Raw genomic sequence first — 72,089 nt, 5'->3', positions numbered from 1 at the left:
CATAACTCATCACCACATGTGTCTCTAGCTAAAGCAAATGATGTGCAGTGGGAAAATTTGGCACCCTGGGTCACTCGGTGTTCACGAGATTGTACATGGGAGGATAGGGAGAAGGAATTCAATATTCACCCCGAATGCAAACATACAGATGCCCATTTCAGAGCACTTTTCTGGGGAAAAGAACTGTGCATTTAGCACAAACTGCTAAATTTAAACAAAAGGTTTGGATACATTTTTCTCAGTTAACCATTGACTCTTCAGAGTTACAAGAAGTGCAACAAAAGTTATGGGCTAATGATAAGTATGATCTGGGATTAGTTAAAGAGACTGAACCTCTCAATGTGACACCAAAGAGCACATACCGTTTATGTCAAGCACAACATCCACTCAAACCAGAAGCAGTAGCAGGGATAACACCAGTATTTAAAAACCTGGTAAAAACCGGAGTCATCATTCCATGTGCACACTCACCAGTAAGAATGCCTATTAAATGAATTAAAATTTAAAAAAAAGAGAGAAAGATAATATACAAGTTTCTCTAGTTCCACCAGAAAGCACGTGGTTTTTTTTTTCAATTGTTGATTTGGCTAATGCATTTTTCAGTGTCCCAGTTCATCCGGACTCTCAGTATTGGTTTGCTTTCACATTCCAGGGCAAATCATATACATTTAGATGTATGTCCCAAGGTTTTGTGGAATCCCCTGCAGTCGACTCACAGGTGTTATATGCAAGTCTTGAGGACTTGTAGTTACCAGCGGGAAGCGCGCTGATACAATATGTTGATGATTTGATGATTTGTTCACCAACAAAACAGGCCTGTAAAAGTCGACACAGTAGCATTGCTAAAATATCTTGCAGACCAGGGCCACAAGGCCAGCCTGGCTAAGCTGCAATTTGTCCAGAAAAGTGTAACTTTCCTAGGACACGAAATTTCTAGCAGCGGTAAAACATTGAGCTCAAAACGAGTGGAAGCCATCCTCAAGATTCCAAAACCGCGTACCAAAAGACAATTAATGTAATTTTTAGGGATGACAGGCTACTGTAGACAGTGGATCTGTGATTATGCATCCCTGGAGGCTCCACTCTTGTATGTTATGCATGGCCAAGGACTGAGACCAACAGACAACCTGACGTGGACGACAGACGCTGACACAGCATTTACCCAGCTACAACAGACTGACTTCTACACCTACACTGGGACTACCGGATCAAAACAGATCATTTACACAGACTGTAAATGAGAAAGGGGGTTTCATGACAACAGTAGAGTACAACGACCAGTGGCGTATTTCTCCTAAAAAAATTTTAAAAAATTAGATAGCTTGGCATTGGGTCAGCCTCTCTGTCTAAGCAGAAAGGATATCAAGAGGTCACATTGTTAGTGCCATATTCTGTATCTTCTATTCTGCTAGAGCAACAACCTAATTCTATTAACAGCCATTTTACTCCCTACAGCGATATCTGTCTGTAAGTGTGAGGCTCACACTAAAAGTGATTCTGTTTCAACAGGTAATGCTCAAGCAGATACAGCAGCAAAGGAAGCGGCACAACTAACCAACATACTGTAAATGTCACAATTGATTGATACTCCTCTTGCCTTTCTCTCACAGATTTAGCAGAAGCACAGAGCCATGCTAACAACATAGAGAAAGCAGCCTGTAAAAGGGCTGAATGTACATATGTTAACAATGTATGTCAATCTGAGGACGGCCGTCCATGTCTGTTTAAATGTTTATTTGTTGTTTGTTTGTTTTTTGTTTTTATTGAAAATTGTCGGGTTTCACAAATTACTCACAATGTTTTTTTTCCAAAATGTTTAATTTGTCTGACAAGCAACACTACAAGAGGCCAGGACATCCGTTTGATCACTTGCAAATGGATTTCATTGAACTAACACCATGTGAAGGAAAGAAATATTGTCTTGTGGCTGTTGACATGTTTTCTAAATGGGTTGAAGTTTTCCCTACAGGTAAAGCAGATGCCTCTGCAGTGGCAAAGGTGTTAGTGCGAGAAATCATTTCCCCATTGGGAATCCCACATAAAATCAACAGTGATAACGGAACTTTTGTAAATAATGCAAATAATCAACTTTCAACATTTTTAGGTATCAATCTGAAACAGCATTGCACCTATCATCCACAGAGTGGTGGAGCAGTTGAAAGAGAAAATGGAACAATTAAAAACAAACTGGTCAAATGCTGTGACACAGGACTCTCATGGATAAAAGCACTACCGATAGTGTTAATGGCCATGAGAGAGAGGGGAAGGGCCAGAACAGGTCTGTCACCATTTGAAATTCTTCCAGGCAGACCTATGAATACCGGGATGGCCCTCCCCCAAGAAAATCAAGTCCTCAACTCAGAACTCCTAGAAGATGTGATGCTTAGTTACTGTGTGCACTTAACCAAAATGTTGAGCCTTATACACACAGGTAAAAGCAACACTACCGCAACCAGCAGAGGGCCAGTTGCATAACCTGAAACCAGGAGACTGGGTGCTGATAACCTACAGCGGTTAATGTGAAAGAAAGAACCACCGGGACACATGCCAGCCATTGCAGAAAGGTGCCGCCACTTGAGACGGAGGCCCAGGGAGAGAGTCCCGCTCCACTCACAGACAAGGAACAGAAGCAGAAGAAAGACGGCTGCTCTCACTGAGGTGTAAAAAACCTACCAACAACCAACAGCTGTTGCAGACCAAGGAAGAAACAGCAAAAAGAAGACAGAAGGAACAAAAAAAAAAAGAAAAAGTGGGAGGGTTAGGGCTAAATATCAATGCCTGACTATAGACTCCAGCACCCCTTTGGGGAGACAGTCCGTGATCTTGAACGAACAACATGTTGCCGTACAATGAGCTCAACACAGCTAAATATCTGAAACAATCTGTAATCTGGTGTCAAAAACACAAGGAACGACCTACATGCCGTATGGACGCCGATTGGCCACCAGTCACAAATTTGTAAAAACACAACAAAGTCCACACCTCCTGCAAATCAACAATACAAGCGAATGAGACGATACATAATTGATAAAGACAATTTAGTCATCACTATGATGCAAGTATGGGTTTACTGCCCGAAACATTTCTGATTGCTGGATCTGCCAACATTTACCTACATTATCACAGACACCTATGGTAATGCCTGTACCATTATCAGTAGCAGACCTTAAAGTATTTAAAGTTGCAAAAAATTACAGAGACCTTCTCAGACTGTTATATTCCAGGGCTAACTCATCATAACCGACCTGAGTGAAATGGACATCATTTATTTTATCTTATCAGAATTTAACAGAGCGCTACAGACCAAGTGAGTTAAAAACTGCAGTACTGTGGAAAATATCCAAGTTCGAGACCATTGTGCATGCAATGGTCCAACATCGTGTAGAATTCTAGCTGTGCCTGCTAGCTGCAATGAGACAGAATGCTGGCCAGTAAGCAATACAGAATATATTTATAGCATCATGGCAGGAGTGTGGATAGCCCCTGGAAAACTCAAACCCAAATAATGTTCTTAGGATTTAAATGTACGTAATTGTTCAAAGCCTATATTTTCAGCTAAATCCTCAGCCCGCAACTGTTCAGTCGCTTGGCCTCCTCTGCGAGTGCATCCTCTGTCAAATGTTTCTTTATGTGTACAGGATCCTAGCCACATAATTACAGCAAATATTACTTATTGTAATCAAACAAAGACTGTTTCTTTTAACAGACAGTCCAGTTTAGTACCCCTAATCAGAGAAGTATCTGCAGCAGAGCTATCATCACTCCACCGCAGGGCCAGACGCACAATAACAACCACCCAACGTGTATTAGGACTCCTAATACCCTCATTGGGTGTTTATGTCCCAAGAAGAGATTCAGTCACTATCCACAGTGTTAGAACGTCACATGAATCTTTCTACAGTCACCATAACAGCTACATCAAGGCGCTTAGACGATGTAGCACGGGTGCAACAGAAAACAGAATGGCCTTGGACCTTTTGCTGGCCTCTCAGGGTGGTGTATGTCAAGTTATTCATACTGAATGTTGTTCCTATATTGCTAGTAATGACGCAGAGATAACTAAGCTAAAACAGAATACTGAACAAAGGATAAAAGATCTGCATGATGTGCATGGGTGGGACCCTTTTCGAAGGTGTTTGGCCCCTGTCATCCATGGGTACATCTTTCTTTCGCACATTGATTGTAAGCATTGTCATGTTTTTGATTGCTATTTCTGTTATCACTTGTATGATTGGTCTGATACACAAACAATGCACTAAGGCCATTGTTACTGCTATGCAAATTGACCTCTACCCTATCCCAGACTGGATTCCACCATCTAATGTTGATGATCTTGGCACACAACTGAAGTAACCTCAATCGGTCAACCCCTGACAGTGGTATTCCCCCACCTTATAAAGTGTTTACTTTAAGCGTTGATCCAACATGATCAAAAGGGGGGATTGTAAGGGAAATGTAACATTTTGACCACAATATGATCATGTTAATTTCCCCTTTGATTGATCATGATTGAATCTCATACAATGTAACCTTGATCATGCTGTATCCTGTACAACTGAATGAATCTTGGCCTGATTGCTTTAACTAAGGCATTGTTGCCTTGATGTCATCAGAAGATCCTGACCATTGACTTTGTAACAAACCCAACCAGAGTGGGAGGGATGAGCCAAATGTATAAAGACAAAGAACTGTTTCCCATCGGTGTGCATATTACAAACTAACCTTTGTCGTATGCACCATGCTCTGAGCATTAAAGTGTGACAATACTGTAAGAGAATTGTGTCTCGTTCCTCGTTGTTAAGGTGGGATTGCAGAAATTGCCACGACACTTCTTGACTGCATTATTCGGCTCCACTTATTTATGCGAGTCAGCCTTTTCCCACATGAAGATTATTAAGTCCAAATACCGTTCCACCTGGCGTGGCGGCGGTGGATACTGTAATGGCAGATTTTGCATTTGTGTAATGTTTAATAGAAGAACAGATATGTATTTAGAAGAAGTAGATAACAAATGTGTTTCTGTGACTTACAAAAGTTGCAGAGGGGACTATAAGTGTTTATGGCCCCCACATGTGTGTCTTAGCAAATGCTTCACTGCAGGGGTTACTTAGTGTGTCTGATAGAGATGGGTGAGGGGAACTCTGCATTGTATACAGGACTGGAGTCTTTTGATGTTGTAAATCTAGATAGGGGATCTCGGAGACAGATTGTCTCACACCAGAAAGGCACACCAGGGGTCTGAGACGGAGATGTGAGACAGGAACTCTGCCCAACCTGGTCAGACATCAAGAGGCTGAAGAATACCTTTTGGCTCCTCGCGGGGAGGGGCTTCTGATTGTATAAGTGAAGTGATTCTCCTGTGCTCTGTGCTCATTCTGTACACGTCACACTAGGTGGCTGTGTGGGGTGAGCCCACCTGCAGGTGTTAGAATTGAACTTTCCTAGAGACAATGTTATGTGTGTATTATTATACAATAGAGTATCATTATTAAACAGAAACTGCCACCACAATTTTGGCGTTGTTGGCAGGATCACTCGTGTGAGCAGACACTCTGGATCTCAACGCTGAGGAAAGTCTGGGACTCATACCTCAACAAAATGAGGGCCGAATGCTTGAGAGCCAGGAGTGCACTCACTGAGGTGATCCAACGGACCTGGTTTGGAAAACAAGCATTGTCTCTCGGGTAAGTAAAATTAAAATGTTTCGATCTTTAGGAAAAGGTCCAATGTTGTGATCTATTAGGAAAAGATCCACATTTGTTTTGACCTTTAGGAAAAGGTCCAGGAAAAAGAGATTCACTCATTCATTGTATTGAGGGACAGACGTGTCTGCATGGCAAGGTTTTGGAAATCGGTGTAGGATCCATGAAGCTTCGGTTTCGATCTTTAGGAAAAGGTCAAAAATATTATAGATAAGATTGGGCTCTGATGTCGGGCTCATGACTAGTAGTTATTATTAATATATAGTAATATTATTATTATTTTGCAATAGAGGTGTAGCTGGGACGGAAGGACCAAGGCCAGGTCCGGATCGTCTCAGTACAGCAATCTGTTGAAAATCTGATAATTCCAGTACATTTTATACCTGCATGCGAGGTGCTAAAGAGAAGTGTGAATATGAGATTTCTCTAAGGCATTATATCAGGCAGAGTATTTAAAATGTATTAAGGAATCAAAAACGTAGGAACAGTAATGGAGAAATTTGCCAAGTGATCAGGAATTACAAGAGGTAATTACAATTGACAACATTATATTGGAGATGGGTTTTATTGTTCCTTACAAAAGCATTTTTTGGAGTTTGGTTGAAGGTTAAAAGCATTTTGGTGTTGGTTGAAGGTTTAAGGTTACTAACACTAAAACACTAATAAACTAAAACTTAACAAATTTTGTTGATGGATATGTGTGACTGTGAAAGAAGAAACATGTAGAATTTGATGAAACTAAACTGAGTATTTAAGCTGAGGATTTCAGCTGAGAAAGCAGAGGAGAAAAGAAAAAGAGAGGAGTGTGAGAATCCTCGAACTGGAGAAAAAGGTGAGTATATGTTTAAATATATTTGGGGTATAATTGGGTTTTAAAGGCTAATAGTAAATGGAAAAATAAACAACCTCATAATAAATCTTAAAATAAATTTTTAAGAGATAGAAACGATTTGGTTAAAAATTAAATTAAGAGACTTTTAAGTTCTTTTCCCATATAAGCAGAACTTTATTTTCCAAATTTCGTATTCTGCTGAACAAACCAGAGTTAAATTTATAAAATAAGAGTCGGGTTCGCAATTGCTGAGACAACCTATTTGAGAAAATAGGTTTAAAATAGAGAGGATGACTTTTCCGAGCATGGGAAGTTTGAGTTTAAATTATCTTTGGTAATTCAAAACTAAACTGCGTGTGAAAAGAGAGAAATAAAAAGAATAAGAATGAAGTAGAGAGGACAAAGAAAAAGGAAAATGAAAGTAGGGATATTTGTGCTGGATTGAAGAGTGTATGGATGTTGTTTAACTGAAGTGAATATGCAGGAACTGAAATAATCTCCAGTCTCAGTGTCTCCGACTAGATTCTGATCTGGACTCAGCTCCACCAAGAGGTGGGCAAGAGAATGCCCTGGGAAGCAGCGCACACAGTGCGATTGATTAGCGGTGAGCTGGGGACAGTGAAGGAATTCATCTGGTGCGGACACTGAGATGGAGAGAGAGAGTTTCAAGCACGTCACTATAGTAAGAACACGGTTACACACACACCATGTGAATTAATGTTAGACATAGAACAGATGATTAAGATTGCTATTGACCATTGTGAGCTTGATTAGAAGATCAGTAGAGAGAGGCCTACTGTACTTTATGCTAAATATTTTCACAATGATGTGTATAAACTAATGCCCGAACACACAAATCACAGTGAGTGGTAGAGACATCACATATATTTGTAGATTCAGGAACCGGAATCAGTTAATAGATGTGAAGAGTGATATTACTCCTAAAATGAATGTTGGATATCTCATAATGATTGGAGCAACAGGTCTATCAACAGTGATAGAGAGATGCACTGTACAATTGCTATTTTTCATGATGTGGTTGAAGGGGATTTTTTAAGATTCATTTTTGTTGTCACCACACTGCCTGATAAATCTTATGGGTAAAGATTTGATGTGTTCATTGAGTGGTATGTTACATTTTAAACACCGCAGGGCATTAGAGGTAACTGGAGTCTAAATAACATCTGCATTTGTTTGATAGAGAAAGGGGGATTTGACACTAGCATATCAATGGGAGGTCTAGACTCTTTTCTACTCTCTGGAAGTAACACCCTCTTGCGAAAGGCAGAGGCAGAGAGACTTCAGACAAATGTGAACATAGATGTTATTTACTCAGAGAAGGGAACTATTAAGTAAGAGCTAACTAAGTTTAAAAAGGTTATAGAGGATGTGAATTAAAGAAAGGATAAAGTAAGTTGATTGTATTGAGATAGTAAACACTGTGTTGTCTTAGTAGTTTTGATAGACTCATTCGCTAGAGATTTGTTAAAATATCAACTTTTGATTATAATACTACTGGAGGGGAAAAGACATTTAATACCAAAAGATATTTTAAAAGAGGGTTAAAGGTTAATCGCAAACGATTTTCCATAGTGATAAATGAAATTAGGAATGTTGAACATTCCTGAATGTGGTAAATTTTTTTGATAAAATATATTACGATTTTTAGTTTTGGTGTAAACAGTAATGATATTCCTGAGTTGAAACAGGTACCGTCATGTTTGTGGACCGGGCACAAATATGTTTTTGGGTCTGATCAAGGGATAAGACCCAACTAGAAAAGAATATCTGAATCCTCGTATGGAATATGTAAAGATTGTCTGTTAACACACTACTTTTTTCCTGTAAGGAAAAACAAAGGAAGCAGAGCTTCAAACAATGTTTTAGAGTTTCGACAACTGCTGAGAGAGCTGTGATATTTGATGTGTGATATGTGACGCTGTGATATATGACTTTACTGGTGCCAATATGCTGATAGGATGATTTTGCTTGTGCAAAATACCTCCCACCTTTTAACAACCAGGTGGCTCAGATATGGGACAGTATTGCCTTAGATGATAGACATCACTATTTAGAGATGCAATGTTTTTAACTATGCGACTCTTATCCCTACATCAGTAGGGATAGCCAAATGATTGCGTAGCAGTTTTCTTAACTAAAGAGAAAAAAGTTTTTTCTCCTAGTTTAGAATTAGATTTTAAGAGATAACCAGCTAATTATGCAGGAGTGATAGTTGTTTGGTGATAAGTTCAGCATCAAAGGATGCAGCAACTGAGATAACCAAGTGGGTTTACGACTGTGTGATACAATAGAGGCTAAACCACTCCCATCACACTATTGTGCATTGACTGAAGAATGCAAATATGCTAGGGACAAGAGTGTTAAGAGCAACACTAATAGCAGGTTTGCATGGGGGTGGCAAATGATTTTGGCCGAGTTGATTGAATAGGAGATTCATGAACCTATTTCACTTCACACTCATCTGTGTGCTGATAGATGCTGTGTTATCATGCAAACTGTATGCAGTCTGCAAATGAGGAGAGCGTATTAAAGATTTTTAATGATTAACTTAATGTAGGTTATAGGAGCTATAAACAAGGGTCAATCGCAATTAAATAATTTTGTAAGAATACAGATTTAATTTACTACGTTTAAGGAATAAACTGGTTGGTGGATAACAGTTGTGTTTGGTGGTTGACAGACTTATGATGTGGGTCGCATGGATGATATTGTTTAACCTATGTATGTTTCTTCATTAGTTTGAATTGACACATGACTGTAGTCAGTGTGTCAAAAGGGAGGAATATAGATATAGGATATTGGGTGTACAAAACAACACTCTAAACAATACTCAATAAAACTTTTTTTATCTGAGTCGTGTATTTGACTTACAATTAAAGTAGGTAAAGAAATCCAGATTCCACAAAGTGAACATTCACAACCAAACAAACAGTTTGATCATTTATAGAGGAAATTGGATAAAGATTAAATTAAATTGAGTAAGTTAGATAAATAAATAAATACTGTCTTGTTCTTGTTGACATGTATGCTATGCAAGTAGAAGCTTTCCCCACATCTAAACAGGATTCTTCAGCAGTGGCGCAGACACTGCTCGGAGAACTCATTCCACGTTGGGAAATTCCAAAAAGATGTCCACTGATAATGGTACCCCATTTGTAAGCACAGCTTTAAGGATGCTGGTGAGTATGGGTATCGACACGAGGCAACATCGTGCCTATCATCCCGCCAGTGGCGGGGCAGTGGAAAGAAACAAACAGTGGAAGGAGACAACAGCACATTGAAAAACGAACTGGTAGATATTGTATAAAGCCGTCCCCTGTACTCTTTAAAATCCACAGGCAGGTGATGGACTCCCTACCGAAATCCATAGACAGGGAACTGCATGATCTGAGACCAGGAGACAGGATTGTGTGAAGGACGTGAGAAGGAAACCAGGAGAGCACGTCGATGGAACGAGTGCAAACCAAGTGCCTCTCACCACACAGACGGAAGTGAAGGTCAACCTGGAGACATGCAAGCCATTGAAGGAGGATTTCCGGAGCCACGAGTGGATTCTACAGGACGGAGCGTGCGTTGTGTCAGTGTGCGAGCCTTCAGCCTTCAATTGTTTTCGTGTTTGCAAGCAAGGAGAGGTGTGGAAATGATTAGGGCCACACGTCTCTAATCTCAAGAAGAGGCAACACTTTGAAGAGGGGGTTGGCGAGGGGCACTGCTGATACAATAGCGCCGAAGGGGGAAAACAACGACACCTGATGGGACGACTGGGATGCAGTTCGAGGGAAAAGATGGTTTCCCTGTTCATGAACACCGTCATCGTCGTCCTGCCACCAATAATATGGCATGTGAAACCTTGGCAGGAAGAAAAACACGAAATATAACCTGAGCATCAAAGTCAGGACAAAAGGAGAACTCATGTTCGACTTCCCTGATGAACTGACAAAGCCTGGAGAATGCATGGTTTGAGTCCATGAAAATATCAGAGACCCAAGCTCATTTACAGATTCAACTCATTGTGTGTAATCAAGAGATGAGAGTTCCACAGTGTGAGTGTCTCCAGATGAAAGGTTTTGGAGGACTTGCCCCAGGGGGGAGCACTGTGAAGAACACACACAAACAGATGAGTTTGCTCTGGAGATGGAAGATTAACATCTTTAGAGGGGGGCTGGGTTTCCAACTCTTTCTCCCACTGTCTAGGGTCAGGAATGACTCTGCATCACAGGATGGCTTTGAGAAAAGATGCTAGCCAAGAAGGTGTTTGTCACATAATCAGGACGAATTGTGGCACATACACAGTGAACATTTTTGACAATATGATGCATATCGTTTCAAATTTTAAATGACCTATTGTCCAGAGAAAGAACAAGGACACTCAGATTCCTGAAGGGCGGAATTGATGGTCACGCCTACTTTTGAATGATTGCAAAATATGTTATTGAAGTTTGTTGAAACCTATTTGAATTTTCATGTGTGTACTAGTGTTGTTGAACTGTTGTATTGTCTTTTGAGTTTAAGACTATGGTTATTTCCTTAATCAAGTCTATGATTGGACGATATGTTCAACTTCCTGAAACTCATCCATCCTGGATGCTTCCCTTCCAGGATGATGAGATGGTATAAAGATGTATAAAGGATATTGAGCCTTTTAGGCTCAAAGGGGGAATTGTAATGGCAGATTTTGCATTTGTGTAATGTTTAATAGAAGTTTCCTAGAGACAATGTTATGTGTGTATTATTATACAATAGAGTATCATTATTAAACAGAAACTGCCACCACAATACCAACATTATTTGGTCGGTAGATCTTGTTGAGCTGGTCATTTCAAGAGTAGCTCACAAGCCTATAAAGTGTGGGCACCCCTGTGCTAGAGCAACAACCTAATTCTATTAACAGCCATTTTACTCCCTACAGCGCTATCTGTCTGTAAGTGTGAAGCTCACACTAAAAGTGATTCTGTTTCAACAGGTAATGCTCAAGCAGATACAGCAGCAAAGGAAGCGGCACAACTAACCAACATACTGTAAATGTCACAATTGATTGATACTCCTCTTGCCTTTCTCTCACAGATTTAGCAGAAGCACAGAGCCATGCTAACAACATAGAGCAAGCAGCCTGTAAAAGGACTGAATGTACATATGTTAACAATGTATGTCAATCTGAGGACGGCCGTCCATGTCTGTTTAAATGTTTATTTGTTGTTTTGTTTGTTTTTTGTTTTTATGGAAAATTGTCGAGTTTCACAAATTACTCACAATGTTTTTTCCAAAATGTTTAATTTGTCTGACAAGCAACACTACAAGAGGCCAGGACATCCGTTTGATCACTTGCAAATGGATTTCATTGAACTAACACCATGTGAAGGACTAAATATTGTCTTGTGGCTGTTGACATGTTTTCTAAATGGGTTGAAGTTTTCCCTACAGGTAAAGCAGATGCCCCTGCAGTGGCAAAGGTGCGAGAAATCATTCCCCCATTGGGAATCCCACATAAAATCAACAGTGATAACGGAACTCATTTAGTAAATAATGCAAATAATCAACTTTCAACATTTTTAGGTATCAATCTGAAACAGCATTGCACCTATCATCCACAGAGTGGTGGAGCAGTTGAAAGAGAAAATGGAACAATTAAAAACAAACTGGTCAAATGCTGTGATGGCACAGGACTCTCATGGATAAAAGCACTACCGATAGTGTTAATGGCCATGAGAGGGAGGGGAAGGGCCAGAACAGGTCTGTCACCATTTGAAATTCTTCCAGGCAGACCTATGAATACCGGGATGGCCCTACCCCAAGAAAATCAAGTCCTCAACTCAGAACTCCTAGAAGATGTGATGCTTAGTTACTGTGTGCACTTAACCAAAATGTTGAGCCTTATACACACAGGTAAAAGCAGCACTCCGCAACCAGCAGAGGGCCAGTTGCATAACCTGAAACCAGGAGACTGGGTGCTGATAAAAGACCTAAAGTGGAAGCACTGGAGGAAACCCAGATGGACAGGACCCCATCAAGTGCTCATCACCACACCTACAGCAGTTAATGTGAAAGAAAGAACCCCCGGGACACACGCCAGCCATTGCAGAAAGGTGCCGCCACTTGAGACGGAGGCCCAGGGAGAGAGTCCCGCTCCACTCACAGACGAGGAACAGAAGCAGAAGAAAGACGGCTGCTCTCACTGAGGTGTAAAAAACCTACCAACAACCAACAGCTGTTGCAGACCAAGGAAGAAACAGCAAAAAGAAGAAGGAAGTAACTAAAAAAATAAAAAATAAAAATAAGGGGTGAGGGTTAGGGCTAAATATCAATGCCTGACTACAGACTCCAGCACCCCTTTGGGTAGACAGTCCATGATCTTGAACGAACAACATGTTGCCATACAATATTCATCCTTATGATCGTGGTCCCAATTGTATTGTCCAGAAGAAAAAAAACAACAGTGCCAATGTCAGTATAATTACTCTGCGTCACTTGCAACACAATTCTAGATCTAATGATGATGAAAAGCCCATGTCTTTTCTCTGCAAAATAACAATTGTGATAGAGATAGCTGTCATTTGGCCATCAACCCCATGGTTTATCCTGGTCACCCAAACAAAGTGTATTGGTCATGGATAAACAACAAACACTGTCAAATTACTACATGCGGAACAGAAGGCTGCACCGTGCTACTAAAAGATCTCAACACAAGTAAATATCTGAAACAATCTGTAATCTGGTGTCAAAAAGACAAGGAACGACCTACATGCCGTATGGACGCCGATTGGCCACCAGGGCACCAGTCACAAATTTGTAAAAACACAACAAAGTCCACACCTCCTGCAAATCAACAATACAAGCGGATGAGACGATACATAATTGATAAAGGCAATTTAGCCATCACTATGATGCAAAAATGGGCTACTGCCTGTAACATTTCTGATTGCTGGATCTGCCAACATTTACCTACATCATCACAGACACCTATGGTAATGCCTGTACCATTATCAGTAGCAGACCTTAAAGTATTTAAAGTTGCAAAAATTACAGAGACTTTCTCAGACTGTTATATTCCAGGGCCAACTCATCATAACCGACCTGACAGTGAAATGGACATCATTTATTTTATCTTATCAGAATTTAATAGAGCGCACAGACCAAGTGAGTTAAAAACTGCAGTACTGTGGAAAATATCCAAGTTCGAGACCATTGTGCATGCAATGCTCCAACATCGTGTGGAATTCCTAGCTGTGCCTGCTAGCTGCAATGAGACAGAATGCTGGCCAGTAAGTAATCCAGAATATACTTATAGCATCATGGCAGGATTGTGGATACAACCGTGGAAAACTCAAACCCAAATAATGTTGTTAGGATTTAATGTACGTAATTGTTCAAAGCCTATATTTTCAGCTAAATCCTCAGCCCGCAACTGTTCAGTCGCTTGGCCTCCTCTGCGAGTGCATCCTCTGTCAAATGTTTCTTTATGTGTACAGGATCCTAGCCACATAATTACAGCAAATATTACTTATTGTAATCAAACAAAGACTGTTTCTTTTAACAGACAGTCCGCTCTGCCAGAGAAGGTGTATTTAGTCTGTGGGGACCAGGCTTACAGCTGCTTTCCAAGAGAATCCCACAGTCGTTGTTATCTAGCATTTTTAGTACCCCTAATCAGGGAAGTCAGCAGAGCTATCATCACTCCACCGCAGGGCCAGACGCACAATAACAACCACTCAACGTGTATTAGGACTCCTAATACCCTCATATGGGGTGTTTACGTCCCAAGAAGAGATTCAGTCACTATCCAAAGTGTTAGAACGTCACATGAATCTTTCTACAGTCGCCATAACAGCTACATCAAGGCGCTTAGACGATGTAGCACGGGTACAGAAAACAGAATGGCCTTGGACCTTTTGCTGGCCTCTCAGGGTGGTGTATGTCAAGTTATTCATACTGAATGTTGTTCCTATATTGCTAGTAATGACGCAGAGATAACTAAGCTAAAACAGAATACTGAACAAGGGATAAAAGATCTGCATGATGTGCACGGGTGGGACCCTTTTTCGAAGGTGTTTGGCCCCCTGTCATCCATGGGTACATCCTTCTTTCGCACACTGATTGTAAGCATTGTCATGTTTTTGATTGCTATTTCTGTTATCACTTGTATGATTGGTCTGATACGCAAACAATGCACTAAGGCCATTGTTACTGCTATGCAAATTGACCTCTACCCTATCCCAGACTGGATTCCACCATATGATGATGTCGATGATCTTGGCACACAACTGAAGTAACCTCAATCGGTCAACCCCTGACAGAGTGGGATTCCCCCACCTTATAAAGTGTTTACTTTAAGCGTTGATCCAACATGATCAAAAGGGGGGATTGTAAGGGAAATGTAACATTTTGACCACAATATGTTCATGTTCATTTCCCCTTTGATTGATCATGATTGAATCTCATACAATGTAACCTTGATCATGCTGTATCCTGTACAACTGAATGAATCTTGGTCTGATTGCTTTAACTATGGCATTGTTGCCTTGATGTCATCAGAAGATCCTGACCTTTGACTTTGTAACAACCCCAACCAGAGTGGGAGGGACGAGCCAAATGTATAAAGACAAAGAACTGCTTCCCATCGGTGTGCATATTACAAACTAACCTTTGTCGTATGCACCATGCTCTGAGCATTAAAGTGTGACAATACTGTAAGAGAATTGTGTCACGTTCCTCGTTATCAGAGTGGGATTGCAGAAATTGCCACGACAAGAGTCCTCAACTGTAAATTGGAACTGTACAACCTGAAGTTCACCGGGATTAACTGTGACTTCTATAACAAATGTTTACTGCTGTTAACACTTTAAAAGTATGTATTAGATAAACATGATTTAATTTATACTTCCTCTGATATTTATGATTAAACTGTACTCAGTACATTTTACATTGACTACAGATGACTTGCCTGGTTTTTGCACATTTACCCTTTTCATAATAAATCAAACAGGACACTTTGGTGAATTCATGTTTTCATTGCCATAAAATGTTGTCATAAGACACACAAAGTATTAATTCATATTTTAACTATCAATGATTGATTTGATTAAAACAAAAATATAAAAGGCCTGTGATTAATTAAAAATTCCAACAACACGTTCATCAAAGTGTTTATAATTATAATACTGTGCATGTTGCTACTACTGTTACTTTTTTTATCAGATGTGCTTTTTAGAATCACGAGTAGTAAAATAGTTTCATAGATAACTTTATTGCAAATTAAACTACATTAATTTATAATCTGACAAAAAATTAAATACAGTTGTGGATCAAGGTAAACATGATCTTCACTGTAGGAAGATTATACTTTAGTGCTTAATATTTAATGATTATAGTTTACAGTAGAAAAGTTAGAATTGATAAAGCACAATAGTAAAGTAGTATTTCATATAAATCTTACAACACTTGATGCAGTCGTCTTTTTAAGAGTGAAAGAGTAAAGTCCAAAGACTGGAAGGACACGCGCTGCTCTTACATTTAAAATGTTTAACAGTGTGTAGTTTAACAGTCAGTCCAGGAACCATTATTCATAACAATTCAAGTAGCAGCTCATATCTGACGTCTCTTTGTGTTCTGCAGAATAAAGCACAGTGTTAGAAAATATTTTACACAACACTATTTAACATTCGCTTACAAGCTAACTTCAGCTACAACTACAACTGAAATATGTGGACATGTGACCACTGGCTTTTTACATTATGAAACATAAACTTTACCACGGATGATGGAAGCTAACTGTGTTAGCAGCAAGTTTGGATGTTCCGTGTGGTCAGTAGCTGGTGTAGGTGGGTGTGTCCACACTCCTTGAGTTGGAGGTCAGAGGTTGGACCTCAGCCTGGCTCCAAACAATCAAGATGGTGCTGATCAAATCCCGAAACTCTCGGCTTCAAAACATGAGTTCAGAAAACAATGGGTGACCTCACGCTAGGTTGCCACTTGAATGTTCCACAAACAAGAAGCACTCTTCAAAGTGCACACAAATAGTATAAAAAGAGCTAAATGAACTGCTAAGCGGAATGACTGATGAATCACACTGACATGGTTTAGAGGGGATGAGACAAACAAAGACTTGAGTAAAACCATGAACCTCTGAGTTCCCTATGAGCAAAGAGAAACATGCAGACCTTTGACTGGATCTGTTCAAATATGCTGAGTTTGATGAATTCTCCAATGTTTGATCAAATTTTTAATATGGCTGATTACAGACCTCCAAATATATAAGTGTGACTGATGAGATACCCGACCCAGAGCCTGACACTGTGTGTGTGGCCATCCATGTTTGTTTAATATAATGTATCCAATACAACCAAACTGAAACTCTATCATCCAACTGTGACCAGACGTTAAGAAAATGAGAACTAAATATATTAAATATCATATAAGTCCAAAGACTAAAGAAGTCAATTATAAAATTCTCAACAATATCTATCCATCCAATTAATTGCTAAGATTGAGATTTAATTTTGATCACAATAACTGCAGCTTTTGTGACACTGGAATGAAAACTACTGATCATCTGTTATTTGATTGCATTTACTCTATAACATTCTGGGAAGACTTACAAGACTGGCTGTCAACTAAAATCCAACTCCCTGCTCCCCTCTCAAGGACAAATATTGCGTTTGGCTTGGGAAACATTAAGAGTGACCTGATTGTTAACAACCTGGTACTCCTGGCAAAATTCTTCATCCACACATCTAAATGGAGGAAAATTAAACCCATCTTCTCTGTGTTCAGAAGGGACCGGATGGACATTCATCTCAGTGCCTTAAAACTAATGGAGGGGAAACATGCAAAGTCTCTTCTCAGAGCTTATGAAGACCGTAAGATATATGAGGACCTCTAGTGGAACTAAAAGAGAACTTAGTATTACTTAGTATTTTATTTATTTACTCATTCATTTTTTTTATTATCATTATTATTTTATGCAATTTAATTTGTGCATAATGTGCCTTGTTATTCAGGTTTATTTATCATGATTTCAATGCCTTGATATTTGTACGATTCAAGTTTTCAATAAAGAAAGGGGAAAAAAGAAGGAAAGTTTCTCACTTGCTCAGCGCACACAGGTTTCCACGGCGACGCAGGGGATGGGCGGTGTTACATCAACCGGAAGTAGCGCAAGCAGAAAATGAAAAGGAGACAGGCGAGCATGTTTTGTATACCACCATGCACAGATATATGTTGAATGTGTGAAACCAGTATAGTGCTACCCGGCGGCAAGGATTCCTTTTATTATTAGTGAGCCGACTGTATGCGAGAAGCCAGAGCGGTCCCATCCACTGCATTGATAACCTTTCATTGACAGCGATTAAATCTACACTGTTGTCATCGTTACCATGGAAGACTACCACGACTATCGTTGAGTAGGATTACTGCCGAACTTTCAGCCCGTACTGCTACGGTTTCAACATGCCCGACCGGCAGTGCCCCAAGAGGCTGTGAGTTGCCTTATATTGACGTTATAGCCTGCTTTTTCCATCTGGAAATTACTTGGCAGGGGAAAGCAGACAAGCACAGCTAGGGTTAGCCTTCTCCGTGCTGCAGTCCTGGGCTTTTACATGACCTAACTATTGACATTGTTGTGCACCTATTCCTTCCTGGACATCTCAAAACCAATACGTATTTTATGGGATTCACTTCGGCGAAGGAGAAGAGTGCCTAAGCTAAAATGATGAACTGGAGGCGGCTACTACGAATGTCCAACCGATCGTTTCTGGCCTTCATATTCTTCTTCTCCATGTCCACCACTTGTCTCTACTTCATTTATGTGGCTCCTGGAATAGGTTAGTAAACAGATGTTTACACTGACGCTTATCAAGGTAACTCTTAATGTTATTACGTGTGGATTCTTTTGTGCTGCCCAACTAGCTCTAGTTGCTTACGATTAGCTTACAGGCTAACTACTTCACACCTAAATGTCCACCCCAGGCCATGATTTCAAGCTAACCTTCATTATCGTGCGATATTAAATAGCGAACTGCTTCTCCCAGTGGCAAGTGGATTGCTATGTTGTCTAAATATAGCCCATTGTGTTGAAGTTAAGGATGATATACGCTTTATCTGACAGTTCAAAGCAGATTTGTGAATGAATGAAGTGGGGCATCACTGCAAATTCTAATGTTGTTTGGTTGGTCTAGACAACCAAAATGCATGTATGTCAACCGGAATGCATGTATGTATGTATGCATGCATGCATGCATGCATGCATGCATGCATGCATGCATACATACATACATACACACACATATATATATTTATTAAATTTGCCATGCACTCAGAATCTTTCTGCAAACTGCTTACATCCACACCAGATTTCGCCTGTGTGTGATTGAAGAAGCTTATTGCACTGCTGTATGAATCTGTGTGAATTGGGGATCGTGGCTTGTACTGTAAAGTGCGTTAAGAGTCTAGGTATGGGCTAAGAAATGTTGAGCTTTTTGGGGGGGACTTTGTGACTTTGACTAATTATATCTCCTAACGTAGGTCACAGTTAATGAGATTCTCCAATCAGACACATTCACAACAATAGGGAAATCTCTGGAGCCCTCAGGTGAGGGGTGGCACAGCATGCAGAGCCAGGAAGTAATGTATTGATTAAACTCTGATGACCACTGATGTTTACTGCACATCCACACCAGCCTTTATCAGCAAAAACTATTTTTACTTCTTTGTTGGCGTCTTCTTCATGTATGGCACTGCTTATTCATCTTGAGATATTTTTATTCTTTTTATTTTTTGTTTTTCTTATCTATTGCATGTTAAACATGTAATCAACGTGCCCACTAGGTCGCGGTGAATCCTCCCCAGCTGCTGTATTCTCACTTCCAGTCACTTGGATGTTTTACAAGGGGGCTGGCAGAAGAAACTTAGTAAGTTAGCCTCTCACTCTCACATTTGAGTTCTCAAGTCCCTCCGGAGAATATTAGTAAATTATCTGGAATTTGATACATATCTGAATGTAGCTTTGAAAATAATATATTTATGAGTGATTGTTTTTTGCAATTCAACTTTAACGTTGAATTGCAAAAAACCCACTATATTTGGAAATTTGTAAAATTTTTACCAAAGTTAGCTTATAATGTCATCAAGACCGCCATAATTTTTGGTCTTTGGTTTTTGAGTCATTGCTGAGATATGAATTATCTTAAAGGGGCAGTGTGTAAGCTTTCTCTATGGCTCTCTTTGCAAAAACAGGACATAATCCTCATATCTAAGTTTGCAGTGATCCTAAAATAAAAACAGTAGTGTCACTGTTTTGATAGAATGAGCCTGATAAATTTGTTAATTTATGATTTTATAATTGCTATGTTACATCGCCATATTGCTACAGTATGGCAAGCCAACCTGGACAAAATTTGTCACTCCTAACTCGCGTCATGTAAAAAAGACAGCGTAAAAAGCGCTATCCTAACCGAGTAAACGGCGCTTTTTACGGCGCTCTTAATAAAGAACGGTGTAAACTACGGCTTTACGGTGGGGTGAACGCAGCTCTTTTATGCTGCTATGTTAAGCAAGGGAAAGCAGCGTTAAATACTGCACTTTCTGTGCTGATTGACACTGGACGGCATAAAGAGCGTCGTCGTATTGATGACAGCACCCATGGATATCACAACAACTAATATCTAACTTTGATCACTCAATCAGTGAAGATGAAGGGCTGACCAAACTATTCGAGCATGGATCGCCACCAAATGATTTGAGCACGGATCGCCTTTGCGGAATAGCACATCATCCACGGCCTATAGTATTATTCTGTGTCATTTAAGAACCCAATAATAATTAATTTAGTGTGTACAACAAGGTTACAGGTTACAATACCAAAATGTTTTTTTACTTGTTTTCTGTTACCCAGGTTTATTATACTGCTTTATGTTGCATGTTGAGTTGTGCAATACAACTTTAGGACTTTAAAATTTAGTGTATTATATTTTTACTTCTTTCATCATCAGTCACAGCACTTTATTATTTTATATACACATGTGCTTCATTTAAGAAGCTATTAATCCCCACCACTGGGGTAAATTTGATTCTACTACCTACGTACCATAGTTTACAGTAGGACAGATGTGTGACCTCTGGGTGATGATGGTCTTTTTCTTAGATTTGTGTTTGTACACCTATAGCTCCAAAGCTATATGCAAGCCCGTCTGGGGTCATAATGCTCTTAAAAGACTTGTCAGACAACATAATTTTGTCAAACCATATGTGCAATCAGTACCATTTTATATTAAATAGTCTATAGACTAAATCAATAAGAGAACAGAGATAAAGAATACACAAAAATCGTATATTATGGCAACTTTTTGGTCAGACTTTATTCAAACATTCCCCACCAGGGGGCATCAGTTTTAAATTTGAGGAGTATTTTTTCCAGCCAAATATTTGTTCAATGGCCATTACTGTAGTTTCTAACTATGCCAAACTTTCTATTTGAAGATAAAATGATGAATAATCAATCAGAATTAATTTGTATAATAAGATTTTCTATTTTAATCAATACATTGATAAAAATAACTTTTTTTGTATAGCAGTAACAAAGTGCTTTACACAAAACATCCATGGCAAAATGAAGAATGACTTATAACAAAAGGTATTCAGTTCAGTTCAATTTTAAGAGCCAAATCATAACATAATAAGGTCAAGACCTTAAAATGTATAGAGAAACCCAGCAGTTCCCACAATGAGCAAGCACTTTGGCGACTGTGGAGAGAAAAAACTCCCTCTTTTTAACTTGGAGAAACCTCTAGCAGAACCAGACTCAGTGCAACTAGAACTATACATGCACCCACACATTGTACACCTATAACTCCAAAGGCATGCATTGTGTTTTACGTAGTTCATTAATGTTTAGTCGATTTTCCCATTTATTTTGAATTTTAATTCTGTTTTCTTTAATTTATGATTTTTTCCCTTCAACCACTCTGAACTAATGTATGGAATTTTTATAAATGCAACTCTAGATGGCATTGATTTCCCAAAGATGTTTGACAAGGTTATGCACATGAGATGTTTTTGCATAATCCTGCTATCTAATATATATATATATATATACACCCAAAATAAATACAGCAGATCTGTTTGATGTCTTTTTTATTATTGCACTTTTCTTTCCAGTGTAAACTCAATTGAAGAAATATTTATGATGCGCAATATGAATATATTCATTAAAACAAAATTATTTCAAAGCAAATGTGTACTGTTTGGCCTTGTTTGTAGGATCTGGGAAAAGTTCCCCGATCTGAAAAATTCAGCGGCTGGGGATGATGAGATGGTTTTCCTGGCCTAAAGAGCCATGTTGCCTATAAATAAAATGCTGATATGCTGTGGTAACGTTGTTGTCATCCCCAGGCTCTCTAATATGGTCTAACACCATAACCAGTGTTGTGCCAGTTCACACTTAAAATGAACTAGTTCAAAATTCAGTTCATACAGTTGAAAATAAGCTAGTTCACGTTCATAGTTCTTCTTTTAAATTTTTTAACGAAGTTCACAGTTACAAAATTGATTCATTGTGATTAATGAAAGAAAAAAAAAACGTCCCTGCATTGAAAAAAATCCTAATTATTCTGTACTGCAGTTACTGTGACAATACCAGATGGTATTTTATAATGTAAACAAAGGTTGTGCGTAGCCTGGTCAAAGTGCAATATTCAGCCAACATATCTTAACATCCTCAAAAGAAAGTAAATATTGAGTAAACAAGTAAATAAGTCGTTCTTATTTGATTTCTTCATCACTTGATGTGTGTCCAGCGAAAAAATAAAGCTCTGAAATCACACATCACTAGCATTTAACCAACATACATAGCTTTCACATGTTCATTTTAGAAACTGGGCTCCCCTGTATAGAGGGGAGTCAGAGGTAGAGTCCCATTTACACCAGGTATTAAAATGTGATCTGTATCTGGACACAGTATCCAGATAAGGAAAGATGCATATTAAAGCAAGGTGTAAACGCTTTGTAATTAGAATGTGATCAGATCTGTCAGTTCACATCTGGATGTAGTCTGGCTTGCATTGTGTTTGGATCTTAGATAGATGTGAACACAATTCAGACAACAATCTACAGAGCAGGGCCGGCCCTGGCAATGTTGGAGCCTTAGGCAAGATTTCAGATTGGCACAACTGACAAAAGTGTGGAATAAGTACATAATTAAAGATGCGGAAGTTTCATCATATGGGGGCAAAAATCTGGGAAATTGAAACTCCAGGAGAACAGCGGGGAAATCAAAAGTGTGGTATGCATATTTAATCCGGTCGCTTGTTTTTCAGTCAGATTTTTCTTTTATCTTCCTGACTTGTTGTTGATGTTTGTCCAGAGAAAAAGGACAGCTATTAAAAGTCAAAAACATACAGCATTTAGCTGTACTAAACATATATATTTTCCTTATATAAAAATAACATAAAAATCTTCCTTTTATAAGCTTCCCTGTGTATGTTGGGTGTTTGAACCTGAGGCCTTAGCGAAAGCTTAGTGCAATATTCAGCCAAATATTCCTCATCTGAAAAGAAAATAACATTTGGTTAATGATATGTAAGCAATTATCATTAACTTTGACTGTCTGCCTTCCTGGTTTGGGTGTCCAGAAAAAAAGTTACAGCTCTGAAACCTCAGAAACACAAAGCATTTAGCTTTAACAATCATTAATAGCTTTCAAATTTTCATTTTAGAAGCTGGGTTCCACTGTATGGGGTGGTAGAGTTAGAGTCAGAGGCTTCACAGTGCAATATTCAGCAAACTAAAAAGAAGAACATAACAAAAAAATAAACATTGTAAAAAAAAATTTCATAGCACCACAAAAGTCCAATCCACCAGCAAAGTTACACTTCCTTTATTCTTTTAGTTTTTTGTTGGCATTCAAGAGCAGTTGCTTCTCGAAGTTGGCATCACCAAGCCGGTTTCTCCTGGGCCTAAGTATTTGACCACCAATGCTGAAAAGCCTCTACACTTGTGTGCTTGAGGGGAGTGGGGTGTTGTACTTTGTGAAGAGCTTTTTGAGCTTGGGCAGCAGCATGTACTCACCAATCCCCTCTGTGGTAGGTGCATCCAAATAACTGTCCACTGTGAACAGAAGTTCTTTGGGTTTTGGCTGAACTTGTTGTCTGGGACTTCACTGGACTGGGATACATCCGAGCTTTGTGGGTCTGAGTCATCAAAGTTAACAGTTTGAAATTCTCGTTTTAACATCACTCTGTACTGTATCCGTTTCTCCTTATCTTCTACGGAGTTGAGCTTGAATGTTGGCATTAGTATAGCGGCCAATATGTGTTCCTTCTTCTCAGGCAAGCCTTCCAGTCTCGTTCTCAGTGACTGCATGATGTTCTGTATGAGGGGACGGCATGTAATCAGATCAGGGTTTCTTGGAAGATATCAGGGTGGTAGATCTCAGCTTACATTTGGAATTAAAAAGTGATCTTGGGCTCGAAAAGGTTGGTGATCACTGTTTTAGGGCTTCGTTTAACCCTGTTCCACAAAGCAGATGCCTTTGCAAAAACGGCCCTTGACAATGTTTTGTATTATTTTTCAGTACATTATCTGTCTTTGGCAATGAGATTTAAGGTGTGAGCTATGCACCTTCTGTGAGGGGGAAGACGGGGATCATCCAATGCTGAGAGAGGCTCAGGTTCCATGTCATCATCTTTGTCTGACCTCTCACTAGCAGCAGCAGGAGGCGAGGTAGATCCTGGTTCGTCATGATTTTCAGTTGCTCCATCATCATTGTCATCATCTGGATGTGGATCATCATCATCACTAGTGGCAGAATATTCTCCAAAACAGTTGTCTGCGTTGTCTGTCACTGTGCATACAATCTAGTTTTGGATTTTGAACTCTTTATGCACCTGTGACAATGCTTTTGCCAGCACATCATTTGTGCGTGCTCCTCTGATTCGCCGGCATGCAAGTACTGCAGAGCTTCTCTGAGACACATCATTTTTGTTGAGTCAGTGAACCGTGATGCCTATAAACGCCTTGTTCACAGCAGACCGGCAATATGCAGTTGTGCACACAGAGTTCAGCCCTTTAACGTTCTGCTCAACCTTTTGTTAGAGCACATTTTGAGTCATTATATCTCAATGAGAAATGTTTTGAACTGAACCCAAGCTGATTGAACATCTCTACCAGTTGGTGTAGATATGTTATGCTTTAAAAAATCCGCTAGATGTCGCTGTGTCTTTATGTGGTAGGCCTTTTCTGATCGCTTCCAAACGAAGTGAAAAAGAGAAAATTAACTCCAGACATGAGGACACCTTGTGGGGCAATGTTCAAAGGTAAGCATATTTTTCCGACATATTATAGTAGCAGAGGACTTTCTTGACAGAATTATGTAACTTGATGCAACAAAAACAAATCTTAAAAGCGTCAAATAATTTTTTTAACACATGCTTTACCAAACGGTTGAATTGTCATTTTACGGTAAAAGTAAAGAAGATTGCTAATGTAATTAAAATTGATTATTTACTATGAAATAAAAAACCTCTGATCAGTCATTGTTGCTAAAATGATACATTGAATGATATTCTATTATATATGTTATCATGTTATCAGGCTATACGAGTCTGTTTGCTAACGTTAGCTTGCATGAGCATTCAGCTAATTCAGGTAATAAAGCACTACCACAGCGCGGTAACATATTTTCTACATGTAATCTACGTGTCATCTACTCCTTACATACGAAATACACAAGTAACATTCGTAAATATGTCTATAGACACCTCATCACTGGAGGGAAGAAAGCTTGGTGCGGTCGTCTGGCGTTTCGATGCAGGGGTGCCACCGTAGCTCTCTTGCTTAGGTAGGGAGGGGCGAAGTGAGGAGCACTCACATATCTTGCAATTTTACACACTTCACCTTAAGTTGCATACTGTATGTCTTTAGGGGTCAGTACGACAAAGCAAGTTCAACATATCCAGCGTACCTTTTCGTTATCATGCTTCCCTTCAACCTCACGTCTGCTTTCCTGAGCACCTACGCTACCAAGCTGGTTATCAGCTGTCTCAGTTAACCCTGGGTTTTCGTAATCAGCTACGAGCACTTGCATGTGGATGAGGCAGAGTTGTTAATTATGAACAATATTATGAGAACCATGATTAAAGAAACTATATATAATATGAGAGGAAATGCTAATACCTGCCAGTCAAGTCAGTTTTTGCGATAGACAAAATTGACATTCAACAAAGTGAAATGCAAATGATCACATAACTTGAAAAGAAACCGTAGAATATTTTTAATTTTTTTTAAAATAAGGCTGAACTTATGCTGTTAATTAGCAATACAATTTTAAGTAAATTAGTATAAATGCCATTAAATAATCATTCATTAATTGTGATCACGTAAAAAAGTTAGAAATAATCGCAATTTTGATTTAAAGACATATCGTCCAGTCCCAGGTCATGGTAAAGGCCTTTACTGCATCTGGAATGCTTGGGAAGAGATGCTGTATGGAGAGAAATGGGACGTTTTCACAAATATGGACTGTTGAGCTAACACTGTGATACGTCTCAAACCTCCACATGTAAAATGCAACTGATCCATGCGGTTCAGGTGATCCTTGAACAGTAGAGATGCGCTGATCGGCTCTGACGACATCCTAATCCGCACGTATGATTGACTTGTCCGCCCATCACCCACCCGAAGGAATTATTTTCTCCAATTGAGAGAACCACACCCAAATGAAAATTCCAGTCTACCTCTACTGGTGATAATATGCTAACATATTATACTTAAGAAGGCTGTTTTTTTATTAAATTCATATTCATTTAATTTAGAGTTTTTTGAAAATGTACATGATAACAGGTATTTGCATAATCACAGAGCCTGTTATGGTGACATTTGGGGGGAAAAATATTGCAAGGCCACAATTAGGTGGTGGGACCAGTATAAATAACTTTGGGCCAAGAGATGTGAATCTGTTATTTAGTAACGAGAACTGGCGAACTGAACTGAAAAAGTCTATAAAATTGCTGGGATTATACCTTAAGCATGGCACCATGGGCATTCAATCAATTTGGGCATTCAATCAATTTGGCTATCAGAAAACATGTCATATTAATGTAAAATATATTAACATTAAATAATAACTTTAATTGACATTAAAGCTACCTTGGGGCACCAACCTTCAAAGGAAGGGAAAAGATAGCCAATATATTAATTTAGTCTCATGAAATGACCCACTACAAATTTGGAACTCTGATTAATAATTCAATTAATGACTATCACCAAAACTACCACATCAGTAGTATGCAAAGTTCAAGGATATGTAATTCTTGACAGTGTAGAGGTTGGCAAAATTCACCCCTATGCAACATTAATTAAGGCAGCATTTGTTAAAGAAAAACATTGAAAATAACCACATATAACCACACAAACTAACTAAAGGTGTACTTAGAATATACAGGTGTGTGTGTGTGTGTGTGTGTGTGTGTGTGTGAGAGAGAGAGAGATTGTATTTTCAAAATGGCAGCTGGCCACTATGAAGACAAAAGACCCCTATGGTGGGACCATGTGGCTGAGATCACATGTTTGTTAAGCTTGTGAGATGTTTCAAGATTCAACATTCAAGACTTTATTGTCATGTGCACAACAATTACATTTAGCAGTCGCTGGCAATGAAATCCGGTTGACCTTCTTCCTACACCGCTGGGTGTAGAGGTGCTCCATGGATGGTAGCTCCGTCCTGGTGATGTGCTGAGAAGACTTCATCACTCTCTGTAGAGCCTTACGGTTCAGGGCAGTGCAGCTGCCATACCAGGCGGTGATGCAGCCAGCCAGATACTCTATGGTGCACCTGTAGAAGTTGCAGAGAATCCCGGAATCCATGTTGAGCCTCCGCAGCCTGCTGAGGAAGAAGAGCCGCTGTCTGGCCGTCTTCCTGATGGAGTCTATGTGGTGATTCCAGGTCATGTCATAACTGAACCCTGAAGAACCTGAAGCTGCTGACTCTCTCCACCATAGTCCCGTTGATGGAGAGGGGGGTGTGTTCAACTCTGTGTCTCTTCCTGTAGTCCACGATCTCTGAGCTTGGTGACGAGCTTCAGGGGCACGATGGTATTGAACGCTGAACTATTATCAATGAACAGCATTCTCACATATGTGTCCCTCTGATCCAGGTGGGAGAGGGCAGTGTGTAGGGTGAGGGAGATGGCATCTGCAGTGGACCTATTTGGCCTGTAGGCAAACTGAAGTGGGTCCAGTGAGTCAGGGAGGGAGGAGGTGATGAAGGATTTGACTAACAGTTCCAAGCACTTCATGATGGTGGAGGTGAGTGCTACTGGGCGGTAGTCATTCAGGCAGAGGGTTTTCGTTTTCTTCGGAACAGGGACAATGATGGTCTCCTTGAAGCATGTGGGGACTACAGACTGGAGCAGTGACAGGATGAACATGTCTGTGAACACATCTGCCAGCTGATCTGCACACACCTTGAGAGCTTGGATAGGGGTTGCCATCAGGTCCAGGGCTTTTATTGGCCTGGTTACCTTATGGGTCATGAGGCACACAGTGATGAATAATGGTTGAAAGTTGTGTCCAGGGGCAGGTTTAACACCTAGGTGTGAAGATGAAGCACCCTGCGAGACTGAGTTCTGGAAGCTCTCCTTTGTCTTCAGAACAAGGGACATATGTGGTTGCAGGCTTTGGCTACATATGTAGGCCCAACTATCTTTCACAAATAGTAGGGGGTTCGGCCTTTATTTTTGGAGAGGATAGTCAGCAAGCTGTGAAAGGGGGACAGAGAGTGGGGGAAGACATGCAACACAGGGCTGCGGGTCGAATTCGAACCCAGGCTGCTACGGGTGAGGCATAGTCTCGATGGGGCGGCAGGTAGGCAGGCCCACCACAGGTTGATCAGACTTGGGTGCATGTTCCTAGCATCTTGGGGCCCAGTTGGGTTCTTTCCTCCTAATCCAGAGCCATTGGCTGCAGCTTTCTGCAATGTCTGATTTTGACTTAATGGTCTGGCGCAGGGCTTGTACTTGGATCCCCAGATCTTTGAGCAACCTGATGGTGGATGTTGCAAGGAAACCTCTGCAGCCAACTTCCACAGTTGGACAGTGAACATGACTGTGCTGTGGGTGGATGTTAAGATTCGACTGATTGTTGTGATCAATTTAGCAAGGTGTGAAGTCATAAGCCTGACTACTGTAAACTAGGGCTGCAACAACTAATCGATTATAAAAATAGTTGACAACTAATGTCATAATCGACTAGTAGGGTCTGTTTAAATACACGGCACACACTGAAGAAATGTATGCCTTGTGTAGATTGAGTGACAAGGCTGTCTTCTCTCTGGAGTAAGGCAAACACTGCCAACGATACAGTGGAGACAACTCATCAAAAGTGTAGGAACACTTTACATGAAAGCATTTTTCACATGGAAGTGACAGAGGCTGTCTGATTGACAGCCACAACTTCAGTCACACATACAGCTCTCTATCACACAGAGAAACATTCAGCAGGCCACGTAGTTTTAACTTTTGTTAACCAAGGTTATTTGGATGATTATTCAGAAAAAAAAAAAAAAAAGAAGTTAACGATGAATCTGAAGATAAAACAAACGTCTGCGTGTTTGCTCCGTTTCAGCGACCGGGTCACATGGAGCAACTTGGAGAGGTCCTTGTAGCAACAACGGCGCACGGGAAAAGCGTGGAGCTGCGGAGCCAGGTTTCTTTTATTACCTGCGTCGCGTCACAGGCAGCTCTTAGGGGGGTCATGGGTGTCTGTTGGCTCTCAGCCAGTGAGAGGCCAGAGTTCGAATTCAAGCAGCGGTTTATGACTCCGGGGTGTTTCCCTGAAGGAATTCCGCCGCACTCTTATCAAGATGCTGAAAACTCTATCTCAGGCTTCTGGAGTTACATGTAGGCCCCTCCATTGTTCTCTTTACCTGGCTTTAGATCCCAACACTGTTCAGTCTTGTTGGAGTCTGTTGTGTCGGTTTAATAACTGTAGTGAACAATCACACACTCCCGTTGGCATTGTCATTACAGCTGGTATCTTGCCTGAAGGCTAACCCAAGGGCTAATTCATTAGCTAGCTGATTAGCAGACCTAAGCTAACAAGCCAGGTACATAGACACCAATACCTGCTTATCACTTCTAAAACATAAATAATATAAAATACAAATACTGCATTTTCCTTACCACAGAAACTGGAGCACAGACGTCTTTGACTTCTCTCTCAGGACAATCAGCTGTACAACAAATCATATTATTCATCCAATATGTGACTGAAAACTTCTCCATAGACTTGGTCGGGTCATGTTCAGTGACTAAGATTAGCCGATTAGCTCAGGTGAAGCCGAGCAGACAACAGCAGCTAGCAGCCTGAGGGACTAGGGAACCAGTTTGTGATCAGGCACTGTGAAGTCACATGTCAATCAAGTGATATCTATGCATAATTTCACACCTCTATATTATCTAAACGAGCGAGTTACAAAACAAATCACCCCTGTACAGTTTTCACCAGGGAATAATTTATTCATTGAGACCAAAACCATTCTTTGTACCAGACTGTAAACATGTTTAATTCTGCTCTAAAGTTGGGCTTTTTAACATTGGAGTCAATGGGGATTGGCTTGTTCTTAGAGCCAGCCCCAAGTGGCCCAAGTTTTTTGCTCTTCTGCATAGGCTTCGTAGCTAAACTATTTTTATAAACTTATAAATGTCTTTAAATAGGTGCCTCATAAACTCTCGAGCGAATCTAATAAACACATAGTAAACGTTAAGCCCTGTACATGTTCTAATAACTTCTGATTAGTGTTGGTGTGTAATGTGAGTGCAGGTAAGAGGGAGATTCAGGAGGGAAGACATGCAGCATAGTGATGTAGCACAGAACGTTGCGGAACGCCACAGTTTGTGAATGCACGTATTAAGAAAAATATTAACCGAATTAACTGACACAAGGAAAATCTGGTCGTTTAGAGCAGGGGTCTTCAACGTTTTTCAGGCCAAGGACCCCCAAACTGATGGAGAGATGGAGCAGGGACCCCCTACTATATATATTGTATAAAATTGTGTTTTATATTAAACTGGGCCTAGTGCCATGTATAAACATAGCTACCCTGTTATTGTGCAGTCTCGTGCTGTGAGTGAACCGGTGCCCAGCTTGAGAGAGCTCCTGTGTTTTCGCTGAATGTGTGCATTGCTGACTGAAAGATAACGTCTTGTGCCTCCATTTATCCGATTGCTACAATATGTTGGATTCATGTTAATGTGTATTTAAAGACATTTCAATTTGTGGAAAAAAAAATTGGTTGGAAATCATTTTTTTTAATAATAAAAAAAAAAAAAAATAGTCTAATCAACAAAAAATGTTGCGACCCCCCTGCAGTACTTCCGCGGACCCCCAGTTGAAGACCTCTGGTTTAGAGAATATAAATGTTGGTTTCGATAAATTTTCAATTTAAGTGGTCCCAGTGTTCTCCAGGTGCAAGTGATCTGTACAAGAGGTGGATAACTGCATCATCCACACCAATGCCTGGTCGATGCAGAATCAAATCTGTTGAAAAACATATTCATCTCATTTTCCCACATTCAGGGTCACTCCCACTATGCTTTGAGATTGTTTTCAGGTCTCTTTTCACCTCTGTGCTGTTCTGTTGGAGCTGTTCCTCCAAGTTCTTTCTGTGTCTGTATTTGCCTTTCCTTATCGCCCTCCTTAGCTCACTCTGTACCCTCTTTAGTTCTTCTTTATCCCCTAATCTAAAAATCTGCAAAATTTTGTTTAGCATGGCTTTTAGTGCATGGTTCACCTCGGGTTTATTGTTGGAGAAAAACCGTACCCTTTAGAATGTTCTCCACACAGAAGTATGCATTCAGTAAGTCCACTGTTTTATTTTCTGGTGTGGCATTTAATATACTGGGTGAAGTTAGGGAGAGTGGAAGACAGGGAAGCAGGCTTGAAGCCTCCAGAGATCAGGAGGAGGGACTGGGATTGCAATGTCTACAGCTGTGACACTACAGTGTGTAATAGCTTGCAAACTGCAGGGTCATCGGCAGACAGGTGGTCTTATTTAATTTCCCTTCGGGGATCAATAAAATAATCTATCAATCGCGGAATGGAACATTTATAGTTACAATTTTTAATAACTAGCCTCAGCAGTTGTACATCCATAGTAAACACAGTCTAATGATTCTTGGGTAAAACAAATTTAAAAGATAAATGAACAAAAAATACACTAAAACACAGAAAGGAGGTTGGAGCTGCTACAACTACCTGCCATACATGCGTTTTTGAATGGAAGGTTAATCTTAAATTCCTTTCATTTTGCATATCTAATGACAATTAAACATGGTGGCCTGATGTTTGAATAAGTGACCTGCTCACTTTAACATTCAAGTCTGAATAGCAATCTAGTAGGTTGAACTTAGTAACATTTCTTTATCACTTTGAACATAGAACTAATCTGAACTGTGTTGTCAGCCAGACATTTTAAAAGGAAATAATAATATGATAATATATATAACTTTTATATTTTTTCTTCTTCACATTTATTTCATTGTTTTGATTACATTTTTCAACGTCTTATTTCATTTTGGTTGCTGTTGTAGTTTTGATGAATGAGTTATGCATTTACTGTTATTATTGTTTCTACCTGCAACTAAAGAATCAGATGAGATGTAACTGAAACATCATCTGTTCAATGTGTAAAGTTGTGTTTTACAATAAGTGAGGGCATGTAACAGCTGTTGCTACAATGCTACATGAAGAAAATATAAGTAATTGAGTATATTTAAAGAAATTAACAATAAGTCAAAGAGGCTAAAATGTTTTTTTCTATCTTTCTGTCAGCCAACACATACTTCTTCATGGTGCAGGCTCAGGGCATCATGTTGAGGGACAATGTAAGGACCATTGGCCAGATGATTCGATTGTACACCAATAAGAACAGTACAGTCAATGGGACAGGTAAGTGATAATCATATTCATGTTTACCATATGTTCTATTGCCTGACCTCTTTCCTGGCTAAATCCAGATGCTCTACCTTTTAAAAAGTTACAGTTAGAGTGTAGTATGCCGACATGGTACTGTCTACAACTTCTTGAATGATTCCTGCTACCCGCTCTGCCTACATGTAACATTATGCATTGTACATGAGATTAACAGACATCACTCAAACCCAGGTTCCAAAGTATGCCAACGCATGTGCAGTTGGAAAGTATTAAAAGTCTCACCTGCTGTATTTCACTGCTGGCATCACATGCACTAACACCGTGTTGTCATTGGTTGACAGAGAAAGTTTTAGTTGTGATGCAGCTGAAGTCCCTAATTAAAATGCTGCAGAATTGTAGTCCATTAGAAATCAGATCGTAGTGGATGCCAGGGGTGGGGTTGAGTATTTGTGATTTGCAAGTGAGCCCATCCCTGGGACACGCAAAGATCAACACAGTTCCCCTCCGGTATACAGTTTGTTAGAGTTGTGATTGCCTAATGAGAACTGTATGTTCTAGTCATGATATGGCAAAATGATACACAATGTTCAGCAAACCTATGACATAACTTTCAAACTGGCCCCGCATTTTTGCGTCTTCGTTGTCATGCTTTCAGGCTCTCCCTTCTACACAGGTTATTGTGAAGCAGGTCACCTGGCCTGCTTCGATGTCAGCCTGTGGTCTACATTCGGACTGGGATCAATCTGATCCATTGAAGGCCCCTGCATGTGGATCTGCATCAAGTCATCAGTCATGGACAATGGCAGTTCTTTTCTCTTTTAAATCTTCAAAGGGATAGTTCACAAATTACTAGTCTGTGCTTGATGGGTCAATGTACTTGTGAGTGCAAGAGAGATCAAACAGCGCTCTACACAGCTCTACAATAAACCAGTGGTTCAGAACTAAAGGTATTTTATGTCATGATGAGACATGTAAAATATTTGGATCACTATTTAAACTGTAATGCGAAACACCGACTGGAATTGCATGTCATCACCTTGCTTCTGAGCAAACAAAGTCAGGATCTTCTCAAGCAGGCCACCTGGATTTGGCATTGCATTGTTTGCCTCCAGCTCCTGGTTCCCCTTTTCTTCTTTTTTTTTACTCGTAGGTAGCGAAGGGGAGGGATCACATTGTTCTTCTCTAATGGGTAAGGTAGACAGCCCCTGAAACGGTTCACAAAGAGCGTGGCAAAATGTACAGAAAAATGTACTCCCCATTTCTATCTTAATCAAAACAGTGGATTAATAATGAATAATTGATACTTGTTTCGATTTGCCACTACTGGTAGGTTTTCCAAACTGGATGCAGGACATCGTAAACTACACACACCACCATAGATTTCATGTGTGAGTATTGCAAGTTCCAACAATTTTCTATCACAATACACTTTTTCTCCCCCTCTCTCTCACTCATGCACTCAAGGAATATTCACTGGAAGTAAAAATTCGTCCATGCATTTTGCTTGTATGCATGCATGCGCTCACTAACACACACACACACACACACACACACACACACACACACACACACACATAGTAACACACTAACATTTTCTCACAAGACAGGTATACTAATTGCAATTAAAAACCTATGTGGTTTACACTGGGTTGGGATTATTTGGCACCCTGACTCAGTTATACAATCACACCTATCTGTCCTTAGTGGTCTTCAAGACCCCTGAAAGAAAACATGAATAAATAAAATTTATAATGATCAAAAACCAATGGACACTTAAGTTTCAAATACTATTTAGAACTTAAAAATGTTCCACTGAAATTAATTTTGTTAAAAAGATATACAACTTTCTTACTAAGGGAATGTGAATGCCTTCCATTCTCCAAGAACTGCACATACACAATTTGACATTCATGTATGAGATATCATTGTCTGCGTTAAACAAAATGGCACTCTCAGAAGGGTAAAATATTTATCAGTTTTACAGTTTGTCAAATAATTTTTGCTAACCATTTGTCATGGTCTTATGTTGTCATTATTTCTAGTCCAGTTTTATAACGTACAGTGATGAGTTGTCTACTGTGTTGAGCCTTGAGCATCAATACATTCACAATACATTTGGCAATCAGAATTTTTTTTATATCCATACTAAAATATTGATATTAAGTAAAAATTTATTATAAAACTACCTCGGGGCAAAATCCTTCAAACGGTGAAAATATAGCAAATTCACTGATTTAGTCTCATGGAAACAAACTGTATAGATGTGTATATTGTAGGCACCTTGCTTGAGTTACTACAAATTTCCTTTGATAATCAATTCAGCGATATTATGATGTGTGTATATGATAACTGCATACCCCATTGTTATTGTTAATAATGTTGGTGAGCAAAATCAACAAATCATCTACATATTGTATCAATTTACTGTTCTTGTTCCAGAATCTGGTTAAATACATGTGGGCTATGTTTGAACCCCTGAAGCATTCTAGTGCAGCAATATTGCTTACCTCTATATGTGAATGTAAATAAATGTCTTAATTCTTCAGCCAGTGGAATGCTTAAGGAAGCTGAACACAAATAAATTACCCTAAAAAACTTCACTTCAAGTGGCACATTAGTGAGAAGTGTGTGAGGATTTGGCACCACAGACGACCAGTCTTAGACCACGTCATTTACTGCGCGTAGGTCATGTACTAGCCGATATTTGTATCCTTCTGCTTTCAATACTGGGTGTTACAGTGGCTGTGTGTCTCAACCAGCACTCCTGCATTCAACAATCCTTCAATTGTTTTACTTATCCATCATCTTAATTTTTTAGAGGATACTGAGCATGTCTCAGTAATGTAGTGTTTGGTTCCAGTTAAATTTTCAGTGGTTTAGCTGACTTCATCAACCCTACAAAACATTTTCGCTTTCTTCAACTTGAGTCATTTGAAGTGTTTTATGTGAAGCAAGTGTAACTTATTGTGGTTTTGCAACCATGGGTGTCCTACAGACAATTTTGATCATGTACTCATCCAGTGACCAGAAAATCAAGTTGTCTGCCATTCAGTTTTCACTGCGATTCTCATCATTGGCCCGAGGTCTTTTGATTCAAAGTTTTCACTTACCAGTAAAGTTATATGTTGCATAGATTCAGGCATTCTGAGATGAAGGGATTTGGGTCAACGTTCAGTGCTACCCCTCGTATTATGTATTGTGTTACAATCTCAACATACAGGTCTTTTGTTGACTCATGCCATTTTTCTTAAAAAAGTAACTGTATGATTGGTCATAATACATTTTACAATGATAGTCAGTGTGTATGATTTCTTAGTTTTTTTAACCTGTGAGAGGATAAACATTTCACACTTCTGAAATCCTGATCACTGCTTCGGTTATCTCACCGTGGAAGTATACATTTGTTCTTGCCTGTCAGTATATATTTCTTGTGGTAAACACCAAATTTTCACTTCTCTCACATCTCTCTCTAACAAATTAACAGGTGTTTGATTGGACACCAAAATTGGCAGCATGACTGTACCATTTCCGGTGGTTAGGCGAACTGGAGGTGTCAGTGGAATTATCTGCATTTGTCCATAGAATCCTACTGTCTTGACAAGTTTTCAAGACATGGGGAGATTTGGACATACAAATGTGTAAAGAGCGGGGGTGGTGGGTTCGGAGGCTGGACTGGTACCGGCTGGGTGGGGCTGAGAGACGAGTGCGACCCTGAATGACTCATACGGGGGAGGAAGTACAAAACCAGACGTTTCAATAACATATTTCTTTGAATGGACTGAGTGAAAAAGTCCGCGGAGTGACTGTTTTCATACTTTGAGGGCCCTACTGACCCCCTTCAAGTAATTACGGATAGTAGAAGCCCAGAAAATGTATTTTACACAATATGGGCCTCTCTTGCACCTCCAATCTGTGCTCATCCTTTCCATCATTTCTCTATAGCATGTACCACATGATCACAGAATTCTCTGGGAGACTGCTTTCAGCTTCCTCCTCAGTTTTTCTTGTTTCCACCTCTTCAGTTGCTAATGTATGTTGCTGGATTCTCAGTATCAGCCCCCCCTTTAATGCTTTTGTGTCGATTTTGACAGGATATCCCTTCCGCAAGGCCATCCTTAAACTGGTTTGACATTGATTAAATTCAGTTACATCTGCTAAGGGACCTATCATTCAGGCATTTCAATCTATGCGCAGGATATTCTCCACAGTTGTAATCCCCAATATTTGGGCCCACAAGGCTTTAATGTTACCCATGGCTAATATTTTGCCTATTGTCTCTTCTTCAAATGCTTTTATCCATTTAATAACCCCTCATATATGTCAGGTAGTCTGGTGGTCAGCCCCTCAAGATCGAGTGTTTGCCAAGGTATATATTGTGCTGGTCTACCCTTTTGTGGCAGCTGTGGCTAAGGGGTAGAGCGGTCGTCCTCCAACCAGAAGGTCGACAGTTCGATCCCCAGTCTTCCCCATCTGCATGTTGAAGTGTCCTTGGGCAAGATGCTGAACCCGAATTGCCCCTCATAAAATAAAAAAGAGCTGCTAATAGATGCACTGTATGAATGTGTGTGTGAATGGGTGAATGTAAACCTGTACTGTAAAGCACTTTGTGTGGTCGACAAGACTAGAAAAGCGCTATATAAATACAAAACCATTTATCAGTATTGGATATTGGCCAGGATCAGTATATCTGTGTGTGGGTCTTATTGCAGGTTTATATCTCAGGTGTATATCTTTTGTCTGATCAGCTCCCTCTCTGTGCCTTTCGTCTGTGTTCGCCACCATTGCTAGACTTCCTTCCAAAACACTCCTCTGTTCTACTCCCGGTTGCTCTCCAACATGGCCTATCTGTTCCTCGGTTCCTCTGAGCCTACCTCCGCTACTCTCTGTCTTTGCTTCATTTCCTGCTCTGCTCTCAAAAAATGTATTATATACTTGATCTATCGCTTCCTCAATTTTCTGAATCCTAGTCCGATCTATTTCTCGTTCTGTGTCTGTCTGTTCGAGGTCTTGCCTTGTTATCCCCTGAGAGCTTGGTTTCTTTCAGCATAGCAATCTAGTATTTTCAAGTTTTCCTTTTTTTTTCAACCCTACGATATTTTGAAATGTTTTCCTTGTTGGATAAAACTGGCAAAGTTTGAAAACTCAGTTGTTTAAGTGTATGTTTCCCTTTGGTTTTTGCTCTTGAAATTGTCCCAAATCTCTTTAATATTTATTCTACACTTGATACCTTCTTCTTTGAATAGTTTTAACAGTTTGGCTTTTGAAGTTAATGTACTTACATGATTCTTGCTGTTCAGGGTTTGTACCGTCATAGTTGATTGCATTTATTGTAGCATTCTGGAGCAGCTTTTCAATCTTCAAATTAAGTATATACTAACATAAATGTATAAAATAAATTGTGTAAAAATACACATTTCTCTTATTAGACGGCACAATATTCACATTTATATAAATTCATATTTACAGCATCTGTTCAATGCACAATATTTAGCTTCTCAGGTCAACAATATGTTTAGAGGAGCTGCTATTGCAGCACAATGTTTTTGCATATAGGCTTTGCCTTGAATATGGCAATAAATATGACTATTTCCTTGTATAAAAGTAGTCCTGTGTACTTAAATAAATACAAGTACTATGCAGTACGAAGGCATGCATCTTCTGCTCCTGCAAATATTTCACAATAAACCCCCTTTTCTTTTTAAACAAAAGAATGGATTCGGTCAACAGAAAAGCTTTTATTTTGAAAGTGCTTTTGTTTTGAAATGCATACAGAAAGTGTTGCAACCATTTGTTTGTGACATAAATTCAACAGATAAACATTTAAACTCAGATGAAAGATAATTTTCTCTGTTTATTCTGCTGTGAACCACAACTGTCTATGTCAGTAACGTATTTCCGACACTTCCCAAAACTGTTTCAAAGTAAAAGCACTTCAGCTTTTCACTTTCTGAATCCATTAATTTGTTCTCACGGGGCTTTGGTTGTTATCGACAGATCGGAAGATGCTCATCTTTGTACTGTAGAGACCTGGTGTTTAGTTTGGTACATAATCCAACTTGTATTGAAGGAAATGCAGTAAATAAACCTGCAGTTCCGCCACCAGTAGTGGACACACGGCACATGTGAACTATAGACAACAGACACACAGCTGATCTGCAACCGCAGCCAGTGAGTCCAGAGTGTTCAGGGATCGACACTGAAGACTGTCGAAATGGACCAGTCGATCGCGTTTGACGGGTTGGCGACCACTGCCCTAGTGTATAGCATGAAGGAGTGCATTTCCCACTTGTTGTCAATAAAATGGGTAGTGATTGTAACGCAAGACTCTGTGGCCCATAAAGTCCACCCTCTGCGAACGGATTGCATCCTCCAACTTTCCTCTCATCTCAGCGCTGAAATGGCTTTGTCTGCCTCCAGAACCAACTTGTAAGCACGCAAAACTAACTTTTACTACATCATAATTCTGACATTCATTGGATAAGCTCGAACAAACCTTCTGTGCCTTCCCTACTATATTAAGTAAACACCACCTTAACGGAACACCTCAATGTTATTGCAATAAAGCATTGAAGTACGAGTTAACCTCACTTTCTTTAAAGGATGGCACTAATGCCTGGGCCACACAGGCTGCATGAGCGGCGCACGCCTTGCTGCTCTTCTACAGAGTCAGTCTTACTTATTTTCTGTGTGTAGCGACTTAATGCATTCATTTGCTATAACAACATTTTTATTGTATTGTTTTAGGACCAGAAGATGCATAACATCATACCATAGTGTCCTGACATTAAGTTGAGTACAAAGGCTTCTTTTAACTGAGGAAATACAATAGTCATACAATAAACCCAAGCAGGAGGTCTGCATGCTCCTTGTATGAACAACAGATGCCCCCGATAGCAGATTAGCAACCCAGCCATCACGCCCTGCCAGTGTGCCCCAGTTGCAGGGCAATATGCCTACTCACATCTGTGCACAGGGAGTGGTGTGGAGATGCATACTCACAGGGGTGGACGTAGGCTGAGTTTTATCCAACTTCAAAGCCCGTATGTGGAGATATATTAGCTCAACCTAATGGATTATAGTTTCGAGTTCTACCTCGGTCAGGTGCGGGGCCCGCTTGAGATCTTCTGTGTCCACCCTAGCCTGTAACAGTAGGATCCTCCACAGCTGAAAGCGCCTCAGGCCTAGCCCATGAATCCAGCCCTTGGGAGGAGACCCAGTGATGCAGCCAAAGATCCCCACCTGAAGATAATGCATCAACTCATACAAGAACACGATCATACACAAACACACCGGAACCAACTTGGTCAGGGCCGTAACACCTGCCAATTCTTCCATCCTCTCACACAATTTATCACTTTTCTAATATACTTTAAATGTTGTCACAGATTCTGTTTCCGCTGCTTTTGTGGTTCATTCAAGTTTTTTAAAAATGTATTAGAGATTTAATGATATCAAAACTTGGATACTGGCCAACTGTACTTTAATACTCCCTGAGCATCGCAGCAAATTTCTTACTACTGATCTTTTGTATTATAGTGTTTTGACTTAAGAGTTTATTTTTTTCTTTTCTGTAGACTATCCTGATGGCAGTAACTCCAGTGAATACCTGGTCCAGCCAACTACATATCTTCCCGAGAACTTCACCTATGCCCAGAACCTTCCCTGCCCTGAGCGATTGCCTTCTATGAGTGAGTAGACTGGTACCCAGCACCAGAAAAGTGTTTCAGGAGGTCAATGAATTCATTCATTCAAGTTTTTTATTTAAAATGACCGTTACTGCTCTCTCTGCTTTGCTGCCTCATTGTTTAGTTTGGAAAAAATAAAAAGCTTTTAGAAAACAGGTGCTCTTATCTCCTTTTTGGTGACATTACTTGTTCCAATCATAATAATATTAATAATACCAGCTCTCCATCCACCAGATAATATGGTTGGCCAGTGGAAATTTGAAGTGCTGCAATCTTTTAACAATACCACCTATTAATGCTTGATAAATAATAATAATTTATGTGGTTTATATTATCTTATTGATACATTTATAGAGGCAGGTAAAGCCACAGACTCCTTCAAACATGACTGTCTTGTGTTTTCCTGTAGTGATTGGTTTTGTATTTGTTTTTTGTTTATTGATGCTCATGTATCTGTGGAACCTTGCACCAAAAACTCTTCACAGAGGGCCTAATGGAAGTGAACATGACAGAGATCCCTATGGAGGATTTAGAACTAAAGTTCTCCAAGTTTTTTGACATTGAATTCGGAGGCCGTTGGAAACCAAAGGACTGCAGACCTCACTGGAAGGTTGGTTTATAGATTTTACATGTACAGATAACACTGTTTTTAATTTAAGGCTTACCAGAATGCTTCATAGCTTTGGCCATTGCCATTGTAAGAATGTCCAAATCTGTTTTTAATTGCTGTTTTTTTTGTTTTATTATGATTATTATACATGCATTACCACAGAAATACCAAAAATATATTAATGAAGAAATCCAACATATTTCCTTATTAAGTTACAGCAACACTTGCAAGATGTGAAAAAGTCAAGCACCTGTAATAACGGTATAATTGTATACAGCCCACTTTGAAACCAGCTGGCGAGAGTGGGTGGTTCACGCCTCCGAATGTTGGTGGTTTGATCCCTGGCTCCTCCATTCCATGTCAAATTGTTGTTAGACAAGATACTGAATCCCTAATTGTACCTAATGGAACTATCAGTATCTGAGTATATACATGAATCTGTGTGCAAGTGGGTGAGTTGTAAGTACACTCCATTTACATTATACAAAATGCATTTATATTATAAGTATATATTGATTCGTACTTACATATTTGTGTTGTAGGTAGCAATCCTAATTCCATTTAGAAACCGCCATGAACATCTCCCCATCCTCTTCCACCACCTCATCCCAATGCTGCAGAGACAGAGGCTGCAGTTTGCCTTCTACGTCATTGAACAGGTGCAGTGTATTGATGTCTGTGTGTACTACAGTGTATTGTGAGGCATTTTTTTGTTTAACTTAGGGCTGCTGCACACTAGAGGATAATCAGGCCAATTTTAGACCCGATTCGTCCCTACCGACAATCGCAGGGCAAATCGTCTAGTGTGCACTAGGCATAAAAGTCTGATATTCAGCTGAATGAAAACGTTTTAAGCTCATGCTGTATACATTATTTATAAACTAAAAAATGCATTTGATGCACTGAAGGCAGTTGCTGATATTGAACAAGGTTTCACAGTATTTACTTTCATTATAAATAGCAAATATAAATGGTATATTATATGTTATATGTTTTCACATATGTATGTGTTTAGAGTGGGAGCCAACCCTTTAATAGAGCCATGCTCTTTAACGTGGGATTCCTAGAGGCCATGAAGGACGTGGACTGGGACTGCTTTATCTTTCACGATGTTGACCACATCCCTGTGAACGATCGAAACTACTACGGCTGTGGTCAGATGCCACGCCACTTTGCTGCCAAGCTGGACAAATACATGTACATGTGAGTGCATTATATATATATAGATTACTTCACACATCAGTGGGATCCTAACCTCCACTCTGGGATATTATTTGGAAATCGTAGTTTGAAAGTGAATAGTTTTTCTTTATTTTTTGGAAGTGATCTCCACTGAGCTCTGTTCACCTGATGGCACATTCACGTTCACTGCAGACATTTTACGCACGCACACACACACACACATACAAACACACACACTATCAAAACTAAAGTCGGACTTGATGATACACGCACAGTGTTAGAAGATATTATTCAAAATGATTAATGACGCAACTCCGCTGATTAATGGTATATGAACACAATAGAAGGGACAGTTATGTCGCACGAGCACAAATAACGCAGTTGATTTTAATGTTAATGATGAAGTGGATCAATAATCTGGCTTCAGTTCACCACCTCACGTCTGCATCGCCATTTTCCCTTCGCCAAAAGTGTCACAGTTAACGTACAAGTGCGCACATTCTCCCATGAAGTTTGTTTTTCTAGATCATAACGTTTGCGTGAAAAGTGACCTACCCATCTTTCAGACCCCCTTGTGTGCATAAGCAACGGTTATAAATGAGGTTATAAGTGATGACTGATGACTGAGGCCCAAGGTCAGTCAGGGTGATCTGCCTCCTGCTGTGAGACTCGAAGCAATAGCTTACTCGCTCTGGACTGTTACTTACTGCTGCTTATTGTAATGGACTGATTCAACCTGTTTATAATAATTCTTTCCCAGATGTAAAAATTGTTCCAGTCTTCAAATATGGAGAGTTCATCTCGCTCTAACAGAGGCTCAGAGGCCTGAGTGGAGAGCACTATACATACCACCGTTAACTAAGCGGGCTGGGGATTTACACTGAGGGTTCTTCATGGTGTTGTGGTTGTTAATGCTTTTGTTTCTTTGATCAGTCCCAATGTTCAAGATGCTTGTCCTTTCCTTACCCAGAGAGACTATTTTTTTTTTTTTTTCATTCGACAAATGTGGAAGACTTTAAGTACGTAGTGCCTCAAACGAGTGTTGTGTTCTCTGGAGAATGATGAGTTGGTTTCTGGTCATATTGTTAAATATAGCTTCATTCAATTTATTTTATGTACAAGTTTTGTTTGTTTTTGAGCAAATAAAAGTGGTTTGACAATATCAAAAATCGAATCTCTCTCTCTCAGAGGGGCAGTAAATTAGTGACAGAGCCGGAAAAAACTTAAATATAAAAATATATTTTTTAGAAACCAAACATATAAGCAGATTTCTTGATCACTATAACTGAATTATTTAAACAGCTTTTGTATAGGAACTATTCTTTCCCAAGCTTTTTAATCCTTGTAAACAGTTGATCCCTATATCCGTGATCACTATAAGCTGTTTCCATTGGTTATCATAAAAAAAAAAAGATTGCTGTGGATATTTTGACATGTGGTATTTACCTCATGTTTATTGTTGTTTCCAGTCTTCCATACAGCGAATTCTTTGGCGGTGTGAGTGGACTCACTATGGACCAGTTCCGCAAGATTAATGGCTTTCCCAATGCCTTCTGGGGCTGGGGAGGAGAAGATGATGACTTGTGGAACAGGTTAGTGTCCAAAAGGGGATGTATAGTGGATACCTTCACTTAGTTACACAGTTGATTGTATTTTTGTTTGAGAAGCCATTGAGGAGGAAGAGAATTTCACCACAAAAACAGTTGATGGCAACCGCAGCTTTATTTCTGCACTTGTTGGTACCTGTCATACTTATGTAATTTGCTCCTTATGTCCGCTGCAGGCTCCAGACTACACTGTCTGCTACAAGTATAACACACCCCAATCCAATCAGGTTCTGCTGCATTGACATGTCTTCAAATTTCCAGCTTTAGTCTGACAATGTTGTTGGAGTTTAATAATGAGGTGATAATGATGAAGTCAGTGGAGAAGAAACACAACAAAATGTTTGCTACAGTATACAGGCAGCCCTTTGATTTATGTAGGAGCCCAAAGGGTTCAAGTTTTTTCAACACCGCATTTTCTAGTTTTTCTGATTGCAATAAAACAGCATACCACTACACAGGCTGACACAAGTTTTAATTATTTTCATACAATTAGACCTACATTAGTCTCTTTTAAAGCAACAGTAGAGAAAGGGTGCAGGAGGGTACCCTCTGCTGGAAAGTCTGGCAAGTAATTTGAGAGGGCCTGAGACTTATATATAGTCCAGACCACAAGGATTTCAGTAATTAGTCATTTATTGCTCTTGAGGGTTCAAGGATAAGAATAACATATAATATACACGTATGTATGTATTAAATTAGTGTTACATAGAGGGGGGCCTGGTTTTCAAAACACTATGGAGTAGGGCAGGGCAACTAATTGAATTTCAATTATGATTATGGCTTACAACGATTATGAAAACAAAGTTATCGACATAAACCAAATTATTATCCCACGTTTTGTTTTGCTATGAGGGTCTCCTTTTGTCTTGCCTTATGATGCTCTGGCCACACTGCCTGCGTGAGCGGCGCGTCGCTGCGCCACGGTTGTGCTGTGTGTTTGTTGCGGTTGTCTGTTGTTCACACTGGAAGTGTTTTTGCTGCGTGTCTGCAGCAGCGCTGCAATCTGATGTTTCTGTTATAACTACTGTATTTCCTTGAATAAAAGTCAGGCTATGTATTCAACTAAATACCAGGAGACTATAGTGTCCTGCCGCTGCAAAATATTGCCACCGCGGCTTAAGGATTGTAGCAGGCACACATAATATGCCCAGTATCCTTGTACCGTGCTGTATACCCCTGCCGCATTTCCTCCCTCCTCAATTCCCCTGCACTTTAGTGCACACTAATCAGAAGTTATTAGTACCTGAACAGTACTCGAAGTTTACTTTGTGTTTGTTTGATTCACTCTCGAGTTTATAAGACATGTACAAAAAGTCCAACAGTTCACCCTGAGATGTAATGTGACGTGCACAGCCAGGACATCACAATTAAATTAACAATAACGATCCAGAGTTATGATCCGACATCATCGATAAATAACAAAATGCATGTGCTTGTCAGTTTGTGTGAAGTGCGACAGAGACCAGCAGACACACACACACACCTGCAGACAGGTGAGAAGTTCTTCCCTGATCCCTCAGGCAGTAAAGTATAGTATCTGTTGTAGTATCTGTTATGTATTTTTCTTTAAACATGCGTGATGTTTCCATATTCAGTGAGTTATCATAATAAATAATCATGATGACAATATTTACCAAAACTAGAAAATTCCTCCCGTGAAATTTTAAACGTGTGCCCAGTGCTTTCTGCCGGGTCCAGAGACTCAGTTTGAGAGAGAGAGAGAGAGGACTCGGTATGTTTCTTTTTAAAAGCAGTAAATAAATTAGCAATATACAACTCTTACCCAGAGTTGGTTTTCAACCCAAAACTACTTTATCACTGTACATGAGATCTACCAACTGTACGAAACACACATTGTTGATTAATAGCTGTGAAAGTTGTAGTTTTAAAGAGTCCACCTCTGACCTCCCTCCTGCTCTGCTCACTGATTAATGGCACCTGTGTCTCTCCCACTGGGAAGAGACAGAAGTAAAATGCAAAATAAAACTTCTGCCCTCACTTGGTATTGAAACCACCACCACTTAGTTACTGTTCAAGAGTCTACCCACTCTATAAACTCTGGTAAAGGTCTCTAACTATCTGGGGTCTTTATATTTATAAAATTCTGCCTCCTTTCAGGTTTCCTGGTAACATCCTGTAACTATCTGGGGGCTTTTATTTTGAAAATCCAAATAAAATCTATTAGAGAGAGAGAGAGACAGAAAGAGAGAGAGATAACAAACTCAGTATGTTTCTATTTCGCAGCAGTAATAAAAAGCAAAAATAACTCCTGCCCTCACATGGTCTTGAACCCACAACCAGTTAGTCACAGTTCAAGCATATCTACCAACTGACCTAAACTAACTGTTGATGAACAGCTATGAAAGTTCTAATTTTAAAAAGTTAAATTGTCCCCCTCTAACCCCATTCCTGCTGTGTGTGTGTGTGTGTGTGTGTGTGTGTGTGTGTGTGTGTGTGTGTGTGTGTGTGTGTGTGTGTGTGTGTGTGTGTGTGTGTGTGTGTGTGTGTGTGTGTGTGTGTGTGTGTGTGTGTAAACAATTTGACCATTGGAGCAAGTTAGAAAAGTGTGACTTTGGGTCTCCTTCCAGAAATTTCCTCTCCAAGTTAACATTAGACCAAATGGAGAAGGGCTTGGAAACTTTAAAGTTAAAAAAATAGTTACAGCCAAAAGTTTCGGTCTGATTGATTTCACACTGACATTTCTCAGTTTTCCTCCATTTTGAGCTAAAAATCATGTATGATAACCTCCATTTGTGGCTTTGAGAGCAGTTTAAGCACAAAACAAGTAGATGAAATTCCGTCCTTCTCCACTGTCACTCTTTTGGGTGAGAGACCTTAAGTCCCATTCATCCGATTTTTGAGAATAATTTCACACATGTAGGTGAAACAACGGGGGCTCCTTTATTGAAATATTCTCGGGGGCACCCTTCAGTCATTTGGCCACACCCATGCTAAACAGCCATATTAGAAATGAAGTTGGGCCAATCTTGATAAATTTGCCAAGTTTAATGAGTTTTCCAGTACCTAGCCATTAAAAAAAATCCTTACGGAAAGCCAGGCGCCTCCTTTCCGCCCCCCTGTTACTCAATTGTGCCGTTCACATAGGCTGCGATGCGCCGCGCAGCGCCAAGGGCCCTGCACCGATGGTTTCGGCGTCGAGTCTATTTTTTCCGCTTGCCGCGAGCGTATCGCGCCAGGAAACACACTGAAAAATGATTTTAAACGATATAAATTACATATTTTATATGACATAAATTATCAAATATGCATTCCCATACTTTGTATTCCCCTTCTGTTGTCCTGGAGTTTTAATTTTCCCAATTTTCCCAATCACATAATTAAATGTCCCCCTCTGCCCATCCACTACAGTCATATAGATAGAAAGAGAGAGACAGAGAGAGAGAGAGAGAGAGGGGGTGGGGGTGGCTATAGGGTTGCGTAGTCACTTGTGACTACCTCATTTACCCCCGACACCCGACATTGCACGGAGCAAACAGCGGAGAAATTCTTGAAGATGGATGACATAAAGTTGATAATTGAAGTGGAGAAGTACAGGGAGTTGTATGATCCTCAGAACATGTTGTATAAAGACAACACCAAAAAAGATAAGTGTTGGGACGCCGTTGCAGTTAATGTTGGAGCCACAAGTAAGTATATGCTGTTTTACTACTGGGTCAACGGGTCTCCTAAGTGCAGTGCGTTAGGGATCGCAGGATGACCGGCGCGGAGAAATGCGCGTCCTGTGTGAACTGCCAGGCGGCTGCGCTTCCGCGTCCTGTGTGAACCCGGCGTTAGAGTAATTAGGGGACGCTTTTTTATTGAGATGGGCTGTTTTCCTTTAAACCCGTGTCCTACGGGGAATTTGCTTAATTTGAAAGCCTAACATTTTGTGTTAACAAGCATCCTCCTTTTTTATTTCTTTTAGTCTACCGGCCTCCCAAACCCAATTGCAATTTTCTCTCTGAATACTCAGTTCAGCTCTCTCTACTTCTGCCTAATTATGACCGGATCTGCATTATTGGTGATTTTAATATTGTTGTGCAAGTGATACTCTGGCAGGGGAATTTCTTTACCCCTTAGAATCACTTATTTTTGTTTTACACCCCACTGGGCCAACCCATGACAAGGACCATACTCTCGATCTTGTTATATCATTTGACCTGAAGATCTTCTTAATACCTGTGTATCTGATCTCTTTTGTGTTATGTTTAATTTATATTCTCCTTCACCGGCCGAAATTAAACTGGCCCCCATTAGCTCTCACATTATTAATTCAACAACAGCTGGCACATTTTCATATGCATTCTTATCCCTCTCTTCGGCCCTGCCCCACATACAGTACCTGACACTGAACATCTGGTGAACCCCTTTAATAATCTCTGCCTGGCAGCATTGGATTCAGTTGCCCCAATCAGAACCAGTGTCAAATCTGCACTGTGGTTTAGTGACATCACCCTCTTTCTAAAGAGGGAGGTGTGCGTAAAGTGGAGCTCAAATGGAAAGCCAGCAAACTTAATGTTTATTAAGAACACATGAAGGACTTCATTAAAAAATATAATGCTGCAGTGAAAGAAGCACAGGCAAACTACTTTTCCACCTTCATCTATCAGAATTTCCAAAACTCTAAAGTTTTCAAAACACTTGACCGAATTGTGGGATCCATGACTGACAGCACCCCCATAGCCTGCCTGCCTGCCCTTGAGCCCTCTAGACCAGTTTACATGCCATTCCTCAGCTCGTTTTTACCGGTGACTCTTCCTGAACTCTGACTGATATGGTAATCGCGTGAAGCCCCTTGGACGTGGTTCCCACCAGACAACTGAAAGAGACTTTGCCTACTCTTAGTCCTTTCATTCTAGCAATTATAAATAGCTCCTTGACATCTGGCGTCTACCCTGCTAATTTCAAAGCTCTAGTTGAACTACTCCTCAAAAAACCCAACCTAGACCTCTCCACTCTCAATAATAACAGCCCTCTTTCAAAACTATCAGTCTTATCCAAGATCCTTGAAATAGCTGTGTTCAAACAATTGGTACCTGACAGACAATAATTAATTTGAAACATTCCAATCTGGTTTTCAGTCCCTCCACATTACAGAAACTGCTCTTTTGAAAATCTGCAATGACCTTCTTTTGCTTGAAGATGCTGGTAAATTATCCATCCTCGTTCTTTTGGATATCAGTGCTGCTTTCAATACTGTAGACCACCCCATACTAATTTTTTCTCAGAAATATTTTTATTAGGTTTTCACATTAAACACAAATACCCCATATCCCCTCCCAACTTCAAACCCAAGTGACATGCCTGAGGGAATATCGCATTCTTGGAATGGTATAATAAGTTGCTGGACGTCTGGTTCAGTGTCATTATAAACAGATATATACATTAGAGAGAGAAGAACAAACTAGAAAAAACATTGAATTAGAGAATAATTCGTTCATACAAAGTATAATACTAGCAGAGGTCAACTGAGGGACAGATAATAAACAAAACAAAACCCAAAACAAACAGACTTTAAAGTAAGAAAAATAAATAATTAATAACAATAGTAACAGCAGTAATACTTTTATAATAATACCAAAGAAACATGACAAGGGAGTGCATTGTTAGCTTGACTTAAGGTTCTGAAAGTATTTCAGGAAAGGTCCCCAAACCCATTGGAACTTATTATTGGAGCTATAAACTGAGAAGTGGATCTTTTCAAGTTGAAGACATGCCGTGATATCCCTCCACCTAAGAAGTATTGCCCGCCTGGCCAGCAGGGAGGGAAAGGACAATGTGCGAGCCTTGGTTGGAGTCAGACGTGTGTCGACCTCTCCGGTGGTGCCGAAAAGTGCGACCAGAAGGTTAGGGTCCACATTGAGCTCAAGGATTAGGGCCAGAGTTTGAAAAATGTCCCTCCAATATTTTCCTTGACTAGGACAAGTCCAGAACATGTGTATAAGGGAGGCCTCACCTGTTTTACATCATTCACAGTAGGGGTTCACATCAGGGTAGAAACAAGACAATTTGGCTTCGGACATGTTCGTAAAATGATGGTGGAAGTTAACCTTGTTTAAATTAATCTGACAGAACTTAATTTAGTTAAAGGGAAATCAGGGAAGAAAATAAGTTAAAGAATTCTACAGACAATCCATCGGGGTCCCGGGGATTTTCCAGATTCCAATGAAGAGATAGCTGCAGCTATTTTGTGTGATATAGGTTCATCTAGTCTAGTTTTGTTGTCAGAAGAGAGAGTGGGAATGTTCAGATGGTTTAAGAAATCCTCCATCAAATTGTTATCATTGTGGAATTCAGAGGAGTAAAGTCTGGAATAGAAATTCCTGAATGTGTTATTAATTTCGATGTGGTTCCATCCTCCCTGGCAATTTTTGTGATGAACTGTTTTGCCCTAAATCCTCTCAGCTGATAAACCAACAGTTTACCAGATTTTTCACCATGGACTTAAAATAGACCCTTGATCCTCAGAAGCTGGCATTCAATTGGGTTTGTAGAAAGGAGGTCAAATTCGGTATGTAATTCCACCCGCTTTTTGTATAACTCTGGGTCTTTAGCATGAGCATATTGCTGGTCTATTTACTTAATTTGCTTAGTCAAATCGAGACGCTTATTATTGGCCTTCATTTTCAAATTCACGGAGTACGAAATAATCTGTCCCCTAAGAAAGGCTTTCAAAGTATCCCAAACAATCAAACTGGAGGTTTCACGAGAAGTGCTTGTGAGAAAAAAAGATTTTATCTGATCTCCTCCGAGACAATAACAAATCAACCATTTATATCCGATATCACACTGTGATGTTCAAAGGGAACATTTTGGTTTATGAGGATTGATAATCCCTAACCTTGGCCTGAAAGGTGGAGTGAAAGTGCTGCCCCGCCCAGCACGACATGAGACGTGAGTTGTCCGAGGGCACAAATATGAGTTTCTTGTTAAAAGGCAATTGGAATTTTGAATTGCTCGATGTGTGATAGCACTTTCCTTCTCTCCTAATGGGGTGGTTAAAACCCTTGACGTTCCAGCTGAAAAAATCTAGGAGGCTAACCCTTCTCCTTAACTGAAAATGTAGATTGGTTAACAGAAGCAACAACAAAACTCCCGGCATAAGTCGTAGCATGGAAACATAAGGCAAGTATTAAATCGGGAGAGAACCAAGGCTTGTAAAGACCCCAAGCACGGCACAACCCTGAGAACACCCACCCCCCACCCTAACATCGCAACAAGACAGCTGCCAAAAAACACAGCAGCAAACTCTTTAAACTACCAATTGTATACCAAAAATAAATCTTCCTATCTCTCTACACATCATCTTCAGCTCCGTTGTTGTCATATGAAAAAAAAATGTCAGCCTTGCTGGGAACATGGTGAGGGAAAACTGTGCCATTTCACTTTTCTGTGAGTCTGAAAGAGAATATACAATACAGTTGTACACTTACAGAATACAGTTAAACTTAACACCACGCCCCGTCTCTCGGACGGTGAATTGTCGGCTGTGATAAAAAAAACTAAAACAAAGGAATACTCACGTGACCGCCGCCCGTATCACAGTAAACTATTAACCGCGGCAGCAAGGCGAACCCCACTGTGTGAACACATTGTGGCAGGGCCAGGGAGATTAAGATGTGTATGTTCCGTAGGAGAGGCCGACGATATACACAATTTACCATAGATTTAAACCCCCTCCAGGCAAAGCAAGGGTTGCAATTCTCAAGTTTATCCGCTACCTTGTCTTTAAACCGTATTTGGGATAGTTTTATTTCCCTTGATGGAAGGCTAGTTTTTTCTGGGTACAATGTAATTGTTTTTCTAGGAATAATAATTAGCTCACAGAAAGTAATGTAACTTGATACAATGAAAATCAGTTCATCTAAGTCAGTACTAGGGATGTCACTATATGAAATTTTGGTGCCATGATTATTGTCAAAGGAAATATCACGGTTTTACGGTTTTCATGATTATCGATGCTATAAAAGGAAAATAACCCACGACAAGCACTATGTAGCGAGTAATATAGCTAATGAACTAAAATATGTATTATTATCATCAACTATATCCTGTTAGTTTTTATAGTGTAACGTTTGGCTATTTAAAAATAATTTATGCAAGCTATTTTATTTAGTTGCCTTATTGTGGAAGGTTGGTCAGGGTATTTGTGTTTCCTGTCATCATAAGCAGAGTATCTGAATGGGACATTTATTGTGAAGAGTCATAGTGAGATATCGTAGTTTTTACAATTCTTACGGTTATGAAACCGCAATTATCATAAAATCTGTTCATCCCGACATCCCGAGTAAGTACAAGCGTTTTTAAAAGCATCCCAGTTTGGGTTGTAAAAACATCCATTCAGTTCATTAATAGCTATCTCTGTCCACACAGTAATCTCCTTGCGCTCAACTTTCCTTCTTTTGAGGGCCGGTTGATAGACTGGGGCTAAAAAGTCGCAGTTGTGGTCAGAAGAGCCTAGTAACACCATTGCATAAGATTTATAGGCTGCATTTGTGGTGCCATACCTGACAATAACTCCTCAATTAATTTGTCATTGCTGCTCCCTTCATCTCTATCGGATATTTTTTTATGTATAAATACTTTAAACATTGACACACCTTTCGATTATGTTACAAAGTGTTTCTTGTAATCAATGTTGAAAGTACAATTATTTTGTTGATGTGTTCAGTTATACGTGGGGAGATGTGGCTCTCTCTGAGGTTTCTACGTTTTTCCCCCTTCTACGTTTTTTTAATAGGCTATTTTTTGTGGGGGTAGTGTTTCCTTACTCTTGTTGGGGGTTAAGGACAGAGGATGTCGCACCTTGTTAAGCCCTATGAGACAAATTGTGATTTGTGAATATGGGCTATATTAATAAAAACTTGATTGAAGTCCAGCATTCTGCCGTGTCTTGTTGGACAGTTAACATACTGGTAAAAGTGACCAAGGGCCTTCTTAAGACTACAAGTTTTAAAATCACCAAGAATAATATGCTGAGCATCAGGGAAAATGCTTTGCAAATGGTGCACAAGTTTAAAGGGAAAAAATTATTTAGTAATTATCTACTCGCCCCTATGCCGATGGAGGGGTAGGTGAAGTGTTTGAGTCCACAAAACAATTTTGGAGTTTCAAGGGGAAACAGCGTTGCAGCAAAATCCAATACAATTGAAGTAACTAGGGACCCCTTGTTCAAGCTTAAAAATACAACAGAAAAAATACATAAAATGCCTCCATACTGCTCCTGTGGTGTCATCTAAGTGTCCATAAGCCCCAACATTCAAATTTGTCTCAAAATGGCGTCATTTACACCATAATTTTTGCCTAAATGTCCACTACAGGAAGTAGCAATGCTACCGGAACTAGTGATGCTACCGCGCAACCCGCGCATACCCCCTTGGCGAGAGATCGTGTGCAGCGTGTGCAGCGTGTGCAGTGTGTGTGTGCAAACGCGGCTCCAGAGGAGGATATCAGAGGACATTTATGCAAAAAACATGGTGTAAAAGATGGCGTTTTGAGTCAAATTTGATTGTCGGGGCTTGTGGACACTTGGATGACACCACATGCATATAGGCCGCTTTAGTCACATTATGAGTTGCCCTGATGATATCACGCAAGTTGGATCAGCCTGTAATTAAAACATTTTACTTTGATTTTTGGTGTGGTTTTGAATCAAGCCCTCAATTGGTAGATGATTTTGGTTTTCATTGACCATTGTGACGTCATTTTGATCTCAACAAATTAAACAATGTACATCATTAAATATTTTTAACTGGAATAATTCATTCATCAAGTTCTAATGTGATTTTAGTGTTCCCTTCATTTTTTTGTGTATTTTGTCAGGTTTAAAGCAGTTTGCTGGTTGGCCTTTGGAAATGTGGGTTATAGCTTTCTCTCTGAAACTGCAAATAGAATTACCGCACTGGGGTTGTATGCCTCCACCAACCAGTGCAGTTTCCTTGTGTATATTTCTACTTTTTGGCCTCCGACCACAAAAATCGAATCAGTTCCTCTATTAGTCCAGATGAATTTTTATTCACTTTAAATACTTTGTGAGGCCATCTTGACCTTTGACATTTGGCTACCAAAATCAAATGAGTCAATCCTTGAGTCTGGGAGAATGTGACAGACAGACAGACAACCCAAAAACATAATGCCTCTGGCCATTGGCTGTCGCCAGTGTGGACGCAAAATGACCTGCAGTATTTGAGGCCTGTCAAGTAAAGCGTTTGTATATAAGAAGAACATTGTACATAAATACAATTGTGCAAAAAAGTTATTTTCTGGTTATTTGATTTTTATCGCAATATATATCGTTATTGGCTGATATGAAAAAGTTATCGTGATAAGATTTTTTTGCATATCACCCAGCCCTACATTGTAGACAAATTGTTAAAGATAAAATTATTCAATGAATGTTGTTGCCATGACGAAGATCAGCACCTGCGACATTCATGATTGGCTGTCACACCTGTGATTGCAAAGTGCTGTTTGCCTGTTTATTCAAAATTTATAAATATTCACTGTGTAGCGTTTCACCAAATTTGACGCTGCTCTTCCTTAGGCCCTGAGGAATACACATGCCAAATGTCAATAGTCAATAAGATGAATGGTTCAGGCTTCCGGTTCCGCCACTGAGAGGATGACAGCTTAATTTTCGAGCTCCCCGACGGTTTTGTTAAAGGGGACATAGCATGCCCATTTTACCACAAGTTGATATGGTTCCTTGGGGTCTTAATGAAATGTCTGTAACATACTTTGGTCAAAATACCACAAGGATCATATAAAACAGCACCCTTTTTACCCTGTATAAAACAGCCCTCCACAGAGCGACCTGTTTTGAGTGCCTGTTCCTTTAAATGCTAATGAGCCAGCTCCCCCCTCCCCCCTCTCCCCCCATGATTTTAAACGATATAAATTACATATTTTATATGATATAAATTATCAAATATGCATCCCATACTTTGTATTCCTCTTCTGTTGTCCTGGAGTTTTAATTTTCCCAATCACATAATTAAATGTCCCCCTCTGCCCATCCACTACAAGCACACAAGCAGACAGACAGAGAGAGAAAGAGAGGGGGGGCTATGAAGACCATCATTTACCCCCGAACCCCGACATTCAACGGGTACAACAACAAGCGGAGAAAGCAGAATCGCGGGCTGACCTTATATATACAGTCTATGGGGCTGACCAGCGGAGAAATGCTCGTCCCGTGTGAACAGCCAGGCGGCTGCGTGCTGGAGAACGGCGCTGCGCTGCCTCGCAGCGGCGCTTCCGCGTCCGGTGTACCCCGGCGTAACTACTGTACCCCGGCGTAACTACTGTAACCCGGCGGAACTACTGTAACCCGGCATACAGTAGAGCTGAACACTGCGGAAGTCTTCCACACAGCTGGCAGTGTGGAAGACCGCTAAGCAGCGCAGCGCCGTTCTCCAGCGCGCAGCCGCCTGGCTGTTCACACGGGACGAGCATTTCTCCGCGCTGGTCAGCCCCATAGACTGTATATATAAGGTCAGCCCGCGATTCTGCTTTCTCCGCTTGTTGTTGTACCCGTTGAATGTCGGGGTTCGGGGGTTACAGTAGCGCTGAACACTGCGGAAGTCCTCCACACTGCTGTGCGCTGTGTGGCGCTGACACAAATTCCAGCTCACGCACGGGAGAGCGAGCGGTCGCTCCCGAGCAGCTGCTGCAGCCTCCCAGTCCCAACGATCCAGACAAATGCCACATGTGAGTGAACCGCGGGCTGACCAGCGGAGAAATGCTCGTCCCGTGTAACAGCCCGGCTGCGTGCTTGGGAACGGCGCTGCGCTGCCTCGGTGTAAACCCGAAGTAACGAGTGTGGGGGACGGGGGGGGGGGGTGGGCCAAGACCATGTAGGGAGACTTCCAGTTCCTTGTTACGAAACAATACCCAGGAAGCGCAATCGAGTCGCTCAAGCATGACGTTTCTGACTTAGAGGAACTATAACAAAACGCGCGAGTGTTTTTTCCCCAGAGTTTTTGGGTTGGTAGACATGCCAGATACCCACATTAACCTGTAGAAGCACTAACAAAGTGGAATTTGCATGCTATGTCCCCTTTAAATAACCCCAAAAATCAGTAGTTTTATCAATCCCAGTGCAATTTTTCTTTGATAATGGAGAAAGGGGTTACTACTAGAAGTAGGACGACCAAAAATGTGATGGAATATGATCCTGAAGTGAGACAAGACAGCCGAAGCAGCTCCCCGGGCCCGTCCTCACGTGACGAGGAAAACTCCGAAGCTAGCCTGCGAAGCATTCTCAACGAAGTCCGGGACTTCAGAAGAGATAACAGGGTACAACTCACTGACATCAAACACGAATTAAAGAGAGCAAACGACAGACTGGACGAGGCAGAGGGGAGAATTGAAGAAACTGAGACCGTGCTTCAAGCAACATCAACGCTAATCAAGCGGCTAATGCAGCGTCAAGCTAACCTGGAAGCGAGGCTGATAGACCAGGAGGGGCGGGCACGCAGGGATAACTTAAGGATTTACGGTATACCCGAAGACAGAGAGGGCACCGACATGGCTGGTTTTCTGGATAACCTGCTGAAAGACGCGCTCGACCTGCCCCGTGACAGGGACCTCAGGATAGAACGGGCTCACCGAGCTCTGGCTCCAAAGCCGAGCGGCCCGCAGCCAAAACCCAGATCGATAGTGGTCAAGTTCGGGAGCTACCGGATGAAGGAAGTGTTTTTCAACAATGATCGCTTCTACGTTGATCATGACTCCCCTCCCGAGGTGCTTAAGAAACGCAGTGAATACGCCGAAGCCAAGAAAGTCCTGAAAGAAAAACGAATAAAGTTCCAGACACCGTATCCCGCAAGGATGCGGGTCTTCTACGAGAATGGCACCCGGCTATTCCAGGATGCTGCAGAAGCGACGAGGGACATGGCCTCACGAGTGTTTCCAGTCACGGTGGTGAAGTCCTCTGCTGCTCCGGACCAAGAGGAGACCCGGCTCCTATCTGAATGGCGGGGAGACGGCGTGACCGGAGTGGAGAGCAGTAACCCGGCGCAGCAGACGGCTCCACACAATCCCAAAACACCCAGCGCTCTCAATACAAGGATAAACTACAAGAATTCAGAAGGCGATCCCCTTCGACAAGAGACTGATGATTCTTCATAGAAATTCAGATAAGTAGTAACTGACTCGAGCGTTACTTATTCTGGTTACTTGCCCGGAAGACTGCCATGGCGTTTAAAACAGGCAATTACTCCTACAGTTTTATTTTCTGTCAAATTAAAGGAGTCGGGACTTGTTAATTGGCTTGTTATCCATGGTTTGATTTAGTTCAACTTTGTTTAGATCTGCGCTACCATGAAGCCACACTTTAGGGACCCACCACTGACACGAAGTGGGTCTTTCCCTTATGGGGACTTTGACTTTAAAAAGTCCATTAAGGCTCATTTGAATCGAGCCTCTACACTGGAAACAACTGTCATAAACCGTTTCGGTGATGTTCCGTTAAAAAACGTTTCCCCTTTCTGTTTGTATTGTGTTTGTTCCTTGGGAGAGATATTTTTAGTGTACAACTTTTGTGGCATCAGGGATATCAGTAGAGGTATTTTTGTGCTAATCGAAGCTGGAAACTATGAATGAGAACGTTCTAAAAGTTATCTCATTTAATGTGAAAGGGATTTTAAACCCAGCAAAGAGAAGTCAAATACTATCAAAAATGAAAAGGGAAAAGGCACATGTTGTGTTCTTACAAGAGACACACCTCAGCCCATCAGAACATGAAAAATTTAAGAGAATGGGGTTTTCAAGGGTATATTACTCATCCTATAAATCAGGCCGTAGGAGAGGGGTAGCAATTTTAATATCCCCAAAAGTATCATTTGAACATCTGTCAAAGGTAACAGACAAAGAAGGGAGATATATAATAGTCTCTGGAAAAATAGATGGCGTTTCATTGACATTATGCAGAGTTGGGCATACTATATCTATGGAGAGACTTTTACCCATCTGGCCGTGATTACACTTTCTACTCATGCCCCCATGATACGTACTCAAGGATAGACTATTTTTTTGTGTTGAAGAGAGATCGCCATAGAATGTATAGCTGTGATATTGGAAGTATAAATGTATCTGATCATGCACCTCTGTCCTGCACTGCACTGTATAAGCCACAAAGTTGGAAAAACATTGTTGAGGTTAAATACAAGTACTCTAAACAACCCACAATTTAAGATCCAAATGAGAAAGGAAATAAAAACGTATCTTGAAGAAAATGATAACAGGGAGGTTGATTCAGCTATAGTATGGTATGCCTTAAAAGCAGTCATCAGGGGGAGAATTATATCTTACTGTGCCCATGAAAAGAAAGAAAAACAATAAAGACTAATAAACCTTAATAAAGAATTCAAAGATCTTGAGACACAGCATAAGAGAGAACAAAAAACTAATGTGCTGAGAAAAATAAAGAAAGTAAGAAACAAAATAAATATATTACACTCACAGGAAATTGAAAAAAAATGATATTTACAAAACAGAAATATTATGAGTCAGGCCCAAAATCAGCAAAACTTCTGGCAAGAAAACTGCAAAAACAGCAAGCGGACAGAACTATATACAAAATAAGGGACCCGGTTTCTAAATCTATACACTATAAACAAGATGAAATACAAAGAGCGTTTAAAAAGTACTATAAATCTCTGTATACGCAACCACATCTAGAGAGCGAGCAACAAATTGGCAAATCCCTCAATTCACTCAATCTGCCTGTTCTATCAGAAGAACAAAATCAGATATTGACAGCAGCGGTAACTGAGAAAGAATTGAACAGCGCTATCTCTAAGCTTAAAGCTAATAAATCACCCGGTCCGGATGGCCTTCCTTCAGAGTGGTATAAGACATTTCGATTTGAGTTAGTGCCAAGCCTTCCTGCAACACAACCTTAACAGACGCCAAAATGCCTCCATCTTGGAGCGAGGCAGTGATCTCCGTTATCCACAAAGAAGGAAAGGACAAACTGGAATGTGGATCTTTATAGACCAATCTCGGTGTTGAACGTTGACTACAAATTATACACAACCATACTTGCTAAAAGACTGGAAAACATCCTTCCTCAACTTGTACATAATGACCAAACTGGATTTATCTCACAAAGACAAACCCACGATAACATCAGGCGATCGTTGGACATATTAAATCAAATCCAACAGAACAATCTTGAAGCCTACCTACTCAGTTTGGATGCTGAGAAGGCCTTTGACTCAGTTAGCTGGCCTTTCTTATATAAAGTCCTTGAAAGATTTGGCATGCATAACAGTTTTATCAAGGGCATTCGTACGCTATATGCTAAACCATCGGCCTGGATAAAAATAAACAGGTATCTCTCAGATACCATTCTATTGGAGTGCGGATCAAGACAGGGGTGCCCAATTTCCCCATTACTTTTCGCACTTTATATAGAACCTCTCGCACAGTGGATAAGACAGACGGAAAGTATTAAAGGCATCTGCATAAATGGAGAAGACCACAAGGTAGCATTGTACGTCGATGATATCCTGATCTATTTAAGTACCCCCTCAAACTCTTTTTCAGAATTAATGAACCTGCTAGAAACATTTGGTAGATATGCAGGATATAAACTAAATCTGCAAAAAACACAAATTTTGACTTTTAACTCTACGCCTCAAAAAAATATTAGAGACAAATTTCATTTTAACTGGGACCAGAGTTCATTGAAATATTTAGGAATACACTTACCGAAAAATATCTCAACACTGGCAGTGATAAATTATGCCCCCCTCCTAGCAAAAATTAAAGATGACATACACAGATGGAACTCTATTTCTTTCCTCAGTCTCAGCCATAGAATTGACTCTGTAAAAATGAACATTCTCCCACGATATCTCTTCCTATTTCAAGCACTTCCAGCGGAAATTCCCTCAATACAATTTTTCCGAACTGAATAAAATGATTTCAAGATTTATCTGGCAAGGGAAAAAACCCAGGGTTAAATTTAAAACTCTACAACTCCCAAAGGAGCAAGGAGGAATGGGTCTACCGAATTTTAAGGATTATTTCTACGCTGCCCAGACTAAACCCTGAATTAACATATGTACCCCAAATTTTTGTTCCAGATGGAAAGACATTGAACTCTCCATCATGGAGGATCCCCCAATTCATGCAGTATTGGCACATAAAAATTTGGGAAAACTCATAGACAATGTGCAAAATCCATGGATCAAATTCCAATTAAAAATCTGGAATACAATTAAAGGAGAATATAAGATGGATCATAAACTACAAATACTTCAGTGGTGTGCTTATGATCCTGGGTTCAAGCCAAATGAAATTGACTATAGATTTAAATTTTGGATTCGAAAAGGTATAACAACATTCTATTCCCTTACAGAAAAGGGGCAATTAAAGGATTTTGAACACCTGAGGAAAATATATTGTCTTGAAAAATCAGATTTTTATAGGTACCTCCAGATACGCAGTTATTTTGAGCATAACATTAGAAACAGAAAAGACCTTGCTGACCCAATATTGAGAATATTTCTTTACAGGAGTGGATAGATATAGTAAATTACATTTATGTTATGGAAAGGATTACTTTTTCCCTTCGTCTTCGGAAAACTGTGTTCATTCAATTATGGAACAAATGGGTGAGATATGTAAAACCCTTAAGGCCAGATTTTGTGGAGGTATTGAATGAATGACCCTGTAATGTTGCCTTAATTTAGCAAGCCTCATCGACCTCTATCCCATTCTCTCTCAAGTCACCCCCTAGCATGTTGTTGTTTTTTTGGGTTGTTTTTATTCATTTATTAGTTTTTTCTCGTTTGATCTGTGCTTATTGTCTACATGTACACACTATACCTCTCCCAACATGTACAAAGTTACCCAATTTTGAAAAAGGTTGACAGCAGAAGAAAGAAAATTGTGCTTGGGCTGATGTATGTTTTTGAAAACAACTGTCAAAAAATAAAGAATATTAAAAAAAAAAAAGATGAATGGTTCATGATATATTCAATCCATTCCACCTACATACGTACAGAGATTTCTGGAATTAGTAGATAGAAGATTGTCTTTGCTTCCTCCTCCTCTAATTAACCTTGTTTTACACCTTGTATTTACTAATGATATATTGTAATGTGTCCTTGGGTGTTACGAAAGGTGCAATGAAATAAAATGTATTATTATTATAGATGTCTATACTATATATCTATACAAGCAAGCCTCGCTGTGACCCTCAAAAGCACTTACACAATCATGATCAAGTTTGACCATATTCAGTAGTGCCACCTGTCGTTTTTCATAATGTTCCATACAATGTGGTAGAACCCATACTGCAGACAAGTTTATCTAGCATCCATTAACCTGCCAGAGAGACACTATCTTCTAGTTAGGACTCCAAGATCACCGGGGCTGAGACATCCAACATGTAGAAGTGGACAAAACTGAAAGGCGAGGAACAACTCACTGCCGCACAAATGTCCTGAGTAGGAACTCCCCTGAATGAGGCCCAGATTGTGGCCAGACCACGAGTCGAGTATGCATGCATACCCTTATTCAAGTAAGTAAAAGCAATAGCCTCAACCACCCAGCAAGCGTGTAAGCATCCCCATACACTCCATATAAGTGTGCATGCCACGAACTAGAAACTAGAAAACATGAATGCTGTTCTCCAGGTGAGTCAGCAAAAGCAATTGTCAGTAGGATAATATGAACCAACCACTTTAGCCACAATGGCTGGGTTTTGTTTCAATGTCAGGAAACATTGCCAGGGCCAGCCCTGGCAATGTTAGAGCCCTAGGCGAGATTTCAGATTGGCACAAAAAGTATAAAACTGAACGCGCCTTGACTTCTTTTTTGGCAAAGTCATCAATGACCGCATAAAGTGAGACTTTCTGTGACACATCATGGTTTATACTTATCACTGATAGTCCACTGAGACGCTCTTGGGCCGTGGTAGACCTCAAGTATCTCTTGGTTCGGGGTAAATGTGGTCTTCACAGGTGACTGACCTACGCAAGCCTATAGCGCCCCCAAGACCCCTCTCTTGTGTGCTTGTGTGTTTCGGTCTGTTTAGACACAACTGACAAATGTGTGGAATAAGTACATAATTAAAGATGGGGAAATTTCATCATCTGGGGGCAAAAATCTGGGAAATTGAAACTCCAGGAGAACAGCAGGGAACTCGAAAGTATGGAATGCATAGTTGATAATTTATATCATAAATAATATATCACTTGTATCGTTTAAAATCAATTTTCAGTGTGTTTTCTGGCCCGATCTCTCGTGGCGATCGAAAAAAATAGAACAGACGCCGAAACCATCGCTGCAGATCGCGAGCCGGCCGCAGCGCTTCCCGGTGCTTCGCTCCCGGTGTGAACAGCCCAATTGATTGACATGGGCGCGGAAAGGAGGCAGACAGCTTTTCATGGCGCTTCGCAGCGCTTCTGCATCTGGTGTTTCACAGGGGTTAGAGGATGGTGTGACGTTACTGCATTGGTTAATATTGCATGTATCACGTCATGATAAATCGGTCTCTTGTGGCACCCTATCGGCACTTTTCGCCCTAGACAACTGCCTATGTCGCCTATGCCAGGGGCCGCCCCTGTCATCAGCTGACATTCCCCAAGAGAAACTGATTGCACAAAGGGTGCACCAAGAGTTTATGGATATCGCCAACCCATTAAGCCAGAGCCCGCAATAAAGATATCTACAGAGATGGCGTTTCAAGTTAGCATCCTCCATTAGTTCAAAGGGGAAGGCTTCAGCCCTTCCAGAACCACAGCTAAATCCTATAGAGGCACCCGTGCTCTGGAGGCGGGGAGAAGTCTGCACATTCCCTTCGTAAAACAGCTCACCAGCGGCATGTAACGACACACACTATTTATGGCACATTTATCAGCCAATAATGATTGGCCTAATGAGATAAGTTCTTTTGAAGGAAACAGCAAGGCTTGCTGAGCGTTATATAATGAAAAATAATTGAATAGTTCTACATTTAGGAACAATGTTAGTGGCATAGCGGGTCATGACTGGGACCACAGCTCAAATTAAAAAATACCACCCAGTGCATCAAATTACATATGTTTTTAGATGTGTGTGTTTAAGTAAATGTTCAACCATTTTAATAGTTTAATTAATCCAACCTGTGATAACAAACAAACAAATGAACTGTACAAATAAACAAGGCACAAAGCCTCATTTCAACTGAGGCATATGGCACAACTGGTTTAAGGTAGGCTGTATTTTTATGTTAGTTTAATGTTGTGAATAGTAACGCAGCCTGCTCTCTATCCAGGGTTCACTATTCTGGTTTCAATGTCACACGTCCAGATGGAGAGATTGGCAAGTACAAGTCTATTCCTCATCACCACAGGGGAGAGGTGCAGTTCCTTGGCAGGTAAGAATCTGCAATAAGGTCTCCATTCTAAAGAATAAAGTCTTTACTTTCACATGAGCTATATCTTTTACATAATGAATTTAATAAAAAAAAAACTTTTTCCCAAAAAGTATGATACTTTCACAAGATCACAAAAGCACATATTTCTCAATGATGTTTATGTTACCGACACCAGACCTATGGGAAATCTGGACTGGCATCAAGGGTTACACAGGCTAGGGAACACTAGTTTCTATAAACTATTACAGTTTCTGTGGATCAACATAGATAGGACCAGAGTTAGTGTCTTCCTTATGCCAGAGCTTGTTTATTTCTTGAGCATCTAATCATCTCTGAAAAGTTTTTTTATTGTTACCACTGACACTTCAACACTTCATACACAAATGCACAACCATACAGACAATATGTTGTATGTGTAGAGTCTTCAACCCATGTGCATTACGCATGTAGAGGGTCACCACCATGGAGAGGTTACTAGAACATACGATGCATGGCGATATGGATTCCATACTCGCAGGATTATCATTCAAACTTTCACTAATTTTCAACTACAACAATTTTTTCTTTTATGATACAACATTTCTATGAAATATGATCCTGATAGGCTTTATCAATCAATCAAATTTTATTTGTATAGCCCATATTCACAAATCACAATTTGTCTCATAGGGCTTGAACAGATTAATTAATTTACTCATTGTACTTTTTACACAATGAAAACCTGAAATCATCAAATAAGCCAAAGACCAAAACAAACACAGAAGAATACAATTTCCCTAAAGATGCATTGAAGGCTAGCTGAATTACACATTTGTACTTAAAGACAAATACTTTATTCAACCACACATTTAATAATAATTCTACCTGTGAGAGATTTCCAAATTAGATACAAAGTTAGTCAAAGTAAAATGTGCTTAATCAATTCCAATTCCCAAGGTTTCAGTTTTATTTGATTCAATATCTATTTAGTTAAGGATATATTATTGAACAGCACCAATTTTCCTTGGATATGTGTAACTGTGCAAGGAAACCTCTAACTTGGTGCATTATGAAAATATTATGGTAGGCCTGCCTCGATAACAAACCCTGCCGGACGATATATTGTCCCAGAAACCAGTGCGATACATAACATTATTATCATAACTTTTAAACACTTTTAAACCACAGATATAATCATAACATTTTAGCATAATCATGCAAGTTCACCTTTAAAAGAACAATGAACTTAATTTTAAAGAAGTTTCAATCTGACATTTGAATTTGAAAACCACTCGCAACTAAAACAAAAGATAAAATGGACTCTCTAGCCCTGCTAACAAAAGATTATCTTGAATACATATTAAACATTTGGCACAGGATATATGTTAACAGCTCAGTAAACATTGATAGGATGTATTAGGTTAGTATTTCGGCTTTTCCTATGTGTTTGTTTTTGTATTTATGAATTGCCTTGCAGGCTGGATCAAACAGTCTTGCTGGACGTTCCCCATCCCTGCTCTAATTGAATCTATAAAATCCAAACACTCATATTGTACAATTACAAAATTATTTGGACAATTATCAACTGACCCGGAGCTTTAGACCTTCAAAACCTTGGGATAAAAACACTTTAGTTATTACATCAAATAGGAACACTAAAATTAAAACAAAAGACAAGCTCAAACATAAAGTCAAACTGGGAATAAAATATTTGAATTGAATAAAAATTGTTATATATGATTAATCACAAGAAGGTAACAGTCCTGTCAATAGTTTATAATGTCTTAATTATCTAGGAATTAAACTAACAGAACACACTTGTTAGGATTCACTGTCTGATTACTGTAAATCAGACTTGTAACAGAAATAATGTAAAGCATTAGGGATTTGTCTACAGATAGAAACAAACATGGATGGCCCCACCCACAGGGGTACAGTCCTGCTATCTCCATCGTCTTCTCAGAAAGATTCATTTAATTTACCTTTACCTTGGACCTTAAGGGCTGTTCTGGTTGTTAACAGCACCTGGAACAGACCTTTTCATCTATATGAGATAGAGACAATTTTCCAGATTTGATTAGTACATAATCTTCTACATGAATGAGATGAATAAGTTCATCCAAAAGTTTTAATAGTCTGCGTAATACCTGTAAATGAATCAAGGTCTGGTTTAGTTTAGTTAGTTAGTTAGTTAGGTAGTTTTATTTACATACTCTCACATATACCGATCAGTCCAGAGCAGAGTTTTTTTATGGGGTGTCAAAGGTGGGCTTGCACTAGGTGTGCTTTGAATGAAATAAAGCACAATAGGAAATGTGGGTGGCCACTTCAAACCAGTGGTTATCATTGTTTTGGTCAGTGTTTCTTTTATTGTTTCCTGACCTGAGCTATTTATAGCTAACGGCATCCTCTCAAAGGGATAGTTCATCCAAAAATGAAAATTCACTCATTATCTACTCATCCCTATTCCGATGGAGGGCCGGGTGAAGTGTTTGTGTCCACAAAACACTTCTGGAGTCTCAGGGGTAACCTTTGTTAGAGCAGAATCCAATACAATTGAAGTCAATGGTGATTCGTAATAAAACAACAGAAAAACCATAACATGCCTCCATACGGCTCCTGTGGTGTCATCCAAGAGTCCGGAAGCCCCGATTTCCATATTCGACTCGAAACGGCGTCATTTACACCGTGTTTTTAGTGTTAATGTCTGCTAATATCTTCCAACGAAGTGCATTCAGGGACTGTTGGAAATGCTAACGTCCACTAGCTTAGCCACTTCTGGTGGACTTTTAGACTTAAAACTTAAAAATGATCTTGTTTTGAGTCGAATATGAATGTCGGGGCTTTCGGACACTTGGATGACACCACACAAGCAGTATGGAGGCATGTTATGCTTTTTCTGTTGTTTTATTACGTCTGAAGATAGGTCACTAATCAGCTAAACTGTTTACCCCTGAAACTCCAAAAGTGTCAAGTGACAGTGGGCAACGGGAACAAAAGGGATCATGGAAAGACTGGACAACCTCTTATCTGTATAATTTACTTAAATCAAAACCAAAAGCATATCTAGAATAAGTGTAAATGGTTGCTACTCTGTTCTTTTCCAGAATGCAAGTTCTTATAAGGGCGTTTAATACCGCAAAGTTACCAGAAGGTAACGCTTGTGCTTTCAACACTTCTTAATCAGTTATTATAGCGAAGCAATATTTTGTATTTATTTTTTTATATTTGTCAGATGGTCTGTCCACGTACCAAATCAGAATTTGGTTTTGGTGTCTACAACAAATTTGGTCTCAGGTTTCAATAACCACAACACAGTAATGTTCATCAACTTCATCCATCATAGGAAGAATAGTCTCTGGGTTTAGAAATAGTGAGCACTTTAATTTTAAGTGGGGGCTGTAGACATCAAGTCTACATTAAAATCTTCTTCATAAGACATCAGCTGCTGCCTGACTTCTCCTTTCACCAGCTTCCAGAAAACTTCCATACCAATGTTGTGTCATAAACCAGACTTAAAGATAGAGAACCGGGTTTTACATTACCTGTGGATCAACAGAGAGAGGACCAGAGCTGGCGTCTTCCTCAGGCCAGAGCTTGTTTATTTGTGAGCTAGGCATGAGAAGGGCACGTACCTTGTCTTTGGTGGATCCACGACAGCATGAGACTGCCATCTACTGATGTAGAAGTGAATTACCTATGTGTGAAGTCTATTTTAAGAATGCTAGATAAGTTCAGTTATTAACAAGAAAATAGGGGTAGTGTCTGTTTAAATAAAAACTTATCATAAAGCCTTTTCAACCTATTGCATTTACACATTAAATGTCAGCACTTAAGTCAAGATGATGAAGCTAAAGAGAACTTGAAGGCATGAGATCTAAAAGCAAGTTGTGACTTAAAGCTATGGTTCAGTGTGTAATCTGGAACTTTCTTAGGAATGTTGCTCTAATAGAAATCTGATGACAATTACTGACAACGGGCCCTCACAGTCCTGTTCATCTTGGGGCTACATGCTTAACACAGCTGCCTGCTGTTGCTACCATTAGAGAAAAGTCTCAAAGCAATAAGATGTAATTTCTCACGTCCATTGTGGTGGACATAATGAATTACATATTGCACAACAATACCTGTATCCACCTTGTGGTTGCGAGAGAGCATGTACCAAACATGCATTTTATTGCTGTGTACAACATGTAGACCATCAAATGTAAATGATGATGGTGACTTGTTGCAAGTAGGTGGCGCATGTAGAATCTACATTGTAGATGACCCAAGGCTTGGACTCTTATTAAACATGTGAGGTTTGGCAAAATCAAAAGATGCACTGTTACAGTACAGTCCTAAGTTACAAGTACTTCATGTTCATGGTAACACATCAAAATGTAATCAACACGCGCCCACCTTCCCCGGCTACTGACCACACCGAGCTCCTGACTGGGCTGAGAACTAGCTGCTAACACAGTTAGCTTCCATCATCCAAGATCTGAAAAGCCAGTGGTGCACATGTCCACATTATATTTCAGAGTAGTAAGGAATTGTAGCCTGAATTGTATCACATTAATTAGTGTTGCGTAAAATATTTTTTTAGAATGTGTTTTAATCTGCCGAACACGACATCAGAACAAGTGTGAGCTGCTACACGAACTGTGATGAATAATGGCTCCTGGACAGTTTTTTTTCCATCACCATCAATACAGTTAAACTACACACTGTTGAACATTTTAAATGTAAGAGCAGCTTGTGTTCCTCCAAGCTTTGGACTTTACTCACAGTGCACAGACCACTGCATTAGGTGCTGTAAGGTTTATATGAAGTACTACTTTAGTGTACTGCTTTCTCAATTCTATAATTTATACTGTAATTTATAGTCACTAAATATGAATCACTAAAGATGAATCTTCTTACAGTGAAGATTATGTTTACCTTGATCCAAACCATATTTATTTTTTGTTGGATTATCAATTGATTAATGTAGTTCAATGTGCAGTAAAGTTATGTGAAACTCTGTTTTACTACGCATTATTCAAAAGAAGCACATCTTGTATAAAGTAACAGCAGCAACATGCACAGTATTGTTATCATACAAGAACCCATTGATGAACGTGTTGTTGGAATTTGGAATTAATCACAGGCCTTTTACATTTTGGTTTTAATCAAATCAATCATTAAGGTCAAGATTTTAGTTAATACTTTCCTGATTTGTATTATGCCAAAATGTTATGTCAGTGAAAACATTAATTCACATTAATGTCCTGATTGATTTATAAAAAGGAAAAGGGGAAATATGCAAAAACCAGGCAAGTATTCTGTAGTCAATGGAAAATGTACTCAGTACAGTTTAATCATTTTGGATACATGTGTTAAACACAAACTGTTCAATCACATAAACTGTGGCTTCAAAATTTAAATATCAGAGCTTAAGTAAACACTTAACAGTTTCTATATCTAATATATACCTTTAAAGTGTTAACAGCAGTAAACATTTGTCATAGAATTCACATTTAATCAAGGTGAACTTCAGTTTGGACAGTTCCAGCTGTTTACTATTGAAGACTCTTCTCGTCACATTGGTAAACACTTACCTGTCAAGGTTGTGACTGCTGAAGTTGATCCATCACCTAATTCTAGTTTAATAGTTTATAAATTATGTTTTAAAAATGTTAGTACCAGCTCTAAAAAGAGCATAGTTTAAGGAAGTAAAAGGTAAGAAAATGAACCTAAGAGAATTATAAACAAAGTTCTGTTGTACTGTCACCCTATCATCAATAAACAAAACAAACATTGTCATGTTAATTTGGTTAAATCTACCTTTTTATCGAGCTTTACCTTAACAGCTGGTTAACACAGGTTAGCCCTGAGGCAAAAGCTATCAGCTAACTAGCTTTCTTGGTTAGCATCGTAATTCACATTAACTGTGACAGTAATTAGCATGCCAACCTCCTCTTCTCACAAATTGCACAGAGCAATTTTTAAGTGAATCAGATCAATTATGTTAAAGGAGTTCGTTAAAATACAATGTCTATGACTCATCAAAATGGCTGACTTCCTGTCAGGTTAGGGCTATTGTCCCAGAGGATTTCTTTTAGACGTCTGGCAATGTTATATTTGCCTGGTGGCAAAGGGGCTGCTTTGTTGAAGTGACAGAAGAAAAGTAATAATACTTTTCTTCTAACTGTTCCCTTGTGTGAATGGATCATGCATATGTAGGTTGAGGACATGGATCCTTCTTTGTAAAATAGTAATAGTCTGTAAATTAAGAACAAGATGCTGTTTAACATTTGTGACAACTCCTGAGCAAGAGGAAAAAACAATAGGAGAAATTGTATTGCTGACAAATTCTCTTAATAGACATAAGCACGATAAACACTCTTTGTGGAAGAACAGGACTGATATTTTCAAAGAAATTTGACCTGTTATAAAATGAAGCCGTTTTGTAAAAATGCACAATATTCACAATGAAGCAGCATTCTCAAGGCTTTGCCCACCACATTTGAAATGCATACAGTCAACTTGTTAAAGGGAGGACACCAACATTTTAAAGCTGTCATTTCATTTTTACCACTAATTGATGCAATGACTGGGACTGAATATTGTAATAGATATGTTCAACTTAAGACTCTAGCAGATGTAAAATTTGGAGATTTAACCACATGCATGTCAGTTATAAGGTGCTTCCTCTTTCATTGAAAAACACTGAAATTCTATGGCACATGTCTCAAGATTAGACTGACAAAATTTCAAGTGGATCACATTTTCACCAGACTGGTTGTGTGTGCAACGTTTTGTGAGTTTTACAAGCCATCGATATTGCAGTGATAAAAGGACAATACGAGATACAAAAAGGACCCTATGCCTTGGAAATGGTCTGCATATATGTAAAATGTACAGTGCATTTAGAAAGACTTCAGTTCAGAAACTGCATTCCAAATCGTAACCAATCAGATGAATTTACCAAAGGTGGATAGGTGTACATCTCAAAGATGGTCAAGAGAAATGGGAGGGATCTCAATGCAATTTCATAGTTGAGATACTAATGTCAAAGTGATATTTGTCAATAGTGGAAACACTTCACTCTACACTTCTATTTTCATCCAGAATGTGATCAATACTAGACACAGTTGGAGTGGATAAATATTGATATAAGAACTGTATGACTGTGTTTTTAGGTATAAACTGCTGAGGTATTCCAAAGAGCGGCAACACTTAGACGGCCTCAACAATCTCCATTACAGCCCCCACATCTCCCTCAGCAGCCTCTACAAGAACATCACGGTGGACCTGAACCCTGAGCTTGTCCCTATCACAGACTACTGAATTGCCCCACCCAGCCCTACTCCACACCCCAACCTGCCCAGCTCAAGTCTGGCCTCTTAGCACCAGGGGGGACATAGGCTGGGAGGGGTGAGGAGATGCACCATGTAATGCTGCCAAAATACCTAGTAAGAAAAAGAAAACTGGAAAAAAAGGAGAGATAGTGGCAAGTCTCTCAAAGTGTGTTTGTGTGCGTGTGCGTGTGCGTGTGCGAGTGCATGTCTTTTTGTCAATATTGGCTGAACTGCTACAAGTTGGTTTAGGTTAGGGAGAGCAGAAGCAACTCAGCTCTTGATGTTTACTGCAAAGCCTTAATGTGGCAAAACCACAGCTCCCTCTGCGTGGCTCGGCACTGCTTCACTTCTTATGTATTAACGTCACCTTAGAAGCCAAAAGACAGGTTTTTGTCTCACTTTCTTTTTCATTTCATGTTGTTAGGCCAACATATTCCTTTAAAATGAGGGATCAGAGCAAGGTCATCTTTAATATTTGCAATGTGTGTTTTTTATTTTGATCCATACTATTTATTTTCTCTGATTCAGGATGTTTGAAAATGTCGTCTATGTCAATCAATCAATGTAATTTGCTGTTTTGCTGCACTGCTGCTGAATCCGCATGAACATGTATGTAAATAGTAGCCCCTTAAAGCTTGAACACAGAACACAAATATGTTAATGTTGGCCTTTAAATGCTCGGGCATATTTCAGTGATATTCCAGTGGATTGAATTTTACTTTGGCAGCTACCTTCGTTCTGAGGAGTGAGTGGTTTTTTCCTAGTAGAAAGGTATCCAAATCTTCTGATTCAACATTATATTTTGCATGCCTTATTTATTTTGTTTACAAAGTTGTGTTCATTTCAAACTATACATTATTTCATCAGCTGGAGATGTGTATATTTGTGTATATTATTTTGCTTTTTTTCCCCTTGAGTTGCACTTTGTGAAAAAGTAAAGCTGCTCCTTAATGGGAGAGCATGACTCAGTCTCTCCATTACTTTTTACAGGGAGCAGGGTTAGCCATTACAGCACATGTGTGTCCACACAACATGCTTTACTGCAGGTTTATGGTCTTGGGTGTGTGTGTATATTTTTTTTTTGTCTCAGATGTGTTTTTATTTTTACAACATTTTTTGTAATAATTTTGTGATGGACAACGTAAAAAAGCTCCTCATTGTACTGTACCAAGCACTGAGCATGCCATTTGAGGCTGGCCCGTGTGTCTGGTCTGTGGTGTTACCTTTTTTTCTAAGCTCATGAGGCAGCCTTAAGGGTCAGAATGAGAGAACTTTGGTTGTCAGCCTGTCCCAGCTAAATGGCACACTATGTTAAAATTTTCATTTCTTAAATCTTTGAATACCACAAAGATGGAAAGAGATATGTAAGTAGATTACTTGGACCAGATATTAACTGTTACAACTATCCTCTATATCTCTAGGTTTTATATTTAACCATGAATTGTAAGTTTGGGCATTTTCTTTGATCGTCTTGTGATCTTTAATCAGAACTCTGGCCGTTTTTGATCTGGATCTCTAATCCCTTCCCATCAGATTATGTAATTTTGTTAAATTGCCTCATGAATTGTAAACACGTGACTTTGGTCTTCAGTCGTCATTTTAAATGTCTCTTCTTGAATTCACTGAAAAACAGCCACTGGTGGTCCATTTACAGCTTTGGTGACCGAAGATACACAACCAAATGTTGTTTGTTTTGCGTAGACCAACCTCTAAATTTTTATTGTAGTAAAAAATGTTCACGAGAAGATTAAGTTTGACATGTTTTAAATACTTGATGATGGAAATCATCTTTAATGATTGAAATATCCACAGCACCACAGTAGCTGAATGACAATGGGAAAATGTTTTGATAGG

At 39.8% G+C, this 72,089-nt stretch overlaps 1 protein-coding gene across 5 annotated transcripts; it reads left to right on the top strand.

Annotated features, from left to right (window-relative positions):
* The first annotated feature begins 17,691 nt into the window (after nucleotides 1-17,691).
* On the top strand, nucleotides 17,692-71,820 carry b4galt6 (UDP-Gal:betaGlcNAc beta 1,4- galactosyltransferase, polypeptide 6). 5 transcript variants are annotated; one of them, XM_047342843.1, is made up of 10 exons: nucleotides 18,242-18,371; nucleotides 19,375-19,457; nucleotides 32,371-32,487; nucleotides 40,047-40,160; nucleotides 40,643-40,767; nucleotides 41,310-41,426; nucleotides 41,783-41,970; nucleotides 43,419-43,541; nucleotides 62,830-62,931; nucleotides 70,077-71,820. In XM_047342843.1, exons 3-10 carry the CDS (start codon nucleotides 32,388-32,390, stop codon nucleotides 70,222-70,224), a joined length of 1,017 nt encoding a protein of 338 aa, XP_047198799.1. In that variant the 5' UTR covers nucleotides 18,242-18,371; nucleotides 19,375-19,457; nucleotides 32,371-32,387; the 3' UTR covers nucleotides 70,225-71,820. The 5 variants fall into 5 exon arrangements, with proteins under 5 accessions (XP_047198798.1, XP_047198797.1, XP_047198799.1 ...); XM_047342841.1 differs by lacking the exon at nucleotides 19,375-19,457 and having other exon boundaries at nucleotides 17,693-18,371; XM_047342844.1 differs by lacking the exons at nucleotides 18,242-18,371; nucleotides 19,375-19,457 and adding an exon at nucleotides 33,803-33,860.
* The last annotated feature ends 269 nt before the right edge of the window (nucleotides 71,821-72,089 follow it).

The sequence above is a fragment of the Hippoglossus stenolepis genome, chromosome 14, assembly GCF_022539355.2.
Source record: "Hippoglossus stenolepis isolate QCI-W04-F060 chromosome 14, HSTE1.2, whole genome shotgun sequence".
In the NCBI taxonomy this organism is placed as follows: domain Eukaryota; kingdom Metazoa; phylum Chordata; class Actinopteri; order Pleuronectiformes; family Pleuronectidae; genus Hippoglossus; species Hippoglossus stenolepis.
Note: the sequence above shows the minus strand (reverse complement) of the source record. Positions and strands in the feature narration are given on the sequence as shown.

Excerpts from the sequence above, each read along its gene's own strand:
- b4galt6 (XM_047342841.1), top strand. The coding sequence starts at position 18,257 with ATGATGAACTGGAGGCGGCTACTACGAATGTCCAACCGATCGTTTCTG. Across the intron at positions 43,542-62,829 it reads GATGATGACTTGTGGAACAG|GGTTCACTATTCTGGTTTCA; the intron begins GTTAGTGTCCAA and ends CTCTCTATCCAG. Across the intron at positions 62,932-70,076 it reads GAGGTGCAGTTCCTTGGCAG|GTATAAACTGCTGAGGTATT; the intron begins GTAAGAATCTGC and ends CTGTGTTTTTAG.